Below are 72,089 nucleotides of genomic sequence, written 5' to 3'. Positions count from 1 at the left end.
GCCAGTGCGTGATGAGTTGGCATAGTGCATTGTGCAGGATCCCTAAAATGTGGCAACATTTTTATTAAATTATTATAGTATATTATATAGTAGTATATATAGTATATATAGTATATATTTAAATTCTAGTAAAGTTATTTACTTTCAAATGGTTCATTTTTCTCAAATGCAAATTCTTCTAAACCTTCAATTTACAATGTATGCATTTAGTACATGTTCTTATCCAGAGCAACTAACAGTAAGTAACATGAACCCTAGTCAACAAAAGGTCATATCAAAGAAAATAATAGCTTAATTTGATTGGCTCAGCAGCAGAACTGGAAACACATGTTTCCAGTTCAAATCTGCTGCTGAGCCAATCAATGACTCTTCTGGAAAAGGGAACTACAGCAAAGATGGTGGATTTAGGAAGACAAACCATCCCAATTTGAGTCACTATAGAGGCAAAATTATACAAAATGTATGTGAATGTAAGTACATACATAATGTACGTATGCAATTTGTACAAATGTACATTATGTGCTATGTATATACTATGTGTAGTTTTTTCTATTTAATTCTGTATTGAACATATTTCAGTATGAAATATACTGTACATTTCTCAACCAACCTCATCCATCTGAATGTTTGGAGGTGAGCTGCAACGGGAGCACTCTTCATCATGGACATTGCCATATCTGCATGAAACTCTGTCACCATCCGGATCAATGGCCAGCAGCTTGTATGTCCTTTGGCAGTTAATAGGAACTCTAACACACACATTAACACGGACAGAGAGTAGGTTAATCACCTGCTTCCATGGGTCTGCTGCAGGATGATGATGATGATGATGATGATAATGCAGCAGGGAATGCTTTTAACAAATTGCAACTCTAATACAAACTGGAATATATCACATAAGTAGCCTAATCGAAGCCTAACCTCGTCATCACATCAGCTTGTAACCTCCAGTTAACTGTTAATAGAGAATCCAATATTAAAAGTGTCTAGAGGCAGGGTGAATGTAACCGGACTCCGCCAGATGGGGGTGGATGGGCGGGCGGGAAATTGTAATAATTTTTTCAGGTCCAAAAAGATCGTTTTGTTTACTTTTTTAAGCTGATGGCAGCCATTCTGATCTACGTGCTTCCATTTTTGGGAGGGAAGGTATGCTTTGTTGCCCAAAAGAGATGGACGCAGGCTTTTCATTACAATGGTATAAACTGCTTGAGTGCTGCCTTAGTTATAGATGTGACTCAGGGGAAAAAGGAACCTTCTGCAACAGAGGTGTTGTGATGTGATTGTGTATATTCTACAGTGGTGACTGAAGGCTGTCTATTACTCCTTTAAATATACAGAGGGCATGTAATGTAGTAGACTTACCGCAGGAACGATAGAATGGTAATATCTGGAGAATTGTTTGGTTTTCCAGTATCAGACCGTGTTCCCAAATCCACTTCAGTTAATAGTGACCATGCCACAGATCCGCCAACATAACAGCAGCTGCCATCCCTGATATAATATAGAAATAATTGTCATTAAATGCTGTACGTAAACATAGACATAGAAAAACCCTGAGTGTTAACTCCAAGAGTGTACAAATGGGACCAGCACGCAGGTCCATTTGGTTACATTTGTACACTATAGTCTTTCAGGGTTAAATTAACACTCAAGATGTGATGGCTTTATATGTATGCAATGACGATGCACTCTCATCACCTTACTTTGGACAAAATCAAGGTCAATAACAGGAATATTTGACATGCAGAAAGCTGCTCGTAGTCACGATGCAAAAATAATATTTCAATGGTCCAGAATCGACATTTCAACCAGATTACAGGTCTTCTTCTGGGCGGTGTCATGCCCTGAGGAATGTCACTTCTGTTCTGTACGATTAAAATATTTGTTTTGCATCGTAGCTATACGAGCAGTGCTCATATCTTTAAAGTCTGCACATCTTTAAAGTCTGCACTGTGGTCAGCACCTCATAAATATTGGTGTGCGTCCGTTTTTGCCTGTTGGTTTGCCAATAACAGAAATATATAAAAAAAAACTATAACCCACCTTAATTGAAAGGGTTTGTTACTTCGGACAGTTGTCGATAGGATGGTTTGACTTTCAGTCCACCTGCCGTTCCGGCTTGGTCCGTTGGTCCCACTGTCCAGTATGCCTTTCTCAATAAGGGACGGCTGACCACATTCACCACGAAAACAACGCCAGCGGTTTTGCCGGTGAGACGATGAATCATACGCTACCCTTTGGTGAATCACCACCTGTGTGGAAGAAGAAACTCCTGTTTTACAATGTCTTTCTTGTCTTGCAAGTTAATTTGTAAAAAATAAAGTAACAGATTCCGATATTTTAAATTGTTCTCACTTTACAAGTTTCAATTATACACAACTCTCTAATTTCTTTCTCTTGCTATAGCCACTTGAAGTCCATAGCATCTCTATTATGGTGAACATACACAACAGCAGATTTATATAACCTCACAATGCATCACAATGTGTTGCGTTGTGTGGGTGTAGAGAGACAACAAAACGTAGGAGGCCTAGAAGACCCTTGGGGATTCCAACCAATTAATTATATATAGGGCTTAAGGGTAGGATAAGCGATATGTTTGGGTTAAAATAAATGTTAAAGGGACACCCATAAATCCGACAGTAAATATCCCCAAACCCTAACCCTAAACATAAGTGCACGCGGAAGCCACGGGGTGAGTCTTAACCGGCCACGTACTCGTAGTCGGACTAACGGGATGTCGGACTAATGCACGTTGGACTAATGAGAGCCACCCATTAAAGATATATTCTGATGATAATAATCCTCGCTATACGTTTGTTCAAGTAACAGGGGTCTCCCTATCTCTCCAGCTCTTCACACAACATTCATTTTCAGGTCGGGATAACAACTTTATCCAATCAGGAGAGAGAATTAATTCAGGATACAGGTTAAACAAGTGACATTGGAAGTGATGACACAAAGAAAGTGAGCAGACAAAATCGAAACTGGAACAGTTGGGTATTCTCTCCTGATTGCCTGAAAATGTATTTTCTATTTATGAAAGAGCTGGAGAGACAGGGAGACCCCTGTCTGTTACTGAAAATTACTCTATACCAATGATTACTATCAGTGGTTTGACTTAATTGGCTAAAGATCTCAGTGATTGTTCCTAAAGCCATATTTCTCAATCAGCACATCAAGTCTATTCACAATATTTTAATCATTTTAATTTTGTGAAATGCCTGTTAAAGTGGATTTATTACAATTAAATATCTTGATTAATGATGCTAGAAATGATTCAATGGTCAGAATAAGGATCACCATCAGGGTATACGGGCCCTATCTTGGGCCTTACCCGTGCATTAACCCTAAACTTAGTAGCCATATTTTACTATTGAAAAACATGCTTGCATTTGATGCCAATTGCAAGCATTGGCATCCAAATATACTTAAAGGGCCAAAAGTATTATGTTGCATTTCACAATGTCAAAATGTGTAAAAATCCCTTGAAAATAGCAGATCTACAAGCTCACAATGGGTCACATTGCTTGTGAGCTTGTAGATTGTCTATTTTCATAATGCCAAAGTATCTATAAGTCTGATTTGGTGGTTTTGTAGGCTAATAAAATGTTAAATTTAACCCGTTTCTTTGTGTCATCACTTCCATGTCACTTGTTTAACCCATTTTGACCTGAGATCAGATTCTAAACGTCTTCTACATCCTGACAGTTTTCTGAAAAAGCTATGTGTCGTTCTTCGATTTTTCAAAAATAGCAGACGCGCTACGAGCTTGTAGATCTGCTATTTTTCAATAGCTAAAGCATAACATAATGCAAACACCAAAAGGGGTTCCCGCCCAAAATGGGTTGAATTAATTAAGTACAAGTAAAAGTTCAATTATTGAAAATTGAAAAAAAGTACTCCAGTAAAGTTTAAAAAAGAAAGAAAAAAAAGACCACCACTGGATAGAAACAGTGAGGGTCAAGCAGAACCCATGCAGACTTAACATTAGCTTTAGTTCATTAAGTCATGACTCAATGAACTACAGCTAATGTTAGTCTGTATATGAACTACAGCTAATTCTGCTGGATTGAATGGTTACATGTTGCCCTTACCGTGAACGTCCCATTGTGGTTATCCCTGGTAGTGAAGGTATTGCTGCCGCCGTAGAAGTGTGATGCGCCGGCCAGGGCTGCCATCAGGACGAGCAGCTGTGACACCAACATCAGTATGGAAGCCATGGTGACCCAACCAACAACTGTCCCTTCCAAAATGCAAGTGCTCAACCTCTGTGCGGCACAGCACTTATATATGTCCTCTGCCTAAGGAAAGCAACATTTTTTTCTGCTGTGTTAAATTGGTATGAACTATGCAGCTCTCTAATGTGTTGCAGAACATGCAATTTGCAAAACTGGTTTGTTCAGGGACAGCCTAATGTTCTATAAACCCTTTGTTTCAAAAGGCATGACTCATTCATAAAATTTGGTATAGCCGAGCTATGTCAAGAATTTAGTTCAGTTCAGTTTAGTTTTATTTTCGGGAATATTGGACATACAGTACATAGGCCTACATATAAATCATTATTGAGTGTCTGTTTCTTACAGGCTTATCCAAGTGTCCGAAAAAGGGCTATGGAGAAGCCATAGGCTTGTCGGAATCAACATGGATTTCTCAAGCTGGTTGTTTTTGTCCTAGGACAAAATAATTGCTGTAGTAATGAAACTATGTGCCGTATAACTTATTTGATGTGAATGTAGAACAGGCGTAACCATCTTGTTGAAAGCACCTTCATTTTTTATGACTGTATGCTTTTGAAATGCGTCATTTGAGGTCCCATGCAGGAGATGGCAAAAGCCATAGTATTCACATTTAACCTAAACATGAATTTCTTGAATTTTTGTTATTACATATTATTTTCCTTCACCTCATATTGTTGCATTTCTGACTCTTTCATTGCGTGCGTGGGTGCGTGCATGCGTGCGTGCGTGCGTGCGTGCGTGCGTGCGAAAATGGCACACAAAAACAAAAGAAAAAAGAGAAACAGCCTTCTAATTAAAGGAGAATTCCATACTAGAAGGCTTTCTTATTTTTATTTGTAGTTGTTACGTCCCCACCAAAGAGGTCCAGGTGTTATTTTGTGCAAAAGTGCATTATTGGCTATTTCCCCTACCATAAGCCCTCAATGGGGGTTGGGTTTTTGTGCTAATTCGCTTATTTCCATCAAAATAAGTAGTAAAGTGTGCCGCTTGGGATACTACTGTATTTACATTATGAAGAGAGGATATATACAAAAAAAAAGATTTTTGAGCGATGGAAATAAGCAAACACCCCATAGCCCCATTCAATTCAATGCAATTCATTGAGGGCCTATGGTAGGGGAAATATAGCCAATAATGCGCTTTTGCACAAAATAACACCTGGACCTCTTTGGTGGGGACGTAACAACTACAAATAAAGGTAAGAAAGCCTTGTATGGAAATCTCCTTTAAGTCCAATATTATGCCAAAATAGTTTTCCTGGTTGATATTAGACAGGAAACAATTTGTAAAAGGTTCAGGTTGGGGTCGGGTTGAGGTTAGGTTAAGGGTTGAGGTTAGGTTAAGGTTTTTGGTTCGATTTATGGTTAGTGTCGTTAGGATTGGGCTTTGGGTTGGCGTTTGGTTTAGTCTTCAAAATGTCAAGAAAAAGTGTAAAATGGCGTTTTAATGGTAAAATAATTTAGCCATCTTAAACCATTGCTGTTCTTATAACCATTAACGCATGTGTGCGTGTTAGGGTGTGTGCGGCGTGCCTGCGTGTGTGAATGGTTTCGTGGTTTCGTGCATTATTAGAGGTCAACACATGAAATAAGTGTCATCATATGATCTATTTAACGGAAACAAAGTCTTTTGCACAACGGGAATATACCACCAGGGAATATTCCACAAAATGCACAAAAAGTACACAAGGACCCGCACACCGTCTACACTTGCAATATCAGAGATCATCAGAGATGCTTGAAGGTACCGAAATGTTGCTTAAATTATAATAGCCTAAAATTAAAAATATTGCAAGTGCAGACGGTGTGCGAGTAATTGTAATTTTGTGCATTTTTGGACTACATCAATCTATATGTAACACAATAGAATTCACATTTTAGCTTGTCGCTAAAGACCTGACTCTCAGAACTGAAACAAGTGGATACTCTTATGTACAGTACAATGAGATTGTCTAATCTCATGTAGCCTTATACATCCCTGCTGCTAACCTTGTGTCTAGCCTCATATTCTGTATAGTGTATACTGTACCTGCTGGTTTTTATGTGTGTTAATACTGTAGATATCTTAGATTGTTGCCTTGCCTTGACATGTTTATCTTTATTATTTGATTTACTTCTCCTTGCTTGTGTGTGTGTGTGTGTGTGTGTGTGTGTGTGTGTGTGTGTGTGTGTGTGTGTGTGCGTGCGTGCGTGCGTGCGTGTGTGCGTGCGTGCGTGCGTGCGTGCGTGCGTGCATGCATGCATGCGTGCGTGCATGCGCGTGCGTGCGTGCGTGCGTGCCCCCTAATTGTTCCCGATGTGCAGGTTTGTGCCTTGCATGGTTTCATCCGCCATCGGTGTATGAATGGGTGAATGTGATGCACAGTCTATGCGTGCATCATAAAGTGTGCTTGTGATGTGGTTTCTTGTGGATAATGTCACTGTCAGTCTTCTGTAGTAGTTGTTCAGGGCGGTGTGAGAGGGAGGGTGAGGGAGTTCTAGCCTCCGGATATCTATATAATCACACCATGTCAATGTCATATTGAGAATACAGTATTACAGTATAATATTAGGGTGATGTAATGTTGACTGTAATTTTTAATTGCTTTGTTAGTGACACCATAGCAGTTCACATAATTAATTATGAGCATGCTTGGTTTCCAGGCAATATAAATACAATTAATACGTATATCATTGTGTAAACTATAAATATCACACCAGTGTGAAGTGAGGGGTGCTCTTATCATCGTATATCATCCATTCATTGTCAATAGCATTTAATGTTTGTGTTAGAACAAAATAGCCGATTTTCTTTGCAGACACATATGCCGTAAATGCATTCATTGTCAATGGCATTTAATGTTTGTGACAATAATCTACACTATAGTTGAATATAGGAGGGGCTAGCGGCCATCCTCTTCTTTTAACAACAATCGAGTCAGAAATAAATGATAGACCGGCGGCATTCATTGTAAAATTTCAAACAAAGTAACCTGAAAATGACGGAAATTCACGGACTGAAAGAGGTCCCTGATTTGGTAATTGGCATGCAGAGCTAATGTTCTGCACAACATGCAATTATCAAAACTGGTTTGTCGAGGGATGATATTCTGTAATATTTTGTTTGAAGCTCTTGCTACAAAAGACACAAGGGATGTACCGCCATTAATATAATTGAATACTTGAAGTCTTGCCCAAATAGGGAGTTTCTCACGGCTCCAGACTGGCCTTCAAGTGCAGGTCGTTCATCACATGCCTGGAGTGATGGTGGGTCTGGGGTAGTAAATTCACAAAAATCAACAGTTGTCAACATAGTTCCCTCCTACTACTGTACTCTCAGACAAGATGTCTGTGTCCTCAATTTACCTCACAGCAAATGCTCTGTGGAGTTTACAAAGCCCTCTGACGGACATGCGGGGTCACCACTCTTGACCGTGGTTCCGCAGCTGTTCTGAGTCAGACAAATATTCCTCTTTCTTTCTTTCTTTCTTTCTTTCTTTCTTTCTTTCTTTCTTTCTTTTCCCTCGTAAAAGAGGGGCACTGGTAAAGTGACAGTATTATTAAGAAATTATATGATACACAGTAGTATTAGCAGTACTGTATATTGGTAATAAATAAAACACAATCAGGAATATTTGTCTGACTCAGAACAGCCACAGTCAAGAGTGGAAGTGACCCGCAGGACTGTGAGTGCGATTTGTACGTACTCCAGGGCATTTGTGACCAGGTCTAGCAAAATGGTCCTCATCTCGCCTATAATGAAAAGGCAGAAAATCTAAAATAAACTTGATTTTTTTTTTTGTGATTTTCGTTTTTTTTTCCATATTAACACAGTTTGAATGTTGAAGAAGGTTTTCATTCCAACAGATTATTGATTTGGGCAAATTAAATGTATACATTTATAAGTCAAAGTAGGCTAGCCAGCTCTAGGTGTTGAAATGTTGTGAACATTCAAAGGGGATTTTCTCAGCTTTGGGTAAAACGGCACAATCATTTTAAAATGGTCATATCTCCTTCAAATATTTTCCAATTTCATTGAATGATACATCATATGAAAGCTTACATTCTGTACTTTAATAATCTGTAAAAAACTGAAAAATTACTCTGGTCGAGATGAGGGCCTATTTGCCAGACCCGGTCACATTTTTGCTATAAGATCTGGTGCTGGCGTATAGGTAAGTTGAGAACATCTTGTCTGAGAGTTGGAGGGGACTGAAGGATCATCCATAGGAGCTTACTTCAGCTTGGGATGCAAATATTACTCCACAACAAGTAAAGGTTTCTCTGTTAAATTTGTACTTTAACTGTTCAAAAGTACAACATTAACAAATTAAATACTTTCTTTTTATCAATGCCTTTTGACATTTTGACATTTAATAAAAAGGGGGGGGGAAATAAAAATAAATTGCGACACAAGCTGGTAGATCTGTTTCACTATCTTTGAGATGTGTTCTGTCCACCAATGCACATTAACTCAATTCTATTTTGAAAACATCACTCACATAGACATGCACGCTCACTCACTCACTCACTCACAGAGACAGGGGAGATGAGAATTACTAAATTCCACCTAAAGGTCAACCTGAAGCCGGTTACACAACATGCTTGGGTGCATCCAGATTAAGAAGCCAGAATCCTTGGGGCCACACCTACTGTATAATCAAAGGGTTCAGGTGTTGGCTTTTTAAATGGAAGACAAAAACATTGACTCTGTCCGAGCCACACTATTTCAGTCAATCAAGGGGGCAGTGGCCAACACAGTGGCTCATGAGGTCGGAGTGGCCGCTTGGGGAAACACCAGCTCCCCCTGGGTTAGTGTCGAAGTGTCCTTGAGCAAGACACTGAACCCTAATTGCTCCCAATGAGCAGGTTGTTGCCTTGAATGGTTTCGATCCTCCGCTGTGTGTGAATGGGTGAATGTAATGTACATTGTAAAGCACTTTGGATTAATTGTTCTATATAGAAAAGTCAGAAAAGGCATTGCTTCAGGAGCATGGAAGGGTTACACCGTTACAGGATCTGTAATCTGATTTTGTTTTTGACATATCGACAACCTTTTTCCAGAATCAAGGACTGTACTTTTAAGGTGACCTGAAAACATGACTATAATATCAATTATGAGTAGGCATATACAATTTATTTTGTTGAAACATTTCATCACAGTTAAATACAGGAAAACACAGCTCATTAGCATGAAGAAGTGCCTAGGATTATATTAGACAATAGTGGGTGAAATAAATGGGTTACAAAAATCGTGGGATAAACATTTTAGGGGGAAAAGTGCCTATTTGATTATACAATGTAAATGAAATGCTCCTCACCTAACTTAACACATATTTTATGTCTACAATATGAGGCTATTCCATGACAACTTAACTACACAAATTGTCAATAACCAGATGAAAGAAACAGTGCAATCAGCCGTTGCTCTTAGTCCAGTTTCCTTAATAAATTTAATTGTTTTTCTCACAGATAATCATGAGGCATTGGGACTAGATAAGGATGTGGTAATCAATAATGCGGTTTCATTTAATTACAGTCAAATGCGCATATAACTGGCAAATATACATTCTTAGTTTCCTGGGGAGAGGGAGAAGTCTGTCCTGGCCTCTTCTGTTTGACTTTGAGCGGATGCTGGTGCTTACCGTGCTTCTGCTGGTTTGAGGCAAAATTGTGCACCCTTTCACCCTTTAACTTAATTTTTGTGTTCAGCCACTATTGCTGTCGTTGGACATTTCAGTGGAAATACAGCTGCCTATTTCTGAATGTTTGAAATTTGGGAAAAAAGGTGCAACAACACGTCATGTCAATGCACCATTTAATACTGAATCTGAAAAACACTGAATTGTATTGGACCATACATAAAAGTCATCTCCTCGTCTCGTTATTAATGGCATACAGATGAATAACAACCAGGCTGCAAATGTATACGCTACTGAAAAGGATGTAGCATTTCTTCCTCTGTCACAGACTTGTCACCGAGGCTCAGCCAGCAGGCCCTGGGGCTGAAGTTCCCTGTATTAACAACAGGGCTATTAGCCCTGTTGTTAATACAGCCCTAGGCTCGAGAGTTCAACAAAAATGAACATTCCACCTTGCAGCCTCAGTAATGTTGGTGAGTTTCACTCAGTGAGTGAATCTAGACTTTATTGAGTTGGAGTTATCCAGACTACTGAGAAATGGAGTTCAACTGGTAACACTGCTCCCTTTTAGCGACGCTATACTTCTAAACACTGGTCACTAGATGCGCGTGCTTGAATTATGAGTGCTAGTAGGCTATAGGTTATGTTAACATTCTTGGTTCTTTGAATACAATGTGTATATTTCTTCTCACCTAGTCCATGTTGTGAATTATATTGCTGTGGTCTTAATGTTTGATTAATATCTATATAGCTAGGGGAATATTATGTGTTCACCCTGTGTATCTGTAAATACCAATGAGTGTGCATGCGTGTGTGTGTGTGTGTGTGTGTGTGTGTGTGTGTGTGTGTGTGTGTGTGTGTGTGTGTGTGTGTGTGTGTGTGTGTGTGTGTGTGTGTGTGTGTGTGTGTGTGTGTGTGTGTGTGCGTGTGTGTGTGCGTGCGTGCGTGTGGACGGCTAACCGTGTAAACCACTCTAACAGATCAGCTTAAATGTTCTTGTGCCAGTAGACCTGGAACTCAATCTCAGAACTTTCTTTTTAAATAGGTCAGCGGCAACTATACGTTGTTTTTGTGAATTAATAGCCTTAGAACCGCTGAAAGTCTTGCACTTGGATGCCAGCCTGGAGCCGCACGGAACTCCATATTTAGGCCTTGGGTTGGATACCCAGCCTGGCGGAGATGCACTCCACTGAGCTCATATTACACAATATTCATCTCACCATTGTTATGAAGAAACCACACACATTCACTGTTGTTAGAGACACACACACACACACACACACACACACACACACACACACATACACACACACACACACACACACACACACACACACACACACACACACACACACACACTACACTGTCTACACTACACTACACTACACTACACTACACTACACTACACTACACTACACTACACTACACTACACTACACTACACATTTATTAAGCCATCAAAATAAATATAAGATGTACCGGTACAAGCTCACAGCCGACACAGTGCGGCACAAAATGATGCACTGTGAGCTTGTGTATTGTGTTTTTATTGATAGTGTCTTCATACTAAACATAGTCCAGCCCAACCCTAGGGTCACCAGGATCACACCTGAGCATGCTGTTGAACCAGCCCATTATAATTGCACATAATTAATGTGTTTTGACATTTGACTTGCGCTGCCTGTGGGTAAGACATGACAGTAGGCTATGACATGACATGACAGACAAGACAACATGGTTAAAGAACAAAGCAAGCATGGCGTAGACTAGCAATATTTTTTGCTCATTAGGCAATTACATTTGTGCATATTCCAGTTTTTGTGGTCATCAGATTATTGCTCTGCCACAAGCGATGTTAGTCAAGCTTCTTAGAAAATGGAGCACGCTATTTTAAGCTACCAATTATTGTACAGTCAATGAATCTATACTACAATGAAGCTACCCCCCTATAGAGAAATGGAGCAAGCTACACCTACATGGAAAAAGTAGTTTAACCACTTAATCCCTAGTTGACCCGAGTCCCGGGCCCCAATGCTCTATCTAGTCCAACTCGTCTCAACACCAAATCTATTTTGTTTTATATAACCTTTTCTTTTTCTAATTACCAGTTACTTCAGATCTGAGCTTTTCAGGTGAGGCACCCTGTGATGTGTATTTAGAGGCAATACTGTGCTACTTTTGGACAGACTCTGGATTTGGAACAAGCATTAGTTGCTGAAGTTGGGGTTATATTTATTTAACTACATTTTTGCACATTTTCCATGATTGTTTGTGATACAGCGATGACAATGTAATACAAATGGAAGTTTGTATTCAGAGACAGTCTTGCCTATATGATTGATTGACTGTATTCTACAGTGGCAATAGCAATGGTCCTAGAACAGTATCTTGTGGCACCCCCTTGTGGATAGTTAAAATCAGAAAACAAAACATCAGCCTGAACACATGAGTCCTGTCAGAAAGATATAAAAATCACACCCGTGTGAAGTGAGTGGTGCAAATCCATGTGGGGGTCCCTGGGGAGGACCTACAGTAATGTTGGTGAGTTTCACTCAGTGGGTGAATCTAGACTTTATTGAGTTGGAGTTATCCAGACTACTGAGAAATGGAGTTCAACTGGTAACACTGCTCCCTTTTAGCGACGCTATACTTCTAAACACTGGTCACTAGATGCGCGTGCTTGAATTATGAGTGCTAGTAGGCTATAGGTTATGTTAACATTCTTGGTTCTTTGAATACAATGTGTATATTTCTTCTCACCTAGTCCATGTTGTGGATTATATTGCTGTGGTCTTAATGTTTGATTAATATCTATAGCTAGGGGAATATTATGTGTTCACCCTGTGTATCTGTAAATACCAATGAGTGTGCATGCGTGTGTGTGTGTGTGTGTGTGTGTGTGTGTGTGTGTGTGTGTGTGTGTGTGTGTGTGTGTGTGTGCGGACGGCTAACCGTGTAAACCACTCTAACAGATCATCTTAAATGTTCTTGTGCCAGTAGACCTGGAACTCAATCTCAGAACTTTCTTTTTAAATAGGTCAGCGGCAACTATACGTTGTTTTTGTGAATGAATAGCCTCAGAACCGCTGAAAGTCTTGCACTTGGATGCCAGCCTGGAGCCGCACGGAACTCCATATTTAGGCCTTGGGTTGGATACCCAGCCTGGCGGAGATGCACTCCACTGAGCTCATATTACACAATATTCATCTCACCATTGTTATGGGCTATGTGACCTGTTGTTGACTTACTTCTATGTTTTTACTTGATCTATGAAGAAACCACACACATTCACTGTTGTTAGAGAGAGACACACACACACACACGCACACGCACACGCACACGCACACAACACTACACTACACTACACTACACTACACTACACTACACATTTATTAAGCCATCAAAATAAATATAAGATGTACCGGTACAAGCTCACAGCCGACACAGCGCGGCACAAAGTGATGCACTGTGAGCTTGTGTATTGTGTTTTTATTGATAGTTACAAGTGAAGATAGACACGAAAGAGGGAGGGAGATGCAGCAAAGGTCATCATGAGCGGGATTTGAACACACAACACTCTGTCAGCCTTATATGTGGCATGCGCCTGGACCACTAGGCCAGCGGGCACCGCTTTAATGGGTTTCAATGGGTTATCTTCTCTCTCTCTGAGCTGATTCTCTGTGTCTTCATACTAAACATAGTCCAGCCCAACCCTAGGGTCACCAGCATCACACCTGAGCATGCTGTTGAACCAGCCCATTATAATTGCATATATGTGTTTTGACATTTGACTTGCGCTGCCTGTGGGTAAGACATGACAGAAGGCTATGACATGACATGACATGACAGACAAGACAACATGGTTAAAGAACAAAGCAAGCATGACGTAGACTAGCAATATTTTTTGCTCATTAAGAAATTACATTTGTGCATATTCCAGTTTTTGTGGTCATCAGATTATTGCTCTGCCACAAGCGATGTTAGTCAAGCTTCTTAGAAAATGGAGCACGCTATTTTAAGCTACCAGTTATTGTACAGTCAATTAATCTATACTACAATGAAGCTAGTCAAGCTACCCCCCTATAGAGAAATGGAGCAAGCTACACCTACATGGAAAAAGTAGTTTAACCACTTAAACCCTAGTTGACCCGAGTCCCGGGCCCCAATGCTCTATCTAGTCCAACTCGTCTCAACACCAAATCTATTTTGTTTTATATAACCTTTTCTTTTTCTAATTACCAGTTACTTCAGATCTGAGCTTTTCAGGTGAGGCACCCTGTGATGTGTATTTAGAGGCAATACTGTGCTACTTTTGGACAGATTGTTTCTCTGGATTTGGAACAAGCATTAGTTGCTGAAGTTGGGGTTATATTTATTTAACTACATTTTTGCACATTTTCCATGATTGTTTGTGATAGCAGTAGTACAGCGATGACAATGTACTACAAATGGAAGTTTGTATTCAGAGACAGTCTTGCCTATGATTGATTGACTGTATAGACCAATTATTTGTTTACAAACATTGGGACTGGGCGCACGGGTGACTGTTTCATGTAATCAATTCCCAACAGATCTCCAAACCTGTTGTTTTGCGGAGCGCTGGTTTCAGTCCATTCAACCTCCTCTTGTGAGTTGGCTAGTGAGATCATGCACCCTAGGAGACATTTATACTTCAAAGCGCAACAGTGTTGCGCACAGAGAACAGCTGATATACAAGCTCACATCGCATCACAGATGCGACTGTTGTGAGCGTAGAGGTCTGCGTGCGCGACACCATCGCGGGACGAAGCATAAATTATACTTGATGGGCTGCAGGTGCGCGTGCAGCCGTGGACAAACAGCACTGCTGCCGTGATCATGAGCGCGCCTCCCGTTCTTATGACAGCGACTGGAGGTGTGGTTTTGAGGAAACCACAACAGAAACCAAGGACTATATATTTCAAGGGCGAGAGATCACAATAAAAATCCTAATCATTCTTCCTCCACACTGGGAGAAAAACAGCATCTGAAAGTTTGATGGGGCATTTTTACACGTGAGTGCAGTTAGAACTTTTCCATTGCATCTTATGAGAGGTGTAGCCCCATATGTGCCCTCTCCCTACGCTCATTCTGTAGCTCCGAGATGAGGTCACAGAAAGAGCCCCTCCCACCCCGTTCAGAGACGGCGCATGTTTCCACAATTCCCCATTGCTTACCCTTTTCTAAACAATGAACCAAAACCTTGAAGTGACGTTCCGGAATTCAACGTCAACAACGGAAAAGAAAATCCAACTTTAAACGGTTACGAGCGTTACAGCGGTTGGTTTAGTCAGCCGCTTCCATGTTTATCAAGGGATTGGTGCGTGTGCGCGGGCATGTCGAGTGAACTGAAGTCAGTTGGACATTTTCGACCAGGGGAGGCGCCGGGGAGGCGCTAAAGGCAAGCTTTTCAACTTCCTTGAAAAACATGCTAAACAACCGCTGTAACGCTCGTGTAACCGTTTAAAGTTGGATTTTCTTGTCCGTTGTTGACGTTGAATTAGTGTAAACCCGGAACGTCACTTCAAGGGTAAGCAATGGGGAATTGTGGAAACATGCGCCGTCTCTGAACGGGGTGGGGGGGGCTCTTTCTGTGACCTCATCTCGGAGCTACAGAATGAGCGTAGGGAGAGGGCACATATAGGGCTAATGAGAGGTGGTGTTCTTCTGCAGCCCTTATGCGCGCGCATGCTGTTTCTTGCGTGACGTCGTCTCTAATGCGTCTATTCTACAGTGGCAATAGCAATGGTCCTAGAACAGTATCTTGTGGCACCCCCTTGTGGATAGTTAAAATCAGAAAACAAAACATCAGCCTGAGCACATGAGTCCTGTCAGCAAGATATAAAAATCACACCTGTGTGAAGTGAGTGGTGCAAATCCGTGTGGGGGTCCCCGGGGGGGACCTACAGGACCACGGCCAGGGTGCCGGACCCCCAGTAACGCACCCAGGGGGCCGGGCCGTTTCCGGCGAGCCGTGTTACCGTGTGGGGGTCCCTCTACTGTACCCTGTACTGTACTGTACTGTACTGTACTGTACTGTACTGTACTGTACTGTACTGTACTGTACTGTACGAAATCATCACATATACAGTTGGTGAAAAACAGCCATGCTGTTTTCGTGCTCATACCCACCCAGCCAGCCACCGCCCACACACACACACATAGCTCCGTAAGGGAGTGGTTGCACCACTGAAAAAGAATACTGTAGTCAGACATTTCCATATGAATTAACCTATTATGCTATAATATAGTCCACAGTATCAACCGCCTTTGAATAAATCAATAAAAACTGCAGCACAATGCTGTTTCATATAAAAACCTCCATACCTGCATGCTTTACGTAGCACTAAACATTTTAAGAACTATATATCATATTATGCTATATGTCCCACAAAATGTAGTTGTATATGTTTAAGCAATAACAGTCATCCTTCCATAAATGTATAGACTCCGCTACTTGGTTTTATCCACATTTAAGGACAAGTTGTTGTTGCACCATATGTCCAGTTTCTCCACCTCCTCTACTGTATCTCATCGCCGTTCGTGACTAGGCCCACCACTGTTGTATCGTCAGCGAATGTGATGATTGGAGCTGGACCTGGCAGAACATGAGTCAGCAAGGTGAACAGGAGCGTACTGAGCACGCAGCCCTGGGGAGAGCCGTTACTATCAGTGTGATGGTGCTAGAACTGTGCTCACATTCTAACTGACTGAGGCCTGCAGGTGAGAAGGTCCAGAGAGCGAGAGAGGGGTGGGGGGGGGAGCCTATTTCACCCACATATAACCAGGCCAATGTTGGGTACCGACAGTTGAACACTATTAATATCTCTTAATAGTATCAGCAGCATCTCATTAAGCATTAAGTCATAGTGTGATATGATAGTATATAATGTGTATGCGATGAGTTCCCGGATGTACCGGTATGTTAAATTAGGACAGCTTAAAGGGGAGGTGTGTGTGTGGGCCTGTGGGGCGTGGGGGGGAAGCCAGCGCTGACAGACAGTGCAGGGGTTCAGATTGTGGACTGTCAGTAAACATCTGACTGTAGTCAGTCATTAACTCAGATTAAACAGCCCATGCAACAGATTGAGTCCCTGCCGCGACTCTTCACATGTAAGTACCCACCAGCAGCTATTTAAATCACATGCTAAATTGTTCTGATATATAATGTGAATGTTTCAATTATCTGTTTCAATTCCTGTAAGGGAAGCCCTGATTTATATTAACCCATTTAGACCTGAGGACGCATCTGTGTCATATTATAGCTTTTAACTTGCGTCAAAAGGTTATTTCAAATGAGGATTGTGTGTGTGTGTGTGTGTGTGTGTGTGTGTGTGTGTGTGTGTGTGTGTGTGTGTGTGTGTGTGTGTGTGTGTGTGTGTGTGTGTGTGTGTGTGTGTGTGTGTGCGTGTGTGCGTGCGTGCGTGCGTGCGTGCGTGCGTGCGTGCGTGCGTGCATGGGCTTGTGTTTGTGAGTCTGTCTGCGATTTGGACTGCGTTGGTCAGAGGTTATCAAGGTAAAATCAAGAAATGTTATGTTGATTCATGGCCTTTTCCACATGACAGATTCTGATGTTGAGTTTTTGTTTTCATCTCGAGTGTCAAACAAGGAGGATTGAGGAAGCGTGGACATTTTCCCCTGTGCTGCTGTTCTGGTGAGCTTATGTATATTTGAATTGTATTACATTCCATTTATAGTATTTGATTTACATGTATGTTTGTGATTCATAGCAGTAGCAAGCACTACTCTCTTCTGTAAATTTCATGGAACAAGCTTGCTGTTAAAGTTATCATGGAACAGCCTTACGGTAAACATGGAATAGATGTACTAAATTCAATGTAGTTGCTAAATCTAGGTGGAAACAACATGTAGGACATTTTATAAAAATCACACCCGTGTGAACTGAGTGGTGTAAGGTTTTATATAGCATGATCAGCTGTGGTCTGACGTAATGTCTGACGTAATGAAATCACACAAAATATGTTAAGTAAAAAAAGCTATCATTTTTGATAAATGTATGTATCACACCTGGATGTGATTTCACAACTGGCTTTTTTTGCGCAGAGAAAATGACCACGGTTGCTACGGTCATCCAGTTCACCCGGGTGTGATTTAATTACGTCAGAAATTATTTTGAACATAGCAACCACGGTCATTTTTTTATGCACACAAAAGCCAGTTGTAGGAGTGGTTTACACCACTCAAAAATAACTGCAGAATCAATACAAAGAGTTTTCTTCATATTGGGATGGTATCAAGGGGGGGGGGGGGGGGGGGCTGAAGGGGTAGACACCTGGGAGGTGGGAAACCAGGAGGACCTGGCTCGTGCCAAATGTGTCTGAAAAAGGCACTAAAACCTCTAGATTCTCGCCACGGTGCTATGCCTAAGCTTAACCATAACCACAGTAAAGCTATGCTTATAACCTCACCCTACAGTAAAACTATGCCTAAACCTAACCTAACCCTATACCCGGTATAGGGTTAGGTTAGGTTTAGGCATAGTTAGTATAGTATACCCTAACCTCAGTATGCTGCCAGAAATGCTGCCGGAAAATGCACTTGCTCCTTCTGGAACAGATTCACGGTGTAGCCATGAACATTTTTGAACTAGAAGAACTAATGTGCAATTGGTTAACGCCTTCTTCCCGGACATATCCCATTGGCTGCCAGGTTTGATTGATGTCATGGCTGGCTTCGTCATCTGTGCATCAGTGGTGCTGCTTCTGTGCTGGACGTCTGTTAGCAGCGTGTCAGGTAAAGACTGGAACCCACCTATGCTTTCTATGGCATAGGCAGCTCCCGAGACTGATGCCGTATTGAAGTAGCCTGGATCCAGCCCAAAGACCCCGCCCACTCTCTGAGTGGACTCAGTCTCTTGGTCTGGTGTTGTGTTGCACTGTGAACCTATAATTTCTTCGGTACAAAAATGTATTATCCAATGAGAATCGGTGGTGGGGGTTGGTCTAACGAACAACCAATCAGCGCCGAGTCCCGTTTTTAGCGTCATCACGCAGCGCAACACACAGATGAAGGAGGGAAAAACAACACCAATGGCTACTGGTTGAGGGAAATTCTAATCCCCCTCCCCCTTGAAATCGCTCAGACAGGAGACAATGTCAGACTGAAGCTTCAAGAAAGCTACAGTCTGATAATCAGGCTAGTATTGAAGCGCTTGTGAACTTAAAGATGGAGTGCCACAATTTTTGTATTTTTCCAGTTTTTCATGTGTCTATGAGGTGACAGTACTTCATTAGACACCCTGGAGTCGTTTTTATGTGCAATGGTGTATTAACTTTGTATTTAGGGTTTCTTCCTGGAGGCTGAACCCTTGACAGTCAAACGGGCCAATGAAATAAACAGTAATATAGTGACATCACATTATCAGCCCCTCCCCTAACCCCTACCCCTTTATCAATATCATACAACTACAGCTGTGGGTGTGGCTTCAGTTCAGGTGGATCACCACCCATCACCACCCACCAGGCAAACCAGGCATACTTAATGAACTGGTGGGCGTGTCCACATAAAAGCATGATTTTAACAAATACTGTACACTTTTTGGAACAAGTTCTTCCTCCTTATATTATAATAATACCTGATGATCATGTTTTAGGGTGGAAAAAAATCGTGGCACTCCATCTTTAATAATGCAGCAATCTGGCGGAGTCAGGTTACTGGGGACCAACCGGAGTCCAAATGGACACTGAGAGCGTACAAATGGTTCCATTTGCAGGTCTACAAGATCTACAAGCTCACGTGTCACATATTGACACAAGTCTGTGCGTGCGTGTGTGCATGTATGGGGACTCAGCTTGTGTCACTGTCAGATGTAAGACAAGAGGTACCAAGGAAAAAGTAGTGCATTAGTTTTGCACGAAAAACACTTCTTGTCCTCATCACATTTGTGATGACCGCTATGGCCGTTTTTAGCCCAAGGAGTGTTTTCAGAATCATGAAAAACCCCTAGTTTGACACGTCACATATTCTACTTAAAACATAATGAAACTAGAAAAAGTGCCACAGGTCTCCACCAGGAGTGTGTGTGTGTGTGTGTGTGTGTGTGTGTGTGTGTGTGTGTGTGTGTGTGTGTGTGTGTGTGTGTGTGTGTGTGTGTGTGTGTGTGTGTGTGTGTGTGTGTGTGTGTGTGTGTGTGTGTGTGTGTGTGTGTGTGTGTGACACGGCTTGGCCTGTTGTAGAGCCACCATGAGGCTGATTTGAAAACTGGCATTTCTTCCTCAGCCTAGTGGGAATATGCATGCACAGTTTCACCGCAATCGGACGCTGCATTGAGTAGTTGTGGCGATTTGTACAAAACGGGTACAAAGCGGGCTATAAAGAGCAGATGTGAAAAATTCCAGGCAAAGGTTTTTCCTTGGCCTCTAGGGAGTTGGCATACAAAGTTATCCACAAATCCGTGCAGTTGGAGGTAAAAACACTTTTCGGCCAGTTATAGCGCCACCATGAGGCTGAGTTGAAAATGTGAAACGCAATTTCACGGAAATCACACGATGTGTTCATGATTTGCAGCATTTTGTTTGAAACTGAGCACTCCTGCGAACTTTGGAAGCCAATCTTAGCCAATCAGGATGGAGTCTGAGAAATCTGAAATACCTGTTTCGTTGAATGGCTCTAGAGAGACTGTGTACCAATTTGCGTGATGTTTGGACAAAATCTGTAGGTGTACTGTCCAAAAACTTGTTTTGCACAAAGCGGCCTCCTGGTGGCGCTATAACAGGCCGTTCTTGAAATTTTGGGGCAGAGGTTCATCGTTGGCATCCAGGGAGTGTGTGTGCGAAATTTGGCATCGACCGGGTTAACGATGCCGGAGATTAGCTGTTCACAGACGGACGGACACACGGACGGACGGACACACGGACGGACGGACACACAGACGGACGGACACACGGACGGACGGACACACAGACGGACGGACGGAGTGCAAAACATACTCTCTCCCCATGCCTTCGGCCTGGTGGAGACAATTAGGAAACTTTTGACTTCTATAGGTTGTTAATGGTATGGTAACATATAACTGGCATTAAGCTACTGAATTGTAAGATGTATCATACCAAAATATAAGAGACATGTAGGAATACAAAAATATTTTTTTTACGGTCACCTTAGTTGGTACCAATTTGTCAAAATATCAGTGTTGGCCCCTGAACTAATATGGCTTTTAAGTAATTTTTCATAATGTCCCTTTTTCCGTTCCAATAAATGTAGTGGAGTCAAAAGTACAGTAGGCTATTTGTCTTTGAAATGTAGTGAGGGATAGGTATCTACAAGCACAAACACTGTTTCTATTTGTCTTTGAAATGTAGTGAGGGATAGGTATCTACAAGCACAAACACTGTTTCTTCCTGGCTGTGTCCAGTGTTCTCCAGTCGACCGGAGGCCCACACGCTGCTGAGGGCCAGGCGGGCCAACTCCTTCCTAGAGGAGCTCAAACCAGGGAACCAGGAGCGTGAGTGTAATGAGGAGATCTGTGACTTCGAGGAAGCCATGGAGATCTTCCACACCAGGGAGGCCACAGTAAGACCTACCAGGCTTTCACGGTCTCACTTTTATTGAAGTTATACAAACGTTATTCTAGATATAATCCTTCACTGGTATATTTTTTTACAATAACCATTCCACATTAAAAAAAATGTTGACTTCTACTTCTCTAAACAAAATATGACACCTAACCGCCAAATATCTACCCTAGCCCTGAAACATGACAGTTGTAATCATGACAGCCATGATGTGACTTCACCCTGTTTTGAGCACCTTGCAACATTTACAAAGTTAACATGATCGGTCAATGCTTATTACTGAACAATATGGAATGCACAGGTGCTAATTCCCGCCCATGCAAAATTCTAACATTCATGGCCCCTGGGGTTGAGAGCACTTTATATTTGAAATATGAATCTTTATTAGCATGTTAACTTGTAAATGTAGCAAGGCGTTCAATTCAAAACAGGGAAAGGGGGGAAATTATTCATTGACTGTTCAATGTTAATTTTTAATCCACAGCTGGAGTTCTGGACCCGCTACATAGGTAAGAATAAGTTGTATGTATGAAGAAACAAACTGAATGCAAAACAATTAATGTGCAGAACACATGTTAAGTGGTCAGATGGTCAAATGGGTGGGCCTTTTCAAAGCATGGTCAATCAATCAATTATATTCTGGCTTGGATCAATGATACTAGTAAACTTATACAGTATGTATAGTTCCTATTTATTGGTATCACAAACAAAACTTATTTTCTTCAAGGTTTTACAGAGAAAAATGCATTTAAAAATGTATATATTAACGTTTAATTATCAGTGAAATCACAATGTTTTGCCCATCATTTGGGGGCCCATTTGCAATCCCCTCACGGCCCACCAGTTGGACCCGGTCCACTGACTTAAAATATCATATTGATCTCTGTTGTGTTTCAGATGGGGACCAATGTAATGCAAACATCTGTGCTCATGGGACCTGTGTTGATCAATACCAGAATTATGCCTGCAGCTGTGACCCGGGTTATGAGGGGAAATACTGTGACGAGCGTGAGTAGCACTGCATTTGCTATACCTGTGAGGGTCAAATGTCCCCACAAGTGCAATAATAGGACTTGAGAAGTATAGACAATAATTGTGAGGACCATTTCCCTGGGTCTCACAGGAGACATGGTTCGGTTGGGGTTAAGTTTACGCTTTTAGAGTTTAGATTTAGAGGTTGGAGTTGGAGTTATGCCTGGATTATACTTAGTTGCGTGCCGGTACGTGTCACACAACATAAATTGCCCAGGTCACACAGGTCCCATGATCACTGTGTGAGTGTGTGTGTGTGTGTGTGCGTGCGTGCGTGCGTGCGTGCGTGCGTGCGTGCGTGCGTGCGTGCGTGCGTGTGGCCGTGCGTGCGTGCGTGCGTGGGCGTGGGCGTGGGTGTGGCCGTGAGTTCATGCATGCAATCATGTTGTCATGTGTAAATATGTCGGATTTCTACATATTCTAACTTCGTCTTACCACTGTGTCACGTACTCAAAAGTAGAAAAAATTGTTGATCATGCTCAGATCTGACAATGCGTCGGACCTGTAGATATATTCACTATTTTTCCCATTTTTGAAAAAAGAACACAAAACAAATGTGGTTAAAGCGACATGAAACCCTAGGCTGATTTTGTAGTTTGTTTTCCACTTCAGGTTAAAAACTACAGCAGGCCAGGGCGCATAATCGCTGTACTAATAGTACACACAGTGATGTATGCAACACACCTGCAGCTTATCAAATTAATAATGTGTTAGATAAGATTTGAGTCGTGTCAATACTGCCTATCATGTTTGTACATTGGTATGCCCTTGGCTCTTCTGGACACATGAAAATCCAATCTGGGGACCCATTATGTCAACAGTCTGTCTTGAGAGAGAGACTAATGAAAACCTTGAATGTTTGGTGCAGCTGTGTTGCGTAACTAGTCTGCCATGTTTGTAATCTGCTGTAGTTTTTTAACATGAACTAGAAAACAAACTACAAGCCTGGGGTTTTATTTGTGTCTGTGTACTGTTTTATATTGAACCTATGACAAATATTAACAAGCGCTTGTGTCCATTGAAACAGAGCTTCTTCTTTTTTTTCCTTTTTCTGGAAAGTAACTGTTTTGTACATTATAGGCTACAAGGTTTCCAAAATGTACTGTATGTGTTCTGCAGCCAGCTCAGCCTCTAACTGCTCTGTTAACAACGGTGACTGCAACCATGACTGTACAGAGAACGGTGGCAGCCAGCGACGCACCTGCAACTGCATCAAAGGTTACCGACTGCAGGACAATGGCAAAACCTGTGTCCCTATTGGTGAGATAATTACCTTTATTCCTTTTCTTATATTTTGTAACCACTTAAATCCTCTATTCTTAGTCAAACGGACTTGAGTTACAAGTGTACCACTTTTTTACATCTATGATGGAATGCTATTTTTGGCAAATGTTCCCACCATAATACGGATGCTGAGGTTCAAGTGGTTACATTTAGAGTAGCCTATTATTCTACCCCTTTTTCTCAGCAATTTAGTCGTTATGCCAATTAAACCCGTCCACTGCTTGCCAGTGAGGAGCCAGCACTGGGAGGATGTTCGTTCCTCCTCCTTCAGCTCAACACTCCCAGCTGACAGCCAGGTGCCACCCCAGGAGTAGTGTACACGCAGTGACAAATAACACCGTCCCCACCCGGCTCTCCCAAACGCGGTCCAAATCGTGTTTGTATACACTCTTCCAAAGAAATACATTTAATTGTGACCGACAGTCAGTCTGTCACACCTCGTGACACACTCCATATATGGCCAATACAGAATTCATTCCATATGTTGATCTGACCTCATCGAACCCTGTACACTCAAGACACGCTCCATATATGGCCAGTACATAATTCCTTCTATATGTTGATCTGACCTCATGAAACCCTTAAATCTCCCTATATGGAGCTGACCACAGTAATGAAAATCCTACCAGTCAACCAATTGTCAGCTGCTCCACGCCCGTCATTCGGCGAAAACTAGGACCGAAAATTAAGGCCTGGCCCTACCTGGGCCCTAATTGGGCTGGCCCATCACCTGGATCTGCATATATGAAGATCACGACACTGACATCATCAAACCCTGGATACATGGAGAAGACATCACCTAGATCTGCATATATGGAGCCGGCCAGCAACTCTACATCTGACCTACACGGACACCAGATTTTATTGCGACTGCAGGTCGCATTTATTATGAAAACCTGCATCTCCCGTCAGTCCGTCCGTTAGTTAGTCACCACATGCCTCCATGGCCAGTTGGCCACGCATCGTGACATCACATCTCCATATATGGTCACGCCTCGTGACATCACGTCTCCATATCTGGTCACGCCTCGTGACATCATGCCTCCATATATGGCAATGCATACGTCAATTTAAAAAAAGAAAAGAAAATATTGTCCATATGGGCATTCCCAGACGATGCCCTAATACAATCCCTGTTATGCCCATATATGGAGATCCCAGATATATGTATACTGACCTCATCAAACCCCGGATAGCCATACATGGTGATGGTTTGGTGATTGATTAGATCTGCATATATGAGCCGGCCAGCAACTCTACATCTGACCTCACTGACACCAGATTAATAGTTTAACTCCTGCTTCTCAACTGTGCCGTATTAAGAAGCTCTGTTGTTTCAGCGCCCTAAAGGGCGAGGTCGCTTCTCGCCCTCTGGGCGTCTTACAGGTAGTTTAACTCCTGCTTCTTAACTGTGCCGTATTATGAAGCTCTGTTGCTTCTCGCCCTCAGGGCGTCTTATACTGGTTTGACTAACAATCCTAGACACAGGAGTTCAGCAAATTGACCCTCGTCATCTTATATTTGATCATCTCCATTTGATCATCTCCATCAACGATTTTCAATCAGCCAGAAATAACAATATTTGGACAAGAGGGTGGCGTTGGGGATAGTTGCTACACCTCTATCCTGACCTGAATGCCATCTTGTACCAATCACAATGTATAGCCACACCCTCATATATTTTACTCTGAATGGGACCATCATTTAACCAAACGATTGAAAACATAAATCCATTAGAAAACTGTTTAATGGGATAATAAATCAAGTGAGGATAATTTTCTTGGACAAAATCTGACTTTGTGTTTAGCAGTCAGTGTAGTCATCCCCATAGCCATTAGAGAGATGCAGGTTTAAAGTCACTTTCGAAGCTTCAGTCATATTGCTTCCAGAGAGTTGACAAGTTAAAGTGACCCCCTCTGTCTGTATCTCCTGTACAGGAAGCTCCTCATGTGGTCAGCTTCTGATCAGCAGGACGTCATATGACGGGCCGGTGGAAGGCCTGCTTCCCTGGATGGTGGGAGGGGAGGTGGGCAAGAAGGGGGAGAGCCCCTGGCAGGTAAAACCCAACATCACAGTATGACACTTTATCCAAACCTGCTGCCTCTGTACTCGTCATCGTGTGAGCATAATAGAGAAGGAAAAAAAACACAAAAAAAACACAAAACATTCAATTAAATTTCCAGTCCAGAGAAGTATTAGAGATAGCTAGCACCTTTGCCCCTAGAAGAAGCTTTTATGACCACGGTCATTAAATACCAACCACTTCTACATACCATCTCAGAGCTGTGCTATAGGTGCATGCAGAATATTTGTTTTTATGTTTGGCAGCCTAGAACATACCTACAGAGTGGTTGTTGGAGGGTTTCAACAACATAGGCTGCCCAAAAAGGAGGCAAAAAGGCTGGAATGGTGTGTGTGTGTGCTGGTGCGTGTGGTGTGCGTGCGTGCGTGCGTGCGTGCGTGCGTGCGTGTGTGTGTGTGTGTGTGTGCGTGCGTGCGTGCGTGTGCGCATGCATGCGTGTGTGCGTGCGTGAATGCGCTTGGTTTAAATAGGCTCTGTTACTGAATGCAAGAGGGCGGTTCCACTGTGGAGGAGTCCTGATAGATGAGAACTGGATTCTGACTGCAGCTCACTGTCTGGAGAACAGCCTCCGTTTCAAAGTGCGACTGGGTGAGCTTTACAGTCTTTTATTCCAGGGTTTCTCAAACCTTTTCATGCCAAGGACCCCCCAAATCAATGTATTTAAAAAGGTTTTGTGCCATGGACCCCTAGAAGAGAAGAAAATTACTAATCATTTTCCCAAACATTTTACTACTATTTTAAAAAATAGCAGACATTAAAAAAGAAAAAAAAATATATTTCCCAAACCTTTTACTACTATTTTCAAAAATAGCAGATGTAGCTTGCAGCCACAATGGAAACAAGCTTCAGAGTTTGTAGATCTTCTATTTATGAATAGCCTATAAGCCAACATATACTGTAAATGGATAAAGAGGTTAGAATTTTTGTTATGCCATGTTTTTGTTATGCCCCCCGGCGTAGCCAGAAGATCTCTGATGTTCTGGCTACGCGAGACTATAATAATGTCTCATCGTGTTTTTAAACCCATCACTACTGCAGGTGACTACGAGCGTTGGAAGATGGAGGGAACGGAGGCCACCTTGCCGGTCTCTCAGAACGGCATCTTCAAGCACCCCAACTACACCATGAACAGCAACACGGTGGACAACGACATCGCCCTTCTACGCCTCGCCACCCCTGCCCCCCTCTCCAACTACATCGTCCCTGCGTGCCTCCCAAGCCGCAGCATGGCCGAGCGCGTGCTCCACCTCAACGGCACGGTCACCGTGGTGACCGGCTGGGGCAAGGAGGACCTGAACACAGGGAAGTTCAGCTCGGCACTCAACGTCATCAAGGTCCCACTGGTCAGCTACGGCACGTGTGCCCGCGCGATGACCCACAACATCACTGACAACGTGCTGTGCGCCGGCATCCTTGGCCAGCAGGTAGACGCCTGCGAAGGGGACAGCGGGGGGCCCATGGTCACTTTGTACGGGGGCACGTGGTTCCTGATCGGCCTGGTGTCGTGGGGCGAGGGCTGTGGCAAGAAAGACAAGCTGGGCATCTACACCAAGGTGTCCAACTATAACGACTGGATCGATCAGATACGCGAAGACTGGGACAAGATGTCCAGTCCCCGACCACTTCTCTAACTGGGTCTCAAATCTTTTTGGGCTTCACCTGACCACAACGTCGTTTAGCTTAGAAAACTGCAAGAGAAAACCATAGTGATATGAATGATGATAATAATAACCCATCACCTTTTGAAGAATATAGCATCACAAAGCATTGCAATTCCTGAGCAGATTTATGTATATAAATAAATCTAAATAAGTTTGCTTCAATCTGGGAAAGCATCTGTGTGTCCTTGACTCCTTTTAGATTTTAGCTATAGGCAAATTAAACATTTCTGAAACCTGTTTTCTGATTTAGAAAGCATTTTTAGAATCGGCCTCATGTCTAACTGGGTTAACACAGCTGGTTCACCCAGAACTATGTAAAAGTTTTATCTTTAAACATAGCTGTACATGCGTCCATTTTTCGCTTTCTCTGATGACATATGCCCTGTAGTATTTCTAGGTACCCCTTGGGGTACATGTACTGTAGCTACCCCCATTTGAGATGCAATGCAATGCACTAAGGCCCTGGTTTTCAAAGTCTGTGCCGGTCATCCAGCTAAATGGTTTGTTTGCATTTGTACACTCTCAGAGTTAAAACAACACTAGTTTGGGGTATCAGTGGCGCATAAATAACATGGCAGCCAACATCTTTGACTTAATTACACAAGAGTCTCTGCAAGCATATCTGGTGTGGAAACGCTGTGATTGGCCAGCTTTCGCATTGACTGGCAGTTCTGCCTTGCACATTGGCAAATGCCAGGATCTGCCAGGATATGTCTGCCCTATAGTAATAGTCAAGCCCTTAGCAGGGTTATAGAAGGATGATTGCTATTGCTTAAACATGTGACTTTATAATTTTGTGGGACAAAATATTCTACATGCTAAAAAGGTCACATAGTGCTGCTTTAAATTAGAATTTTACTGGGATTGCAGTCCCAGAGATAACAGCCCTCACAGCTCACACACATGTCATGTTATATCTCACCTTCTCCTTTTTTTTAATCTCGCCAGTCCCAGGAGCAACTCAGGAAAAGGCCTCCTACACAATAGAGATGTAAAACAGTTTTCTAATAATAATAATTAAAAAAAACTCTTTAAAATGTATGTCTGTTTTTCTTTCTGGTTATATTACTGTTTTTATTCCATGATCATCGATCACAAAGAAATGCAAATTTCTTGGAAACTACTATAAGAATTTAAACAGATTTACTGAGGATTAATCTGCCTGTTGCCTGTCCTCTAGGGTGCCACCCTTAAACCAAATCCTCAAATTATTTTTATTAAAATGCAGTATATTTTAAAAATAATATACTGTTGGTTAATTATTCAGAATATTATAGTTATTCTATAATGATTTTGATGTAATGAAATGTGTAGCCTCAAACTGGCATTGTCTACAGGTTCAACTAAAGTTGCTCTGGGTGGGTGTGAGCTCGCTGTGAGGAGCAACACACTCCAGGGCTGTACCTGTATATTTTCAGTCACTCTAAATAAAAGCACAAGTTAAATGTGGGCGGCTGTGGCTCAGGAGGTAGAGCAGGTCGTCCAATGATCCCTGGGTCGGCGGCTCGAATCCAGGCTCCTCCTGTCCGTTAATATTATACTGTAAATGAAATGTTTTGTAGTGTTAATGCAGAATAATCCACCAACCCACTCCCCCCAAAAAAGAAATAAATGTAAACTAATAGACACAAAACCTTTATTTGAATTTATTTCAATACATACAATTGAGAAAATGACATTTGTATCTATGTTTAGCCTAATCATACGGTTAGCTTCTTGTCTCTTCAAGCTTAGCAAGCTCGGTTCTTAACGCTTTCATGTAAAATGTGAGATTATTTTTCTGATGGTTATTCAGTGGTTTCATGTTATAGCACTGGGCAATATGAACAGAATTAAATATCACCTTAGGTTTTTGACCAAATACCTTGTAATCACCATTGTGATGATGATAACATGAAACCCTTTGTAGGTATAAAATAAGACTTGAATATAACCAGGACAAGACAACACTTTTGACACTTCGTGCCATATCATGTTATTACAATATCCAAAATCCCAGATGATATCTAGTCTCAAATCACAGTATCAATGTAATATCAAAATATTGCCCAGCCAAATCACTGCACAACACCAGCAGGAGTTTACACAATATGCTAAAGAACATATAACACAAATCATTATAAGCTTAACCTATTGATCTATTGTAACTAGAATAGGTTATCAGCTGCCTGGCTTTTTAAACTCTAAAAGTAAGCTCATGTGTCACAGTATGCGGCTTAAACACAGTAAGAGACAAACTAATTCAAAGGCAAACTATCGTGATTATTTCTAAACCACATTTCCTGATCAGCCATGGTGGTCAGTGCTCTGCTCCTGTGTGCTAAAAATGAAATAACAGAAATATGTACACCAATCAGATTACTGTACGTCATTGGACTTTATAAATCTGGGTGTACCATGAGCTATATACACATAATCTGAATAGTCTAGTCGAAACCAAACTTGTATAATGAATCTACCACTAGTATATAAATAAGCTATATCTGATGGCTTGTGTACTTTATTCTATAGAATTTACCTGAGTACAACTTATTGCTATAGTACCTAATCTATGTATTTATCTAACAGGGGTTTTAGGTATTTGATGGCTTTGTACATATGTAGCGCTACACTATTGCGTATACCAATACATGGGTAGTACTGTATATCAAGTTCACCCATAGCTACCTCATTCCAAATGAATACCTTTCTGTCTTGGAAGAAATAAAAATAGCACAAAAATGGTTCTATGTAGAAATCTCTTTCATCAACTACTTTGAGACCAGTGATTATTTTGGTTAGAGAAGCAGTTGGTGTGTGGCTTAAGCCCTAACCACACCAAAGGGTCAAGACGGTTTTAGCGTTGTCCCTGCGGTGTGATATGTCTTGGTGACCCACGTTGACCCTAGTGATTCAACGCATGGAATTCAATGGCCCAAACCACACCAAAGGGTCAAGACGGTTTTAGCGTTAACTCCTTGCAACCGTTTGGACCCAAGGAGTTGCATGGTGACCCCTTGGTGTGGTTAGGGCTTTATAATTTAATCAAACTCTTCATATTAACGATAATGTTTTAAAATCCCTCATAGCGTTACGTTGCCCTTGAAGCTGTAGCAGAACCATATGGCTAAGGTTAAAGTGAAACTGTGCTAAAAAAATAATAATGCTAATGGCTCAACGGTGTTCTGCCTAAATGCATTGTCATTCTGTAAAGGTGCTTCTATGCAGAGGTAAAAGCTGACACTGCTACACTACAGCACAGCAATTACTCTGAAAGGCAAGGAGAGGGATACAAAAACGATAAACAGCTGAGGTGAAGTCAATTCTGTGGTATGAGGAAAAATAAACCATGGTCATCAGAGAATGATGAATCATTTGTCACGGCAAAGGTGAAGATCTTCCACCCAATGTACTGTATTGCGTTTCTCCCCCTTAATTCATTTATGCTGCGTCAGGGTGTGTTTGCACTGTCCCCTTGTTATGAAGAAAAAGTGCTGCCTGGAGTGGTTTATCTGAAAATGATCTCCTCCTCCACCTACAGTACGACAGCGGTACGGGGGCATATCACAACCTTGTCCAGGAGCTTCATATGGACGAAGCAGGTTTAAAAGTTTTACTCCGGGCTATTAAAGGGACAATTTGAATACCTGTTGTGGAGGGTAAAAGCCAGCAGTCTTGAGACAGCAGACACAGTTTATCGTGATTGCTCAGCTGTTTCTTCTTAGAAAAGTTCAACTATTCTCAACTTTTAAATGCGCTCAGTGCTGCCAAAAAAAGCACAATGACCAGAACCTTTTAAAGGTGGCCCCTTTTGCAGTACATGGTCACCTTTTAGTCATTTGCCATGGGCTTTAAGGTAAAAAAGGCAGCGCCTATTTTTATTTATCTAGCGTGAACATACCCTCAGAGAGCCTTTTGGTACTGTTCTGCCTCTGTGTGGGACAAGCTGGTCAAACCAAACAAAATGCCATTTATTTGTGCCCTCACGCAGGCAAGAGGAACCAAGATATGTTCTTACAAACACTTTCAACTTTCTCTTTAAGCACCTAGATGAAAAGCTGATTCCTTTATGGAGGTGAAGAGCTCTTTTAACCTGGACATCTAGGGTTTGAAGGCTTTGGGGTGAGCAATGTTGAAGTTGTTGAATGTTGGAAAATAAGGTTTAGTAAGATTGTCTCTAGGGGGAGAAACATCCCAGCCCTGATCTCTGTGGATCTGTATTACTTGGGTGCTGAATTTTCTCTGCGTCTCTTTTTCAGCTCTTTTTCGTATCTCTCCAGCTGAGCCATGAAGCCAGGGTTGGGGTTGATCACATGACGAGCCGTCTTCACTTTCTGAAACAGAGGAAGGGACAGTACATTTACAGTTATTACTACTTAACCACTGCCAGGGGTATCATGCTCATAGAAACAGAGAGGGCATGTGCCGCCTCAGATGTTTGGGGTATACGAACAGAACCAAATGCACCTGTCTTGCCATTTTTATTGGTGATAGAATGCACATGATACTACGCCTCTATTTCTATGTAGGCTATTGTTGACCTACACACTACAATGCAGTGTGCACACTGCACACGTGACCAGACAGGCACAGAGGGCAAGGTCAGATGTTAGGCTGTCTTTATGACAATGTGGTATGGCAATCTTAATGTAAAAGGAAGAAGCAAGCTGCAGCGAATAGTGAACCTAGCCTCAAAAATCATTGGGAAGAGACAGAAACAATTAAGTTGTATCTACAAGGAAGTACTTCGAAAAAAAAGCTGTCAAGATAGTAAATGATCCCTCTCATACACTCTGCAGGGATTTCAAACTACTTCCCTTCCCTCTGGTAAACGGTACAAACTAAGTACCAAAAGCTAACCGTAACATCTTTAAAAATTCCTTCATTCCTAATGCCATTAAGGCACTAAATGATACCATGTCTCTCTAGATCTGTCCTGCATTTTTGCCATGAAGATAATTGTGTAAGTGTTTTTGCTGTTGGAGACCGAAGACAAATTTCCACACGTGGACAAAAAATGAAACTAACTACTTCATTTTGTCTTTTACGTTGTTCTCTTATTAGTGTTGTACTTATTCTGTACTTGTTCCCAACTTCCCATAATTGGTAACAGTGGTGCTGCTATGACAACTGAATTTCCATGTCTGTCTGTCTGTCTGTCTGTCTGTCTGTCTGTCTGCCTGTCTGCCTGTCTGCCTGCCTGCCTGCCTGCCTGCCTATCTATCTATCTTGGAGTGAAATTAACAGTATGTGTCCCTTAAATAGTGTTGTTTTTCAATGAACTACTTCAAGCTATGTAGATGCAGATGCCCTTATAGGAGACAGAAACAAACAGACAGTGTGAAGAGGTCGTGTACATCACTTTATGTCAGCAGAGGCCTGCCTCCAGATACATGATGAGTCAGCGCCAGCGGGTATGTTCATTATTAAGGACACCTTGTGTCAGGATACGACTGTCATTGAAATCCAAACTATGACTTTGCAGCATTACAGAACAGGCTTTCTAAGCCAGTGAGTTTTCAGGGGACATGGCCGAGACCCAAGAAGACACAATATTTATGGAAGTATAATTCTCTGCCTGTAACACACACTATTAGGTTGCCTACGCCACAATTTTTATATATTTATAAAATTGTTAATTAACTTTTTTTTTTTAATGAGAGGGACCCATGGCCAGGTGCCCTCTTGGCACAATAAAACAAATAAAAATAAACACAAGAAAGAGGCAATTTAACACAATAAAAACAGAATTTGGCTGCCACAAATACTAAAACTAAAAACAATCAAAGACCACAATGATTCTCAGCCTCATACCTTATGTTAGTCCCTGATCCAGTGATGGAAAGCTTTATATTGAGTATTTCAGTTTCTTGACCTTGGTTTATACTTCTGCTCTATTTCAGGGGTAACATTGTACTTTTTACTACCCTACTACAGTTTTTTGACAGGTTAAACCTGTAGATTCTGAATATCCAGAGTCGCTCTGGATTAAGAGCGTCTGCTAATGCCTACATTTTAAATTGTAATTATAAATTGAATACAACATATAAATTAAGTGATAAATAATATAGGTTAATCTGCCCAGCAGCACATAAAGTAGCCTATAAGCTCCACCTTTACCAGCAGCTGCAACATTAAAACACATAGTACTACTATTTACTACAATCCAACCGGCCAGTTCTCATTTTGAGTAGGCCTATGTTTTCATTTTGTAGGACTACTGTAATGATACCAATATAGTCTATCTTTACTACTTTTACTCAAATACAATTTTGAATACAGGATTTTTACTTTAAATACTAGGTATTTCTGTATACATTATATACTTAAGTATAAAAACTTCCACCACTGCCCTAAAATCCCATCACTGCCCATCAGACAGCAGCAATTTTCATGGGGTCCTGTCTGTCTGCACCGTCTGCAACTCTGCACCACCAGAGCTGAGAGACCACTGTACAAGCCACCCACCTGCAAAGCGTCGTTCAGCGACATCTTGCGGTGCTTCATGAGATACGCAACGCACACGGTGGCAGAGCGGCTTCGTCCGTTCTTGCAGTACACCACGCTGTGGCCGCCACGGTTCGCCTCCTTCTGGATGGCATCGGCGGAGCGGTCGAAGTAGCGGTACAGGTCCTCGTTGGGTTCGTCGTAGACGGGGATGCGAAGCGTCGCGACGGCGGCGGGAGATGATGAGGAACTTGAGGAAGACGAGGTTGATGCTGCGGGGAAAGGCTGCAGCTTGGAGACGTTGATGCAGAGCGTCACCGCCTCCTGCTGGATGAGCTCGTCACTGCAGGCCGAGCGAGCGTTGCTGATGAACAGGTGCTTGGTCACCTTGCACAGCTGCAGCATGATGGTCCGTCCGACCGCTTCTAATGTGAGCTGACACAGTCACCAGTGCCACTGTGCCACTCACCAAACTATGGGCCCTATACGAGTATCTTTTGGTCTACAATCGAATGCTACAATCGAGTACTCTCTAGCTCTTGTCTCCCTCTCAGCTTTAAATTGTCTAAATAGCCCACATAACTTAGTTTTTAAACCCAATAGCAGCCTTACATTTCTCCCCGCTCACATGGCTATGAAATCAAATGACCCCTCTACTCCCCTATGCTCTCACTGGTGGGAACTCAATTCAATGTCTATCCCGCAACGTTGAAGAGTTAGCACTGACCAGAGAACTACAGCAACTTCACGTGCGCTCAGCCTCAGTGTCACTCTGCAAGGACACAGTCAGTCACAGCTGCCAAGCACATACAGTATAGGCTATATAACCTGTCAAACACCTGCTATTCATTTACATTAAGATATTGTCTCGTTCTTTAGCCTGTGAAAAGAGTTGTTTGGTTAATCTGCTCCAACCTTCTGCTCTAACCTATGTGCCACACAGTAAGTTGGGCTATATTTACCATAGGAACAGGATAGGGCAGGCATTCCCTGGGTCTTAGTGCTAGCCTTTTTTGGACCTATAGGATACAAAAAAGTTTTACATTGTGCTGCATGGGATGCAGCACAATGTAAAACTTTTTTTTCCTGTGTTGAAAACTTTAATGTGGGGGAAATAAAAACCATAAGTAAGATAATTATAGTCAGTACTCATCTATTTCATTGCTTGATGCTCAAAACAATAACAATAACAACAGGCCTCAAGTAACTTACAAAAAGGTAACAAAAATGCGTTGCAATGCAAGCGTTATGATCAAGCCTGTAAATGCTATTTTTACAAATAAATGTTGAAAAATGTATCTGAAAATAATTTAATATTTTTTAAACATTTTAACAACACAAATCTTGTATGCGACTGCGTATCGCTAGCACAAATTATTTGTAGATGGGGTGTTTGGCTAAATACATAATTGTTTTGGGGTCCTTCTTGACATGACATTTGAGAACCACTGTTCTGTACCCGACATATCAAGATCAGTTTCTTCTCTGCGACCGTGGAGTCTGTTCTCCTCTGGGCTATAGCTGTGAATGCTGGACACTAACACAAGCCCTACAGAAATCCCTGGATGGGTGCTACACCAGAATGTTACGTGTGGTACTGAACATCAACCAGGACGAGCACATCACCAACAAGCGTCTGTACGGGGCATTACCAAGTGTATCAGAGAAGATAGCAGTAAGGAGGATGAGACTAGCTGGCCACTGCCACCGAGCTTGTATAGTACAACATCGGCATCATTGCATCAATCGAGAGGACGTCCCAGACTCCCACACCTACCTATGTGGACGTACTAAAGAAAGATGCTGGTGCAGAAAGCACAAATGAGCTGACCAGATGTATGGAGAACCGAGATGACTGGAGATGCCGATTGAGGGCTCGTCTGAGGACGACGTAGAGAGAGTTCTAAGGAAACAACAGTTATCCATCCATCCATCCATCCATCTTCAACCGCTTATCCATAGTCGGGTCTCGGGGGCAACAGCTCCACCAGAGTGCTCCAGACTTCCCTCTCCAGAACAACATTAGTGACTTCCTCCTGGGAGATTCCGAGACGTTCCAAGGCCAGTGAGTCGATGTGTTTCCTCCAACTGCGCCTTGGTCTGCCCGGGGTCTCCTCCCAGTGGGAAGTGCGTCGAGGACCTCCCTAGGGAGACGCCCGAGAGGCATCCTAACCAGATGCCCGAACCACCTAAGCTGGCTCCTTTCCAGGCGAAGGAGCAGCGGTTCTACTCCGAGTCTCTCTCGTGTGACTGAACTTCTCACCCTATCTCTAAGGGAGATGCCAGCCACCCGTCGAAGAAAACTCATTTCGGCCGATTGTATTCGCGACCTTATTCTTTCGGTCATGACCCACACTTCATAACCATAGGTGAGAGTAGGAACGAAGATTGCTCGGTAAACAGAGAGCTTTGCCTTCTGGTGATGGGGAACAACAGTTAACTTGATGGAAAAAAAAGTCTTGCCTATACTAGGCCTAGAACATAGAACTAAACCCATCGTCTTGATATCATCTGTTTTTGTTATTATTATACCTTAATAACTGATAGCCTATACCCAGGTTTGCATGATAACGATACTGAATTTTATTATAGCACCTTTCAAAACATGGTTACAAAGCACAGAGCAATTAAGGTTAAAAAACAGTATGATCATTTGAGTATATACAATCGTGACTTAAACAGAGGCACGGATGTTGCTAACCTTAGATGCTCCGGCAGTGCGTTCCACAGTCTGGTGCCCCGGCAGCAAAGGCCCTAATGATCACCCTGGGTAACTATAGCCTATATAGCAGGGGTGCCCACACTTTTTGACTTGAGAGCTACTTTCAAAATGACCAGCTCGGCAAGATCTACCCACCAAATCAATTATTATACCATTGCTGAAAATAGTTTAAATATGTACCTGAGGGGGCTTTGGAATAGTAGAGTTCGTGTTACATTCTGTACAGTATAAGACAAATGCACTTGGAATGGGAAATAGAGGGGGAGAAATGTTTTTTTCTTTTTTCTTCAATATATTTAAATGAAATACTCTTTAGGGGCATGTCATGTGATCTACCTGCACAGCCTTTGTGATCTACTGGTAGATCGCGATCTACCTTTTGGGCACCCCTGCTATATAGGTTCATCATAGGGACCTCCAGGAGGGCCTTGCATGTATATTTGAAGAAGTTCCCAGTACCTTTATGAATTGGTTGGTGTAGGCTATTTTCTGTTTATTGTCTCCACCAGGCCGAAGGCATGGGGAGAGAGTATGTTTTGCACTCCGTCCGTGTGTGTGTGTGTGTGTGTGTGTGTGTGTGTGTGTGTGTGTGTGTGTCCGTCCTTCCGTCCGTCTGTGTACAGCTAATCTCCGGCACCGTTAACCCGGCCGATGCCAAACTTTGCACACACACTCCCTGGATGCCAACGATGAACATCTGCCCCACATTTTCCAGAACGGCCTGTTATAGCGCCACCATGAGGCAGCTTTTCACATTTCTTACCTAAAACTGCACCGATCTGCGTGAAACGTTGCATGCACACTCCCTAGAGGCCAAGGACAAACCTTTGACCTGCATTTTCCGCATCTGCCTTTTATAGCGCCACCAGGAGGCCGACTTTTGTAAAACAATTTTTTTTATATTACTCCTCCAGATTCTGTCCAAAAATCTCACAAATCGTTACACAGTATCTCTATGGTCATGTGCTCAAGTCGGATCTGTCTGATATTTCATATTCCATCCTAATTGGCTATAATTGGCTTTCACAGTTTGCAAGATTGCCCCGTTTTGAACAATAGCCTCAAATCATGAACGCAGCATGCAATTTACGTGAAATCTTTCACACATTTTCTTACTAGGCTGAGGAATATATCCCACCCTTTTCACATTGGCCTGTTATAGCGCCACCAACAGGTTGATTTTTGCAAAACACATTTTTGGAACAAAATGCCTCAAATCATCCAATTGCCATCAAAGGCGTATGAAGAAATGGCAATCGGTACACATGATCTCTGTAGTCATGTGATCAAGACGAGTCTGTTGGATTTCTCAGATTGTACACTGATTGGCTAAGATTGCCTTCCAAAGTTTTCAGGAGTGGCCCGTTTTGTACAAAATGCTGCACATGTCCTGCTCATCCAGAATTCTATCCTCAGAGATGCTATGAGTGATCTGGCTCTGCATTTCCTCAACAAAATGAAGAAAATTGTTGCAAAAACAAATTTAAAACATCCTCCTAAACATTTTGCCAAACATCACACACACTCCTATCCTCCTGGTGGAGACCTGTGCCCGGAAGGGCACTTTTTCTAGTTATAGTTTATTTCTCTCAATATTACTTAAAAGAAAGAAAGAAAAAATATATATAGTTGATTGTAACATTATTTGTTGATGATTGTGATTGTGATTGTTGTCTCCACCAGGCCGAAGGCATGGGGAGAGAGTATGTTTTGCACTCCGTCCGTGTGTGTGTCCGTCCGTCCGTGTGTGTGAACTGCCTTTTATAGCGCCACCAGGAGGCCGACTTTTGTAAAACACATTTTTTGATATTACTCCTCCAGATTCTGTCCAAAAATCTCACAAATCGTTACACAGTATCTCTATGGTCATGTGCTCAAGTCGGATCTGTCTGATATTTCATATTCCATCCTAATTGGCTATAATTGGCTTTCACAGTTTGCAAGATTGCCCCGTTTTGAACAATAGCCTCAAATCATGAACGCAGCATGCAATTTACGTGACATCTTTCACACATTTTCTTACTAGGCTGAGGAATATATCCCACCCTTTTCACATTGGCCTGTTATAGCGCCACCAACAGGTTGATTTTTGCAAAACACATTTTTGGAACAAAATGCCTCAAATCATCCAATTGCCATCAAAGGCGTATGAAGAAATGGCAATCGGTACACATGATCTCTGTAGTCATGTGATCAAGACGAGTCTGTTGGATTTCTCAGATTGTACACTGATTGGCTAAGATTGCCTTCCAAAGTTTTCAGGAGTGGCCCGTTTTGTACAAAATGCTGCACATGTCCTGCTCATCCAGAATTCTATCCTCAGAGATGCTATGAGTGATCTGGCTCTGCATTTCCTCAACAAAATGAAGAAAATTGTTGCAAAAACAAATAAAAAAAAACATCCTCCTAAACATTGTGCCACAACATCACACACACTCCTATCCTCCTGGTGGAGACCTGTGCCCGGAAGGGCACTTTTTCTAGTTTTTTTTGTTTTTATTCGATGCAATTGTGAATAATAGCCAAGAAAGATAAGATACATATCCATTAGCCAATCAAATGGTTCACTGGTTCACTATTCACTAACCCTTGTTATCTTTATATGTTTAATATTTTTTCTTCATTGCAATAAATAAAGAAAACAATCTTCACGTAAGGCTTGTGATGTCTGGCTTCTGCACATGACACTATGATTCTTTATCTGCTTCAAATGGTTCTCTACTTCTCTCTACTCATGGTGTAGACTAGAGTCCGACTCTACCTATCTATTGAGTTGTGCTTGAAATGTACTGTAATTCTCCAATCTGTTAAAAAATACCATACTTCAATAAATCAATCAAAACCCCTTAAAAAAAACTACATTTCCTGTAGTTGGCGTCATGACGTCACGCTCTCTCTGTTGCCAGACGTACGGTTAAAAAAAGAGAAAAGAACATAAAGTCCCATAATGCATTGCGCTCAGAAAAAGAAGCAGCATCGAGGAGGAAGCGTCGACATGGAGTCCGTAGCGTCGGGTGGTTAGAAGTGGCAAATAAATTATACACTGACTTTTATGGTTGTTCTTAAAAAAACTATATAAATATATATATTCGAATGTTTGTTTAAAAAAAGGACGTATCTCGCTAGTTATTAGCTTGATAGCTAAAACTCGGCATTGGAATATTGTTGGTGAGTTGTAATCTTAGCAGCGCGTTGTTGTTGTAAATGACACTTCTTCCACCGGGGCCGCCATTTAAACTGAACAAAAATACATCCATGGAACCGACCAGGGTTCTACAGGCCCGGGTTACTGCGGATTTAAGCGGCTCACACGGGGCTCCCGGTCCGTCCACGGTGTCGTTGGGTTCGGTTAAATGGGTTTCCCCCCCAATCCTGGATTAGCTACATGCTAGTGCTAGCGTGCTAGCTACACACACACACACACACACACACGGGGCTAAACATGTTAGCATCAGCGACAACATGGTGGTGAAGGAGAAACGTTAAATATAACTCTCTCGACTGTACAAATGGAACCTTTGGTATCATTTCTCACAGTCACGGACCAGTTGTATTTATGCCATGTAAACCCATAGCCCATATGGGACACATTAGATTTACACTTATTTGGGTTCTGTTTATTTATTAAGCTGCAACCCGTAACGTTTACAACCTACACGGGATTCAAACTCCATGTGGAAAACCAAATTTGCAAGAAGCATGAGAATTATGAGCTCCAGGCAGTACTACTGTACGTGTCCGACTCCATCTGAGTCTGGGCACCAGGGTTTACATTGCTCAATGGAAGAGTATGGACACCACCTCCAAGTAACTACTGCAGATGTTATAGTTATGTTGTAATAACACACTTTCTGACAGATTGGCTACAATAACTATGTATTCATTAAAATGCTACAGGTTGCAGCTTTAAATGCATTTAGGCCAAGCCAGACTGAACAGCCAAATGTTGCAGTAGTCTGGGAACATACTGTAATACATACTGCACCGGTGTTGTTGGCTTGAGGTAAATACTAGCCTAAATGACTGTCCACACCAAGCACAATTACTACAAATATATAATTTTAAAGGTAATCCAAGTGCATGCCAACAGTGTTGAACAAAGTATTTATATTGCCAATGCTTGGTTTGGACAGCCCATTTTTCACTAGTCAACACACCAGTCACACTGAACACAACACGCAATGTAGTTTAGGAATGGGAATTACTAGTTGGGTTACATTGATTACACCGCAATATATTTAACACGAGTGGGTCCATTGAATTTTGTTAAATTCTTTCCCTTCCTAATCTGTTTAGGAAAGAATAATTTAACTTTTCCTGATATTTAAATTATAGATTTTGCATCGTTTCTGGAACCAAGTGTTTCTCAAAGTCGTACTGTTTACTGCACCCTTTTAAGCGTGTCACTGTTTCATGTAACTGCTTTTTATGTCTGATTATTGCATTGTTGATTGAACTGTATGTTATGCTTTGTTGTGAAGGATTTGTAATAATCAACAGTTCTTCTCAGGGGTGCTATGTGGCAGCTCAATACTTGGCATCAAAGACCACAAACTGCTACAGTGTAGAAATACTAGTGCTTTATTTGGGGTGACTGCTTGCACTTAACAGCTTGAACACCTTAGTGCCAAGTTCAAGGGTAGCCAACAGTCAAAGCCATTAAGCCAACTTTCTGTTTACCCCTTTTTACATTGTTTAATTGTAAACGAGCAGCTATATGCTATGCAAAGTTGGATCCATGACATGAAAAGGTATCTGACGGCCAAGCTACACCAGGCTTTTCTCGCGCGTTTACCCTAAACGCGTGGCCCGCGCGTGCGTTTTTAAAATAGGACTGGACCTAAATTAAACGCACGCGCGGGAGAAAACGCACGAGAAAAGCCTGGTGTAGCTTGGCCGTCAGTCTCAACTTTACTTGTTTATAAAGCTAGAAGTTGGTACCTTATCATTATCACCACACTTTTTTACAAATTTTACAAGCTAAATGGTATTTATTAAATAAGTAAAATGGCCTCAAGTATGTCTGACAACCTGCATAAGGAGCTCATCAGCCACAGTGAATGCAGGTGCCTGGTGGCTTCTGATTTCCCACCCTGGTGCCAACTACTGGTCCCACTCACTCTGACTTGTGGATTTAAAATATACATATAGAGTAAATATTATTTTGTATTACTTGAGACTGAGAGATCCTTATCAGCGGCCCCAAATATTTAATCACATGTTGTGATAACCTTTATGTTGGCTCACTTGGCTGTCACTTTTAACCACTTAAGCCATTGAATATACTCAATATAGCTGGATTTATAAGCTCGCACAGTGTTCGGATGTGCCACATTGTGAGCTTTTACTGTAGATTTTCACTTCTTTTCTTTTTAAGCACCATCTTCCAAAATCACGATAGTAACTTTGAACAGATTCTAGTTGAATTCAAGTCTTGCGTTTACCTTTTGTGATTCAGTGTAACATCTTACTGCACACTACAAACCTACTGGGCACCTTTATGCCAAGTTGTAAAATTTGATAAAATTCACAACCAGGCTACAATTCTGATGTGTAAAAGTGGGTGGTGATGGTGGTTAAAATGATAGGAACAAACACATCTCCATATTTTATTAGGAGTAACAACAAAAATATTTTAAAAGAAATGTATTCCATTTTATTTCTCCTTTTACAATACAGAATAGGATCGATTTGATAGTGTTTCAACCAGTACTTTTTAAGCACATTAATCGTGCCATCCCTATGATATTAATCAAGATCAAGATATAAAGTAAGTTTTGTAACTACGATGGTTTTATTTAGCATTCTAAATTAATCATGTACTTTAATCACTTACAACCTGGTGTAAAATTGTGAAATAAATAGATCTACAATCTTACTGTGTGTTACATTGTGCCACATTGTGAGCTTGCAGATCAGCTTTTCAGTATATATAGGGGTTTTAACACAACATATTCATTTGTTGTAACCTCGCCTGCTAAGTGTATGGGTATTTTTAACGTGCTATTTTTTACACATCAAACACTGCTTCACATGGTCTAACACCGACAAACGTGCACTATATCACTGCTTTTGGGCAGAAACCTTGTATCCAAATGTCTTTATTTTTATTCATGTTTTCTTCTGTAAATAATGCTACCCCTACTTTGTATGGCAGTGTCAAGCAAAAGTAGTGAATAGCCGATCTACAAGCTCCTGAAAAGAAAAATCCTTAGACATACAAGGTTTACACCTTACTACGATAATGGTCTGGAACTAACATAATCCCTATTAAAAAATAATACAATTATCAAATGTCACACTGGCAGATACAAAGATGCATGTCAGGCTGCCATTCATTTTCAACAGAAGCCAGTGAGATGAAGATACAAAGAGACGTTTGTAGTACCCGCTACAAAAGAGCTTGTGTACTTTTTTTTTTAAATCTGCCAGTGTGAACGCAACATTAAAGATATTCCTCTACAATGTCCAAAATAGAGGTACCAGGGTTAAATGCTCTCAAATTAGATGAAAGGCCTCACTAAATAAAAATATGCTAAAAGTGGTACAGATGGTCAGTAAAGAAACCTTAGTTGAAATTCAGTTTCTGTATGAAAGGTGGTCTGCAAATTAAATAGTTTTTTATTACGTGAGAGATCCATGCCACTTTGAGAGAAATGGTTTTAATCCCTGTTGATGTGTTAACGAATGCTCAGGATCTGCTAAAAAGTACTTAATTCCAAAATAGAATATATGTCTAAAAGCTCCAGATAAGAGTCTTCCATTATGAGCTAACGATTACTAATCATCCAGAAATGGTATATGTTGGGTCCAAATTTAAATGTGATTGTGTTTTTTATACTAAAGTAAGGCATCCCTCTAGGCTGATATGTTCCTTTTCATTTGTAGTTGTAGCTTTGATTTATTGATTTGCATTGTAGACTAGGTTATTTGATCCTCTCAAAAAGGAGCTGTCATATTTGTGATTAAAATAGGTAAAGCAGTACAGATGGTGACTTGCAATGTTGTTTAGCCTGTATATTTGATTCAGCTGATATTAAATGAAAGCAGGCACTGATAAGAGTTCATTGTGGGTAATGTCATACTGTAAGCAGCCCCCATTTAATACTGTGTGAAGACCGGAACTCTTAGCGCAAACCTTTGTTTTGTAACGGTGTGTCTGCCATGCTAGGTTTCTCCTGAGAATTATTTGTTGGCCATATCAGTTCTGTGAACAACCTTTGAACAACACTAGGTGTGGCTCAGTTGATATCAGTGACAGTATCAGGCAGTACAAACAATCATGTGAATATGGTTGGCTGAACTTTAGCCCAAAACTTTGTTTACTATTTTATACACGGGAGGGGGGGATTTCTGGTAATAGTGATGTTGTGGAAGAAGAACAGTGAGCTACCATTCTTTTTTTCCCTCTTATACACAGTGGGACATTTGATACTTTTGGATATTTTGCAACAGTTCTGAAGCCATTAGCTTATAGGAAGACTTGGGTACTGCAAGGGTCCTGGTGAAATCACATTTGACTCAATGTATTGAGGTTGCACTTTTTCAATGATTGTTTAACTTTGAACAAATTTTGTTCTAGAAGGCAGAGGATGGGATTTTATAACGTGACTATTGTCTGATTGTCTGATTCTGTAATTGTATGAATTGTTTGGAAATATGAATAGCAAATAGTTTTATCTTTTTAAAAAGCACCTTTTGGTTGTACCGTAAGGAAATTGATTTTGTTTTTTGTCACTGTAGATAGTCAACTTAACAGTCAACCACTTTGTTTAAGCCTGTTCATACTTTTTCGTAAGATGTTGACACGTGCCGATAATAGCCAATCTACAAGCTCACAATGCATCGTTTCAGCAGTTCCTTCTGAACTTGTAGGGTGTCTATTTTCGGCCTGTGACATCATATATGATGGAGCATAAATTAAGCATAGTCATCCTCTGGGACTTCTCAGCTTGAACTATTGATGTTGAACCATGAGTTGTACTTGATTCTAGGAAAAAAAAACAAGACAAATGTAACATTTGACTAGTCTATATATACTTGTCTCCCCTGCAGTGGACAAAATATTTCATGTTTATATCCCGTCCTATTATAATAACATCACACTCTTTTCTAATCTAAATGGCTCTTCTGGTTGCCATAGGGGGATTCAGCAAGCGGTCACCATGGCGACAGACATCGGCTCCCCACCGCGGTTCTTCCACATGCCGCGGTTCCAGCACCAGGCTCCCCGGCAGCTCTTCTACAAGCGGCCTGACTTCGCTCAGCAGCAGGCCATGCAGCAGCTCACTTTTGATGGGAAACGCATGAGGAAGGCTGTCAACCGCAAGACCATTGACTACAACCCTTCTGTCCTCAGATACCTGCAGGTACTTTTCATGTGAAGTTTACGTTTGATAAATAAAACACTTGGACTTGACTTTTGAGAATGTTTTACAATGAAACTTCTTTTAAAATAGTTTATAAAATAAACCTGTACTTGACATTTTTGCAGCACAGTATAAGCAGGTTCAAATCAACGTCCAGTGGCCGTTGATTTGAACAGGCGTCAGCCAGGCATTCTGAACCCAGGTCTTGAGGTATTTGATTAATCCTTTGTACACCACAGAACCGGTTATGGCAGCGAGACCATCGAGATTTCCGTGCTATCCAGCCTGATGCAGCATGTTATAATGATGTGAGTACAGTATTTGCATTACCACAAACCAATATGAGCCACTATGGTAGACTCCATAAACCTTTCCTTTTCTCCTCTAGTATATCACATTTATACTAGTTTGGGAAACTGGAAACGGTGGCAGAATAGCCTCAGAATGTGATTTGAGAAACCCTACTTACTTTAAATGGAAAACATAAGATCCTAAAAATATGTTCTGGGAATTGTAGTCCTGTAGTGTTTGATGAAGCAGCCTAAAGTCTGTGTTTGTCCCTACAGTTGGTCCCGCCTGCCGGGATGCTCAACAACCCTATGAATGCCGTCACCACAAAGTTTGTCAGAACCTCCACCAACAAAGTCAAATGTCCTGTTTTTGTCATAAGGGTAGGTCTCTATATATTATGCTGATTGTTATGACTGTAATGGTGCTGTTAGCTTGAATCTAGACATCACCACCATTGGGGAAATTGATCAGATTCCATATAGTAATTATCATCGACATCACCTTTGTTACTCCTGCTCAAACTGCAAAGAGCCTGCAAAGTTATCTGGCCACGTGTCCTTTAAGGCACACATTGCAGCGATCTGTAGGATTTACATCCCGAGGTTCTGACCCTTCCAATCCCTATCTCTTTTTTTCTTTTTCTCTGGTACCCTCCTCTTCATTCTCTCCCAGTGGACTCCCGAAGGTCGCCGTCTTGTCACTGGGGCGTCCAGTGGGGAGTTCACTCTATGGAACGGACTCACATTCAACTTTGAGACCATTTTACAGGTAAACATGCTGAAATTATAGGCTTCTACATGGAACATTTGTGTAACATATTTGTGATTAAATGAGTGATTGTTGTAGATTCTGCTATCATTTCAAACAGTCATATTAGTTCTTGAGAAGGCAAGTAGTGGCTCAATTGGTGTTCATTTTGTCGGCATGTAACAGGAGGACATATACAATATGTCCACCTCTATGCCATCAAATGGCATAGAGGTGCCAGTATGCAAATCGGTATGCAGCATCGCATCATCTGGCAGAAAGCAGACATGCTTTATGCTGTCTCTCCTCACAATGGAACGATATAAATTACGTTATACCTGCAATGTGGCCCTTTAAATGAGTGCCAACACTGATACATAGTTGTATCAGTGTTGCTCCTCTTTCTGTACATTAGTAATGCACACCACATTTGGATAATCTCAGAGTGGGGTCCAGGGACTCTCGTTGACCCCTGAGGGGGGGGGGGGGGGGGGGTCCTGTAACTCTTGACAGTGTACAAATGGAACCAAAAGGACCCGTTAGGGTCCTTTTGTATACCGTCAGAGTTAAGGAGGGGCCTTGTCATGTAAAGGTCTGAGAACCACTGATCTAATGTCATTCCCTGATACTTGACTTGTACAGCTGGTCCATGGTAGTGCAACTAGAACTCACACTCTTCTCCTGTCCCCCTGTCCTCCAGGCCCATGACAGCCCTGTGCGGGCAATGACCTGGTCTCACAACGACACGTGGATGCTGACGGCAGACCACGGAGGATACGTCAAGTACTGGCAGTCCAACATGAACAACGTCAAGATGTTCCAGGCACACAAGGAAGCCATTAGAGAAGCCAGGTTTATACCCCATCTAACATTCTCTGTAGTTAAACCAAGTCTTATGTGGTTATTATCACCCTCATTATTATTATTAATATTAATATTATTATTATTATTATTGCGGTCCTGCAGTGCCAAGGCCTAGCCACAGGGGGTCGTTGTTCTTGCGGTTCCTGTGGCTGTGTGTTCTTGTATTGCTGTTTATACTTGTGGCTGCTGAACAGTTTGTCTCTTGATGAATTCTTTTTTCTCTACATAATTGCTGTGTACAGAAAAGGTTGATTTTCACGCTATTCTTGTTGAATAAAGTGATGTGTTCTTCCATTTCACATACGTTAAAAATAACCACTGGTTTCCAGTTTGTAGGCCCAGAGGCGTGCAGTCTGACCAATAAAGTTGAGTGGAGGGGATGTGATATTGATCAATAAAGTAAAGCCCAGAGTTTTTCTCAACACCCAATAAAGTTCAATAGAGTGATCTTTTAGCACCTACCAATAAAAATGGAGAGGATGGTTGCCGCAATAAAGAAAAATAAAGTGAATATTACTGACTCTACTGAGGTATGGAAACGACTCCTCAGGGAGGCATTTTCCTTCACACATCCAGTAGAAACAGTTTGGAACATGTAGTAGTCACACTGTCTCAAAACAAACTATTCCTTTGCCCTCAATATTACATTCTGATATTCTACTGCTCCTAGACAGTAGACACCGGTTTTTAAATAAAGTTATCCTTTTTTGTTCCTTTACAAAAAATGCTGAACATGTCTCTCGGTGTGAGAGCAGTTGGCTAGCTGACGTTGGCAATCCGAAGTGTGTCACACAAACGTTTTGACCAGTCCAGTTCACACTACGCACACCACATTCCGCGAACCCATTCCCCCACATTTGTTGTTTTTGGGGACACATGGCCTTTATCGAATAATAAAAGTTGCCTTTGGTTTTGATTTCTGCCCTTCTTGAGGTGGTCATCTTGGAGGGAATTTAGGGGTTGAATAAAGTTTGATTTAAGTTTATTAAAACAAAAAACCACCCCAGTAAGATCCTAATGTCCTCGCACACTGGCTCTCAATGACCCCACTCGCTTTGACTGTGACGAGATGCTTTACTTATTCATTAAACCTTCTTAAATTGCCATTTTATTTTATTCCCCCCCCCCCACCCCACCCCCCTTCATAAGTGTAGAATAGATCATACCAGTAGATTATACATGTTTTGGGGTCCTAGTTATTCTGTGTGGGGTTGTTTGGAGAACAGTAGTGACACATGATGAACTGATAATACATGAACAGTTGCTTTGATGCTGGTGAGAGGTTAGAATGTGCTTTGTATTGACTTCTGTTAGCGGTTCAGATGTAGCTTGTCTTTTACGCCGCATTGGATTTGTGCCATCACCTGTCATTACGCTGAAAGGCCTGCAGATGGAGCCATCTGCCCTGCTGTTACTAATACAACTTCAGTCTCAAGTTATACTGTCTTAATAAAATCATGTCATAATTTCATAAAGTTCAATCACATTCACAGTAGCTGTTACACCCTCTCGTTTCTCCAGGTTCACTGTGACCTTCAGTTTACCTGCCACAGTGGCTCCTTGTGGAACCACAGTCCAAACTGAATTGGATGTTTCTAGTAACCAACTGCCAGCATTATTTCTTGAGCAAACATCTGCCATATCACGCGATTTTCATCCAACTGTGTTACACTACATAGATGGATAGTTGGAATACTGAACAAGTCTCTGCAGAATAGAGAACCGTGCTTTCAAGAGCTCTAGGGACCATGGCAAAATGTTACATCAACCGCTTAAGCCCGATATACTACGTTAGTCTGACGAATATCAGAAAAATAATAGCAAATCTACAAGCTCATGTGTCACGGTGTGATGTGTAGCGAGCTAGCAGGTCTGTTCGCCAATTTTCTGATAATGTTGAAAAATGTATTTTATATTTGACATTTTATTCCTATAAATGATATGCCCAAGTTGGGGATGCCAGGCCGAAAGTGATTTAATGCATGGGGAATGGTTGGAGTGCCACTCAAGTCATCACAACTTCACCAGTTCAAGTCGTCGGTCCTGTGTTGCTTTTGCATGACCTCTGCCGTTCGTCACTGTGCCATAAAGTTGAATTATCCAATGTTGTGTAAATACCAGGTACATCTGTACTCTCAGCAGGCCGCCTTCAAATTAGATCATTATAAAGCTTTTCTGATAGTTCTTTGGTCTGTGTAGACTTTTATGTTGGTGTTGGCTTAATGATTGATATCAGCGCTGTTGTGTGGAAACCTTGTATGGCCAAAGCGGTTACTTTTCAGGAAATGGAAAGAATACCCTGTGTTCCAATGGATCCAATATAGATATTATTTAGTCAGACAAGCTCTTAATACTTTTAATTGGTTAAATATTAATACAATCACAGACAAACTTAAGCACTTTCAAGTCCCTCCAATTTGGGCACATCAACGTTTTTCCAACAATAGCTAAAATAGACAATCTCAAAGCTCATGCATCACATTGCGATGCCTTGTACGTTTGTAGATTAGTAATTACTTTTATGCCACACTCATGGCATTCATTTAGGAAAACAATCATGGAGATGCAAGGTTTCTGCCCGACAGTGATGATATGAAATAAAAAACGACGGTATTATTATACCAGTGTTCTGTTGATGAACTCACCACAGAGATTGTCTGTTGCTTTGCTACTTGGGTCAAGAATGGCTCTAGACTCGGAGTTGCCAATTTTATACAAGCTCGCAGTATAGTTCAGTGTTATTTTTCATAATGGCTGCAGCAGTGTGCCTTGTCTAGGACTGGACGACAGGAAAATGTGGAAATACACAGAGTGATGGTTGGGTGGTTTATTGATCAACCTCAGTCGGTTTATCTTTTGTACCAAGAACTGTGAGTCAGGAATCTGTGATGGGACTTCCCTCCTCCTCGCTCATATTCTATGTTTTGGTAGAATAATTTCTTTATTTATGTTCGTCCATGAAGAATGATTTTGGTTAGTGTTTGGAATTTGTATTTTTGTGTTTTTGGATGATATATTTTTGTGCGATTAAAAACTGTTTACAGACACATTTTTACCAATATTCATCAGAGTGGACAGAGCTCTGTAGCTAGGCTATGAGTTCAGACCGCCGGTGGACATGTGCCGAGAACAGCTGTAATTCCCGTTGTGACACGGGCTGGAAATCACAGCGTTGTTGAGCCAATAGGAGAGACAGCTGGCTGTGTGCTGGTGTCCTTGATGGTGGTCTGTACTAGCTCCAGCTGTGGTCCCTGGGAGCCTGTCTACCTGTGTGTTCCTGCATTGTTTGACTGTCTGCCTTTCCCCCCTGCCTGTGTCTTCAGTTTCTCACCAACGGATAATAAATTTGCCACTTGCTCAGACGACGGCACCGTGCGCATCTGGGACTTCATGCGATGTCACGAGGAAAGAATCCTCCGAGGTATGTTTGTTTCTGTCTGTCCATCGATGGGACAGTGGCTGATGTACAACTGCACCGCACTTCTCTGCACCGCACTCTCAGACTCTCACACAGGTGTTCAGGGATGTGGAAACATATGGCCCTATTTTCATTGCCTTTTTTATTATTTTTTTAAAACATTTAAAATTGTTCAACTAGCCGGTCTACAGCAACATGTGAGCTTGTAGATGGGCTATTTGAACTATTCAAAAATGTGTTTCAAAATAGTGAAAAAAACTATCATTAATTTTCGGATTTATTTTTATAGCACTTATTCAAAAACATGGGTAAAAAGTACTTAAAATTCAAATAAAATGTTGCTTGATTGCCATACAAATGTTACGAATAATAGAAAACAATGGTAGTCAATAAGTGAAATGTCTAAAAGATACAAAAATGAAATGGAACTGTTTTAATGAGGTTTTTACAAATCGGTTACGTAACCTGTCGACAGCCACCTACACAAGGTGGCTGCTGGGCTGTTGACGTGTGGAAAACCTCAAACACTCTTGGCCTTATTCTCAGGAAACTTTTGGGAATGGACCAAAAATGCTATTGACCTGACAGCTTTTGGCCAGGCCAAGATGCCGTGGCAGCACAGCTGTGCACCCTATTACACTTGGCGGTCAGGAACGCTGCCAGAATAGTACTTGTGAGTCAGCAATATTAACTGATGTACGGCTGCACCAGTTAACCTAAAGCTGGGAACTCACTTTAAAAACAATCTCAAGATTCATTTTGACTTACCAGCAACCTGCATGATTAGAATAGACTCAATTAAAGCGGCAATCTGTACGTTTTAACCTCAGTCAAGAAGGCGTACCCAGTAGGCCTGGGGAGATAGGGTCCTTATGAGCTTCGGGCAGTACTATTGTATTAACAAACTCTACCATACAAATTGGTTACAATCACGTCTAATTAATTCAGAATTCAAATAAGTTTGAATCTTTTTTTGTTTTGTTTTAAGATTTGTTTTAGGCTTTTCTGCCTTTATCGATAGTTGAAGTGAAGATGCACAGGAAAGAGGGAGAGAGAGAATGAGAGGGCCACTTAAGTTTGCATCTTTAAATGCATTTACCATCTACATACTAAACTGACCACCATGACAGCGGGTGTATAGGTGCAGGCTGCAGCATATAGGCATTTAGACTAGTAAAACTGGACTACAATAGTACTAGCTTAGATTTGATGTAAACCACCAGTAAAGCTTAGAACAAACTTACTTATTGAGTACAGTCGTGCGGAAACCTTGTATGTCCATAACTGTTATATAACCTGTGGTCTAATATAGTTATTATTTAGTCACAAGCTCATCGTTAACAGTTTTCATTCGTTGGATATTTATAAAACCCATAGACAAGACTGGCATGTGGCATTATGACTTTTATTTTAAATGAAAATAGCAAAGATAGCTGATCTACAAACTCACAGTATGACTCATTGCAATAGGTCAGCTTGCAGATCAGCTATTTTCGCTAGTTTTGTGTGACAGTCTTACATCAAAGTATAAAATGCGACATTAAGAAAAAAGATTAAATATGGACATGATATGTGAGTTGATGCAACCGTGACACTTTCCTTGATTGGTATATGATCAGGATCCAGCATTTTTATATTTAAAATTTGACCATGATGAAAGAATAAATGGTTGTTTGTTCACTTAGAATCCATATGTACAGTATTCATTTCACAGCTCACAGTTTTTCTGTTTACATCAATCCATAACATTTAAATTAAACTAATATGAACACCATTTCAGCAATACATACAGTGCTGTTTGCACTGTATGTTATTAATTATAGTAATATCTATATCGTGTTTTCATCTCATATAGTGCTCTTTACTATGTTTAAATAATATAATAATGTAATAGGCATTACAAATATACTAAATACAGATTAGATTAAATAAATAGAACATGAAATAAAGACTAATTAATTGAAGTAATTGAAAAGATGACATGTATTCTGTTGATAAACACCTCATTCAACACCATTATGCTGCGTCCACACTGGCAGATACAAAGATGCAGCCCACCATTATCTTTCAATGGAAGCCAGCGACATTAAGATACACTTACAGTTTGTAGCTGCTACAAAAGCTGCAACAGCTACAAAGCTACAACAAAGCTGTGCAGCTTAGTATCTTTTTGCAATCCTAAACTCCTTTAGAATTTAGACCTGTACTTTGATTAAATAACAAACTCTACAGCACTGTTTCCCAAACCCTTTAGCTCGAGAGAAATTAGATGTCTCCCCGAGGCCCAAACATGTGAAAATAGCAGATCTACAAGCTCACCACATGTTGCAATGTTGTGATCTTGCAGATCTACTATTTTCACTACTTCTTACAATTCCTTTGATTATTTAATAGTAATATATATATATATATATATATATATAAAAAAAATTAAACTAAGAATAAATGGGGGTATAAATGGAACCAAATCAGGGGTCCATTTGGTTTCATATGTACACAGTTACAGACCCTTAAGGGTCCATGTGGTTCTTCACTATCAATAATTGAGCTGTAACCTCCTCAAGGACCCCTGGGGATGCCCAGAACCCAATAGTTGCCCATTGCCCACCAATAACCCCTTTTCAACATTGTGTATGCACTATGCACCTTTTTTTGGTTTTGATTCTACCTGACAAATCATAATTTCTTTGTGTCTTTCACAGACACATACATGACACACACACACACACACCAGTATTGGTCTGCCTAAACGGTTTTCCTCTGCAGGTCATGGAGCTGATGTGAAGTGCGTGGACTGGCACCCCACCAAGGCACTGGTGGTCTCTGGGAGCAAAGACAGCCAACAGCCCATCAAGTTCTGGGACCCAAAGACCGGACAGAGTCTGGCTACACTGTGAGTTCCTGTCACCAACAGTTCACTTTGATCCAGAGTGTCTTACATTATGGAGCTATCCGGTGGAAACCGACAACCGTGTATGTCCAAAACAGAGGAAATGGAACAAACATAGTCAGAACGAAAATACATCGCTTGGATGCACCTCGGACGTATCCTCAGTGATGTATCCCATGGTCATCGGGGTTGTGGGTCTCGCAAACATCATACCCCTCACTCGGGTGACCCAGCCGGGGTGATCAAGTCCCGACTTACGTCCCAGTAGCTACCCTCGATCAGATCCACTAGGGAAAGACCAGGGCCACACAATCCGTTGGATCCACTCCGGAACTACTCTGCCGGGACTGGGAGGTACAATTCTGGCATGTGGTGGGACTAGGCTCTGTGGGTTGACTCCTGTCCGGGCCCCTCCTACGTCTCACCAGGTCCACTCCTGCTCTCACCAGGAGTACCGCCAGGACCTGTGCGTTGCACCAGACTCCCAGCACCAGAGACTTCATTCAGGAGTGATGGTTTCTTGAGCCGCAATGGTTCTGCAGGCTCCACCTGGGCAACGGTGGTACTGCAGGCTCCGCTTGTAGCTCGAATGGCCCTCCTAAAGGCCTCATCGAAGGTTTTTGGGCTTCCTCCTCACGGAGGACGCAGGCTGGGGCGCCAACCCATACTGCTCCCAGGGTGCCGTCTACATTCCGGCTGTCACCCGTCTCTCCGGTGGTCACCAGACTATACCTGGTTGTCACATAGTCTATTCCTATGAGTCACTATAAATAGAATACCTAAATAGTACTTGACACACAAGTTGAAATATGTGAGGTTTCTGCCTGACAACGTCTGTCTCCTCAGACTTGTTGAGGTCTGTAATGGTGCTACTTTCTACGACAAGTCTCTTAAAGGAGCACTTTTTCAACAAGCAAATTGTTTGTTTGCTCACTTAATGCTCATTAGTATAAGATGGCACAATTTCTATGTACTCAGTCACTGTGTGTGTCTCAGAGGTGGGTTGTGGACATTTTACAAACCCTGTTCACCGACGACATCAGTGTGCAGTCCAAGCTAATGGAAACTACAGCTTTTCTCTCCCAGGACAATTGGCATGCTGAGCCTGAAATATAAGCCTTTTCTTGCATCAATAAAATCGATACAGTACAATAAAAAGTGAGGACCCATATATTAAGATGTTGAAAAAGGTTTAAATGTTCCTTCAACTGTCTGAACGAATCATTCAGCACACTGAGTCATCTGTGCATTGAACGGGTCGTACAGATCGACTGTGATGGTTCTGGAGACGTGGAAAGTTTCACACCCCGACAAGTTCCCTGTTGCTATACGCCCCCAGACTGTCTCATTCATTCAAGATTTATTTGTTCTCAACAATTGCACTTGCATAATTGAACTAATTTACTGTGTTGTCGAGTAAATGCAAAAGCAATACATTCAACAACATCATGGTGTTGATAACAAAAAACTAAGAACGATGCGGGGGAAAAAAACATGAAATCTTCAGAAATTTCGGCTGTAAAACGAAAACAATTTAGAACACATAATTACATATAGCGCTGACTTGTTTGCTCACTAAGGTTCTAAAACTACCCATGGGCACTAGAGCAGTGATCCTCAAAGTGGGGTCTGTGACCCCCAAAGGTCCTTGAGGGGGATCCAAGAGGTCCCCAGCAAAATGAGGAACGGAAGCGATGTGAGCTTGTATATCGGCTATTTTTTAAAAGCCTTTACAAAACTTCTTATGGTCACGAAATATTTTGAAATAGTGGCCCTAACCCTTAAAATTCCATGAGAACTCACTCTCTCTATATCTCTCTCTATACAACCCCCCCCCCCCTCCCTCCATTGCCTCTCTCTCTCTCTCTCTTCAGCCACGCTCACAAAAACACAGTGATGGAGGTGAAATGGAACCTGAACGGTAACTGGCTGCTGACGGCGTCACGTGACCACCTGTGTAAACTGTTCGACATCCGCAACCTGAAGGAGGAGCTGCAGGTGTTCAGAGGGCACAAGAAGGAGGCCACAGGTCGGCCATCATTATGCTGTGCTCTTATTTCTTTTTGAGATCATCCCGCAGGCCAGAGATAATTCATCCACGGGCCTGATTTGGCCGCCCCCCGGGCCTTGAGTTTGACATGTATGCTTTAGTGTGATCAAGTAGGGCATTAATTTACAAAAAAACAAACTCATTTAAAATATGGAGATAAAAGCTTTCTGCACAACAACTATGGATTTGTTTTTACGTCCGGATGGTTCGCACAGGCTTTCATAAGTTCTGAGACCGACCATCAGAAGTTGATGAAGAATGAAATAAATTAGTAGTCATTTCACCTCCCTTTCCAAAGAAAGGTTTGGCTGTCGGACAGAGCATGTATTGCCCTTGAGAGAGACTATTCAGATCTTAGGCTTCACTTTCTCCACTGTTTGTATAAGCAGGCGTAGAATTCAATGCTAAATCTAATTTAATAACAAAGATAATTTCTTAACGGGCATACCTGGCACGAAATCACTTCAAATGGTGGCACTGAATGTACTGTATATGGCTTAATGCATCAATTTGGGGTCCTTGATATGAACATATTTTAAGCCAGGATATATTGGTAATAGTTCTATGTTGTGTTTATGTTTATGTTGTGTGGTCTTTCCTTCCCTAGCTGTAGCGTGGCATCCCATCCATGAAGGTCTGTTTGCTAGTGGAGGCTCTGATGGATCTCTACTCTTCTGGCACACAGGGTAACTACAGCAACATTATAACAAAGGTGTCATGAAATGTATATTTGTGAATGATGTCTCACAAACATGTTGCTACATTGTCAATTCAGACTGGAATCTTACCGCAAGTCATGGTTACACTGGGACCTGAACTGGCTTAACAGAATATGACAAAAACAAAATGTAGAAAATATGATTACACCAGATTAAATGAGTCACTCACACCATGTCAGCTGAAACATGAACCCCCTTAGACCGTTTCAATGCAAAGTCTATGGAGACGAGCGGCCAACGCTTTTCCCACAGCGTTATGACGGAGGGACAGTAAAGACGGCGTCAGAGTAGAGACGTCGTCATAGAGCGACAAACGGTGCACACTGTGCTCTGAACTGTCTGAAGTAAGCGCAGTGTAGGCATAATACACTAAATACCACAGAAAAAGACAGAAGTTAAAAGTATTGAAAACAGCACAGAAACAGCTCATCTACACGCTTACAAGTGATGCGTTGTAAGCGTGTAGATCTGCTATTTCTGCTTTTGTTTTAGATTTGAAAATGTGTGAAAACCTTTCAACATTATGCAAAAAATAATTGCGATTAGACGATTTTGTAATAATTGTGACAGGCCAACTTCGGGGGTGGAGAAGGAGGAGGTGATCTAATTTAGTTTAAATTAGTCTAATTTAGACTTTTCTCTTCAGGGTGGAGAAGGAGGTTGGTGGTATGGAGATGGCTCATGAGGGAATGATCTGGAGTTTAGCCTGGCATCCCTTGGGTCACATCCTGTGTTCCGGTTCCAACGACCACACCAGGTAGGGCAGCGTCCAACATGACACAGAACAACTGACCATTTACCCGTTTCACATCTAGTCTGGTCCAATCAAATGCCCCAAGACGTGGCAGTCTTGATTCAAATACGTATAAGACCAAGTCACTCTTGTAGAAGAGTAACAAAGTGGCTAATACATTGCAAGATTAAAATGCACCTACGCGTTGAGGCACGACTGCCTACATCAGGTTGACTAAACTGCAATAACCACTTTATTAAAGACATTTTACTTTTCTGCAAGAGTGCCTTGGTCTCATCCTTTTTTGCGTCAATTCTGTCACCCAGTTCAGTTGTACCGAAGAACACCTTGTTGTAGATTTTTACTCCGGCCAAACAGATGCGCTCCTTTCTCTCTTTTTTTCTACATGGCAGTCTTGGCCTTACTTATGAACACTCAACGGTATCTCAATTGTGTTTTGTAGTAAATTCTGGACAAGGAACCGTCCAGGAGACAAAATGAGGGACAGATACAACCTGAACCTTCTGCCGGGAATGTCAGAGGATGGTGTGGAATACGGTGAGTTCTCTTCAGTTGGTGTGGATAACTGATGATGATGCTTCATTACTTACTTACTCATTGTTATAGTTATCTTTCTTGTCTATGTTTTTAAACTGGAGTATATTTTGATGTGTTTTAGATGACATGGAGCCTAACAGCATGGCCTCCATCCCTGGTATGGGGATACCTGAACAGCTCAAGGTGGCCATGGAACAAGAAGCCACGGGTGAGTCTTAACTGGCCATATATGTATGTCGGACATTACTAACCCTACCCCTAACTTCAGTCTAAACCGGCCACATATGTTGTACTCCGTCGGGGTCTAAAACGTTACTTTAGCTGCAAAAGAAAGTTGTTTGCGGTTGGCACAAAAATAGTGGCGCAAGCTCGATTCGATACCAGGAGGTGTGGGTTGGGAGCTTAGTGATTAGCGATGCAAGGCATTCGGTCTGTATTAGAATATGACAACGCCCAACTCCTGTAAAAGGAAAGAAACCCCGCCAGAAGCCCCATCCAGTAGGGGAGAGGTAGGACGCACGCACGCACACACAGGTGCGCACACACACACACACACACACACACATGACACACACGCACATGACACACACGCACATGCACACAGCACTGGTTACATGGCGTGATTCGGTCCTCTGTTACCAAACACATTCTAATGAGACCTGCAGTATGTTGTTTCTGTACTTTGCATTTGATTGAAGTCTATTTCAGCCGATGATTTGATCTGCTGTCCTCCTCCTTTTTCTTATTTCTTGTCCAACATAAAAACCTCTCTACATTTTTTCCTTCATTAAAGGATACCCTTAAGATCCCATTGTTATTAGATTTGATCTAAATTATCTCATTGTTCCCACTGACATCACAAGTGCATAAATAAATTATAATGATGTGTCAAGGTAAAGAGGCCTCTCCTGACGTAGAGATGTCCATTCCGGGCCTGGACTGGGGCATGGAGGAGGTCATGTCCAAAGACATGAAGAAGGTCCCTCAGAAGAAAGTCCCCTACGCCAAACCAATCCCTGCTCAGTTCCAACAGGTACGATCACATGATACAGACCAAACCGCTCTCAAGGTTTTCATTCACTGGGCTCCCCAGGGGTCTGTTCTTGGCCCGAGTACATAAGAGCAAAATTATTTTGTTTGTATTCACCAAAATTGTAACAGCAAACAATTGCTACCAAGTACATATGATTTGTTCAGCATCGCTCTAAACAGATTAATTTAATTGGATTTTGGTCAGAGATAAAAGTTAAAGAAATTTGTTTCCAGGTAGCTCAGTCGGTAGAGCACTCACCTTTCGATTAGGAGTGTCTGCTAATTTAAATGCAGCTAAATTATAATTGTAAAGAAATAACTCACTCTCTCCTTCATTCCAGGCCTGGGCTGACAATAAGGTTCCTGTTATGCCCCCTGGTGGTGAGATGCCCAAAGAGCGTATTAAGGTGGAGCAGAAGGCGGATGGGAAGAAGAGGACGCAGGCGGAGATGGAGCAGGAGATGGCGTCTCTGCAGTACACCAACCCCATGCTGCTGGAGGTCAGCACCGCTGCCCAACATAGGCACTTCAAGTTTACATAAAAAAAAGGGGAAAAAAGACATATAAACATATAAAATGACATGCCCAACATAGGGGCGTCATGTTGTTAGAAGCTCTTTTTTTTTCAACAATGTATTTATTGATTTTCCTTTTTCCACACAAATGACAATACAAATATACAAAAAAACAACAATGAACATTACAAGACAATTACTCATATAAAGAAGTTAGAAGCTCATTTAATTAATTGTCCACATCATGAACTGCAAAGTAGCAGAATATTTATTTACCAAAACACATATTTGCTAGTGGTTATATATTTTGACCTATTGGTAAATAATATATCTTGTGGTGTTCCTTCAGCAAATGAAGATGGACCGTATGAACCAGATGAACCCAGACAACAATATGGGCGCTCCACCGGGTCAGGGGTCCATGCCTCCATTCCAGGGGCCCGGGGGCCCCATGCCCCCTCCGCAGGGCTTCCCTCCAAACATGCCCCCCAACATGGGCGGCCCTCCTATGGGCCCTGGCGGCATGCAGCCCCCCTACATGCCACCGGGACAGATGGGCCCTCCGTCGGGTCCCCCGCCACCTCACCAAGGGCCCCCGCAGGGTATGATGGGCCCGCCAGACATGCACGGACCTCCCCAGGGAATGCAGAGACACCCTGGTCCTCAGAGGAACATGGGCCCTCACGGCATGGCCCCAGGACCCAGGGGAATGCAGGGGCCCGGTGGGATGATGGGGCCCCCGCCGCGAGGAATGGGCCCCCGAGATCCTCAGGGGCCGCCTCCTCAGGGCGGCATGATGCCCCAACAAGGGAACATGATGGGCCCTCAGGGGCCAATGCAGGGAGGCATGATGGGACCCCCTCCCAGGACACATGGCAACATGCCGAACAACTATGGTATGGGAAACATGCAGGGGCCACCACCTGGAGGGATGCATGGGCCCCCAGGCAACATGCAAGGACCCCCGGGTAATATGCAGGGACCCCCAGGAAACATGCAGGGGCCCCCAGGAAACATGCAGGGACCCCCAGGAAACATGCAGGGACCCCCAGGAAACATGCAGGGGCCACCAGGAAATATGCAGGGCCCCCCAGGAAACATGCAGGGCCCTCCTGGTAATATGCAGGGGGGTCCTTCATACATGCACAATCAGGTGGGTTACATGCGTTACAAAAATGAACAATCTGTCAAAAGTATTGACACTTTATTTTATATTCAAAATATACTTAATATGTTATCTTAAGATCTATTTTAAGTCCTGTAAAACATTCTCTGTGTAAAACAGGATGCATAAATATCACACAAATGCAAGTGCATTTGCACAGAAAGCTTTGTGCTGAAATACCCAGATTATTTTTAATGTCAATTGACGTTTTTTTTCCCACCCCAGTATAAGATCATGAAGCAGTAAAGCACCTAATGTATTCTTATTTTTCTTATAACCGTGATGGTACAGAGTAGACTGGGACCAGGCAGGTGTACTGTAGCTTATAGACTATTGTTTGTTGCAGGGCCAAAACTCTGGACCCATGATGCACGGTATGGGACAGCAGGGACCCAATGGAAAAGGTAGGAAATGTGTTTCTGTTTGAAGTCAAATTCCTGTTCACGCAACCATATGACGATGTGTATTGTTACATAAAAACACGTGTTTGAAGGCTTGAATATGCTAAGAAACAGGCTCCCTGCTGTTGTTTAAATAAGTGACACACTACAACAAACATGTGGATATGCGTTTGGCTGCGAACACCCATCTGAAAAGGTGTTGTGCCAGGTATCAAAAAGATCTTAAATGTCCTTAAAGTTTCACTTTACTCTTATCTGTGGACCCCCCCTTCTTGTGGGTTGAGACCCTTGGGGGTCTCAACCCACAAGTTGAGAACCACTGTGATAGAGGATATGAAACAGGACGGTCTGCTGTCTTAACCTCATAATATATCCTCCTTCTCTCCATTTACCATCTCAGGAGATTCTCGAGGGCCTCCGCCCAATCACCACATGGGATCTGGAGGTGGGGGCCCGGGAGGACCCAGCGGCCCCGGAGGGGACCAGGGTTCGGGGCCCTACTGGGGAGACAACCAGCAGGGCAGACACGGGCCCCAGGACTTTGACGGGGGCCAGGACTTCCATGGCGGAAGAGGAGGAGGAGGAGGAGGAGGAGGAGGAGGAGGGGGCAGCGGAGGAGGAGGAGGAGGAGGAGGAGGAGACGAGAGCTGGAGGCAGGGGCCAGGTCAGGGCTACCAGGGAGGAGGAGGAGGAGGACACAGAGGAGGTGGTGGTGGAGGTGGAGGAGGTGGAACAGGTGGAGGAGGAGGGAACTGGGGCTCTGAGGAGAGGTTCCCTCGTGACGGAGGAGATTTCCGAGGGCACAGGGATGATAGGTGAGCTGGTTTGTGACCCGTCAAGAGCACCGATATATTTTGCCCAGCTCTAGTATGTAGAATAGGGAACATGTTTACGGTTTTCGCATTGTACAAAAATAACAACTTTCTCATCTTCTAAAGGCATGCTTCAATACTTTTATACTTTGTTGTACGATGGTGTCGCACAGTGAATATAGCCGATCAACAAGCTCACAATGCATCGCAATGTCACATACCTGTGAGCTTGTAGAGCGGCAATTTTTCTTTTTTGCAATTTAACACATCTCAACGCCACCACATTATTCCACCTAAATCTCCATCCTTGCAGAGCTCCATTGTGGTTCTAACTTCTGAGAAAGAGCCTCACATCCTTGTGTTATGCAGCTCACCTCACTACTTTGTTTATCGCATTTAACTTTTGCTCATTAATTCTTCCTGCTGCTTACTTCAACCTGCATGCTAACATCTTTGCTAGGTGTCTGGTTTAGCGACTGTTTGATATAACTCTGTCAAACAACATAACGTAAGTTACGTATGTAACTATGGTTCTATGAGTCCCGAATGACCGCCAGAGGCGGTGCTTAAGCACTGAATACGTCCCTTCGCGCATGCGCCGTCGAGTATTTTATACCAACAATGTCAATTTTGACCCCATGATGACCCGGAGTCGTCTATATCTTCCGGCAGTCTACAGGGGTTCAGTCCCTACAGAATCTTCTCGCGAGACCACGAGGATTCTGAGTGACAAGAGTGCTCTGGCGGTCATTCGGGACTCATAGAACCATAGTTACATACGTAACTTACGTTCTATTTCGTCCCTGCTGACCGCCAGAGGCGGTGCTTAAGCACTGAATGACTTATACCAGCAAAGTCACGAGGAATCCTGATCCCAAGCCATAAGGAGTAGAATCGGAGGACTCTCGTAAGAGGACCACGTCCAGCGGGTGGGGAGTGGCAACACTCACCCAGTGGAACATAGAAAACTCGCTGTGATGCCCATGAGGCAGCGGCAGATATATTCCAGGGGTACTTCCCTCGGGGCAGCCCATGATGTGGGGACGCTCCCGTTAGAGTGGCACCTCACGCCAAATGGTAGGGTACGATTACTCGCCCCATACGCGTGGTTAATGGCATCCACAATAGTGTGGGGCGGGCGCTGTCTGGAGAGAGCACCGCCTTTGAAAGGGCCATCGTCACAACGGACCAGCCATTCTGACCGCCGAATGCATGTGGCAGGTCTAACAAGCGGCTCTCAGGGCCCACGTTGGGCGCAATAGTTCCCGCTTGTCAATCCACTCTCCTGGTGGAGGGCAAGACTGTGCTAGCCGTATAGGCTGGTTGAGGTGTGTATGTGACAGCACCCTCAGGAGGAACACTGTGTTCGGCCACAGAGACACTCAGGCCGTCTGAGCTTTGCTTCAGACGCAAGTCACTGACAAACAGGGCGTGCCGCTCACTGACACGCTACGTTGAGGTAATGGCCAGGAAGAATTCAGTCTTCCATGACCCTCTAAACTCCGCCCGTGCCAAGGGCTCAAAGGGAGGCCTGTATAGACCATGCCGCACTAGGGAAGAGCCTGTGCCGGAGTTCTCAGGGCTCGTAGAGGATGCAACCTCAGAGCCCCCATCAGGAAGAGGGACACCAGACTGTGGCTCCCCACTGTGGCTGTGCGATATTGATTCTAGCATATCGACATGATATCTCCCCTACTTATGCTTTTAGAGTAGGAGATCGGCCCTCGTCTAGGAGGGACTGCGGAACTCCAGAAAGGTAGGCAGCGCAGCGCACTAGGTCTTTGCTCTGACCCTCACGTCAGTTGGAAATAGATTCCATCGGTTATCGTACCGTAGTCTGATGGATGTCATGGCACCTTTGAATTCAGGGTGGCATGCCTGGCTGGTTCCACACAGCTGCTCGGCAGCGGTTCAGGGCTGCCAGCGGTCAAACACACAGTTGGGGGCGTCGAGCATTTGAATGCCATATCCGACCGCCTCCCAGTTGAGGAGACCTCTGTCGAGGAGACGCCATGGCGTCCTCCGACTGGGTCTGTTCAGCAGAGGAAACCAAGTACTTCTTGGCTGGAGGGGGGCAACCAGAAGTATGGTGTGACCCTCCTAAAGAACTCTCTGAAGCGCTGGTCGTATCAGAGAGGCAGTGGCAAGGCATATGCAGTGCCTCTGGCCAGTGCGCATTTAAAAGGATAGTGCCCTGTGGGCGGTGGCCTACTTAGGGCCATGTGTCGGAACGATGCAGGTCGTTCTGTTCATACTGGCTATGTGGCATGAAGGCCTGCGGGCTGACAGCCATTTGTGGCGTTCAGGTTCTATGAAACCATCGGACCATTGCGTCCTGGCCCGGAGGGCTGGATGTCTCCGTTAGGGAGAACCAGAGAGGTTAGCGAGTCAGCGACTCTAGGGTGAGGAGGTCCACCTCCGCTCTGCCGAGGTAGCCTCTGATTTGTGTTCACCACCATTGGATGGGGTACCGCTCCCCTCATGGAAGCTTTTGATGGGAGAGAGCCTACCATGTAGTCCCGCTCTCCACTTAGATAACTTGCCCATAGGCTGATCAGGCGGGGGGGGGGGGCTGCCCAAGTCAGAGGGTCCATAGACACCTACGGCGGCCAAGCAAACGTGGCCCTGCCCGATGACTTACATGATACACGGTCGAGGTGTTGCCCGAACGTATGAGAATGTGCTTGCCTCTCAGGTACGGCAGGAAGTGCTGTAGAGCAGAGCATGAACTTCATAACCCTGTTGGGTCCCATCAGTTCAAGACATGTCGACAACAGTCTGTCTTGCGTCACGAGGAAGTATGTAGATCGGACTTCCCTTGGTGTGACTGAGGATCTACGGCCTCTGTTGCGCCCTTGGGCAGGAGGACACATCACTCCTGGTCTGATACTAGGGCTCTCGTCATGTTGCTGATAACGGCCATTTTGACTCCGCCGGATATGGGGGGCTGGCGTCAGAAGGCACTGCACAGCCCGGAGAGCACAGCTGAACCACCTAGTGCTCCTGGCTCCTCAGGGAGACTACGGAGAGTTGGCCTAGGCTTCTCAGTCAGGCTTGACTGTGAAAGCCCGACTTGGCGGGTGGCACCGGTTCCTCTGGACGGGGCAGTGCACACCAGTCACACCAGCTAGCCCAGGGCGTGGACGCTACTGGTTGCTAGGTGTTGGCCATATGCTGAAGGAAGGGAGCGTGTACGCTGCCTGTACCAGCAGAGGCTTTAATCTAGATCGGCATAGTGCGCACCGGTGCACACCAGTCCCAACTAGCCCAGGGTGCGGACGCTACTGGTTGCTAGGTGTTGGCCATATGCTGAAGGAAGAGAGGCTCCTCAGTCAGGCTTGACTGTGAAAGCCCGACTTGGCGATGGGCTAGAGCTAGGATGGACATCAGCCGTCCTCTCTTTGAGGACATGACACCAAATGCCTCCAGTGACGGTGAGGGCTGACCCGCGTCTGAAGAAGGCGCTTGGAGGATCCGACTGCCTACTGTGGTATGACTAACAATTAGCGTTCCACGGCTATGCGCATGAAGGTGCGCATGGAGCCATCTCGGCCAGTGGGTCCTGAGCTGAGAAGTGGGAGGCTGGCTCTGATGCCTGGGAGGCACCGTCTTCTGCATCTTCCTCATAGTCATGGAAGTGCATAGCTTAAGCTGTCGGGGAGAGTACATCGTCCTCGAGTCAGCTGTGGCATCGGAGGGGGAGGCACTCGAACCCTCCGAGGTGCCTAGGTGTTATGTTAGGTGAGCATGGACCTCATGTGGGCCAGCTCCGCAGATAGCTGAGTCCTCTCAGATCTGCTGTGGCCGGCGGTCAGACCTTTTCCTCCTGGCACACGGGGCAGGACCAAGGTCGGCTCACGGCTGAAGGGGAGCTTCACACGAGGTACAAAAGTGGGAGCTCTCCATTGTGGTGGCACCGGCTCCTCTGGACGGGCCAGTGCACACCAGTCACACCAGCTAGCCCAGGGCGCGGACGCTACTGGTTGCTAGGTGTTGGCCATATGCTGAAGGAAGGGAGCGTGTACGCTGCCTGTACCAGCAGAGGCTTTAATCTAGATCGGCATAGTGCACACCGGTGCACACCAGTCTCAACTAGCCCAGGGCGCGAACGCTACTGGTTGCTAGGTGTTGGCCATATGCTGAAGGAAGAGAGCGTGTACGCTACCTGTACCAGCAGAGGCTTTAATTTAGATCGGCATAGTGCACACCAGTCCCAACTAGCCCAGGGCGCGGACGCTACTGGTTGCTAGGTGTTGGCCATATGCTGGAGGGAGTGCGTACGCCGTCTGTACCAGCAGAGGCTTTCGAGGTACAAAAGTGGGAGCTCTCCGTTGTGGTGGCACCGGTTCCTCTGGACCGGCCGGTGCACACCAGTCCCAACTAGCCCAGGGCGCGGACGCTACTGGTTGCTAGGTGTTGGCCATATGCTGGGGGGAGGAGGCGCGTACGCTGCCTGTACCAGCAGAGGCTTTAACTTAGATCGGCATATAATGACTTAATCAAACAACTGAATGCTGCTATACCTGCCGCAGCATGTGAATATGCATTTACGTTTTATGCAAATGCTCATTGTAGCACTTTGAGATTTAACCAGATGTAAAGTGCGTCATAGGAACAGCGCACAGACGCTGCTGTTAGCTAGACTGTGCGACCTGCATGGTCGCGGTGGGGGAGGAGAGCTTGCACGCTACCTGTACCCCCAGCTGAGGCTTACTTATAAATTATGATAATAAAGTAGCCTTCAGTCGAGGCTTGGACGCTGCTATGTAGCAGCTGTAGTGTTTCCTATGCGAACGTTTATCACAGCACTATGACGTTTATCCAAACTCCAAGTGCATTATTATTTATGTTTGCTAGTCCAGAGCGAAACAAAAGACACTTCCAATGCGCTAGTCAAGGCACTACTACGCATTCACGCTGGGAGGAGGGAGCACTAACGCTGCCTACACCAGCCAAAAGTTTGGTTAAATAAACCAACACAAACAAGTTTTGGAGAAAAGGCTACAGCCAATAGCTCCACCGATAGGGGCCGCCTGCTGAAGGAAGGGAGCGTGTACGCTGCCTGTATCAGCTGCAGCTAATAAACAGAACAAGCTATACACTAATAGCTGTTAATAAATGCTTGAGCTAACAAACGATTAGTAGCAAGTAACATCAAACTAGAGGCCGTATGCTGGAGGAGCGGAGCGCATACGCTGCCTGCCCTGTACCAGCTGGGCCAATAAACAGTAAGGCAAGCTATACACAGATCGCCGTTATAACAAATAGTATAATAAGCGCTTGGGCTACAACTACGGGTAGCAGCGCCAGTTAGAGACCCAATGCTGGAGACCAGCTGGGCTACTAACAACAAGACAAGCTATAGCCTACACGAATAGCTGTTCATAAACACCTTTAGCTTTAAGCTACTGGTAGCAGCTGTGAGCTACGCTGGCAGCAGCGCCAGATGCCCTGTGCTGGGGACCAGCTGGGCTAATAGGCCCCAAAGGTACCCAGGGGCACCTGTGGGGAAAAAACAAAGTGTACCCACTGTATACGCAAAAACTGTTAATAGAGCTTTGAGCTCCAGACATACTGGTAGCAGCATCAGTATCGAGGCCCACTGCTGGGGGCCAGCTGGGTTAATAACCAGACAAGCTATGTACACCAATAGCTGTTAATACTCTGAGCTACAAACTACTGGTAGCCACATCAATACCCTGGGAGGACGCAGGTAGCTGCTCCTGTACCGGGCTAATAATAACAAGTTGTTATTGTTATTATTAACAACAACAACAAGAAGACAAGCTATCCGCGGAAGCAGTTAAGCTTGAACGCTGCCAATATTATCGGCATTATGGCTTTGGCCAGCAAGGCTTGCCAAACAGAAAATGACACTTAGCCTTAACTAGCTTAACTTATCATAAGTTATATGCTGACTGCTGAGAGAATGGAGCGCCAACGCTTGCCATCAACAGCAGGGGCTAACCAAAGCTTGCAAGTAGCGTGTTTATCAAACGAAGGCAATATGACAGTGGCCATCCTTCGGCAAATCTTATAGTCGCTTATAATAAGCGCTAGCGTTCACAGTCGAGCAAACCTCGTATGCGGAGCAGGGAGGCGGCGCGAACGCAGACTCTACTCACAAGAGGTTATGCCATGATACAATACATCATATAATTTGAACGTCTGTTAGCGTTCACCGTCAAACAAACCTCGTATGCGGAGCAGGGAGGTGGCGCAAACGCAGCCTTTACTCACAAGAGGTTATGCCATGATGCAATATATCATATAATTTGAACGTCTGTTTAGCGGGGATAGCACCGCTTTAGACGATAACGTACCTTTTGTCCAGGGAGGTTTTGTTCGCCTTCATTACCGGCGAGAGAGATTGGACGCTACCGCGTCCACGCGAATCCAAATAAACTCCACTCATAGAGGAGTAAAAACAAAATCCATAGTCGCAGTTCCTGGAGGGCGAACAGCCGCTACTCCGACCGATTCGGTCACGGAACTACCAGCGACTCGGCAGACACCATAGGCTACATAATGCATTGCATAGCAACACATCGCAGCTCGGTGCAAACTTGGTTCTCACAGGCGAGCGAGAAGAAATTAGGGACTGAACCCCTGTAGACTGCCGGAAGATATAGACGACTCCGGGTCATCATGGGGTCAAAATTGACATTGTTGGTATAAAATACTCGACGGCGCATGCGCGAAGGGACGTATTCAGTGCTTAAGCACCGCCTCTGGCGGTCAGCAGGGACGAAATAGAACTGCTCTTTGCTTTCTGGACAAGCTGCAAAAGCCACAACTCTTAAATTGACGTTGAACATTGCACCATGTGTTACATAGCTACCAGGATATAATTCCCAAATATTGTTCATCGTTATCTGTTGCTTCTGTGATTTGCAGGCTAAACAGAAGCTTACTGTAGAGCCAAACCTTAACAGACATGAAGAAAAAAATCAGAATTCATTTCAGACTTTGCAGCTCGGTCCAAAAAGTAACAATCTGTAACTTTTCAACTTCTAAAACTTAAAATCCTTCTGGGGGGTGCGTGTGTGTGTGTTTGTGTGTATACGTACGTGTGACAGGTATGATTATGATAATTATGGAGGTCCAGGAGAGGAACACGACCACAGAGACAGACTTCCTCCGAGACATGGCCACGACTCTGATGACATGTGGGTGTCACAGTCACACACTCATAGGACAGTCAGCTTCACTGCTAGGGCTTGGTGTCGGCCACTGTCCCAATTCCATATTACTAATTCTATCCATGTTTTGAGAATGTAGTAGTGCTTTCACACTATTTATAGTTTGAACAAAATTGATTTATTTTTCTTAAACAGCCATTTTAATTTTCTCCCATTTTCCTATATGGGCTGTGCCAACCCACCCCATGCCTGGCCAAAGTGGCCATGTCAGAGTCACTGCTGCTGTGCCAACCCACCCCATGCCTGGCCAAAGTGGCCATGTCAGAGTCACTGCTGCTAGGAATCCCAAGACTGTTGTGGTGACAGACCTAAATCGCTGGATCATTAAAGCGCTCGAGTCCACTAGGCCCACACCACACCGCCTACTTGTCCCACTGTTTCCACCTGTGTTATATTCCAAAGAGGGTGCTTTATTATAATGGAAAGTGGAAACGGTAGACATTAAAGCTGCAGTCGAAATCCAGCATTAAAAGTGTAGAGAAATGGACAATATTGTCTTACTTCTTACAATGCGACACAGCAGAAGGGAGGGTTGATTCACAGCTGGAACAGCATGTCAGACTTGTCTCCTTGTTTTGCTTTTCTATTGGAATGAACTGCTTGGATATTTTGTTCTACTTCTTTTGTTGACTTCAGGCACACTACATCCGGTTTCCCCTGGGACCTGTGGGTTTTTATAGACTGCTATCTGTCCCTGGGTCTGTCTATCCAAGTACGAAAATAGAGTTATAGCGTCTGTTCACCACCAAGGGTCACTGTTGCACAGCCTAACACACGTACACAGACACACACAGGCCAGGGAGGAGGGCTAGTACAGTACAGTATGTACAGTACAGCACCACTCACTTCAGACGGGTCTGATTTTTTTTTACTGCTCGTTTCCTTCCGCAGCACGCAAAGCAGCACTCGACAGTGTAAAGTATGGAATTGGGACATTAATGTCCTAAAGGCATGTCACCTCTCCTTTCACACTAGTGAGCTGCTAACTTACCGACTTGCATGACTGAATTAATAAAGTTACTAACTGCACCTCCTTTCAGAGGTTTCTCCTTAATTAAATCTCCAAAAGGCCAAAATCCACACCAAATTGCCCAAATGTGGGTCTATTTGGTCCTTGAAATATAATATCTCCCCTGTCTCAAATATATAGTCATTGTACAAGTTATATATTGTGTTTTTAACACATGTGTTTTAATGGGGTAGTCCTGGTTATGTTTTTTTTTTCACTTTTCACTGTCTCCTGAATGTCTCAGGTACCGAGGTGGCGGCCCTGGGCGTCCTGGGGGGAGAGGTTACAACAACGATGAGTACGGGGGCCAGGAGGAGAACTTTGACGACTCTGACGACATGGGCAGAGGAAGTGGAGGGGGAGGAGGAGGAGGAGGGGGATGGGACAACGGCGGACGGGGCCGAGGCCGTGGAGGAGGTCCTCCCAGAGGAGGTGGAGGTGGAGGAGGAGGTGAGACAAGAGGGAGGTGGTGTTTGTGACGTAGACACGGAACAGCTTTGCATTGAAATGAGGTTGAACCTTGGGTTGAATAGTTAACCCGTTACCTGAAAACCTCTTCAGACTTCACCTCAGCCCGTAGTGCTTGACCTAGTCGTGATGACCATACTGTCTCTCTAGCTTGGTTAACCAGGCTACTGTCTCTGCCTTCGATGTATGTATTTACCTTGCACTCTGAATGGCTAAATGTTTCACAAATCGCGTTTTAGGACTCATCCAAACATTTTCTGTTGTGATATTTTATTTTGCTTTAATCCATGTAAATGCCTAAACTGTAGCCGCTGAGTCCCTGATGACCTGTGTATGTGTGTCGCTCTCATTCAGGTATTGAGGGGTACAGAGACAACCAACAGATGCATGACGGTTCGTCTCCGGCCAGCCGGGAGCGCCCGTCGTCCCTGCAGGGCATGGACATGGCATCCCTGCCCCCTCGCAAACGCCCCTGGCATGAAGGACCCGGCACCGGAGGAGACCCCCGGGACAGAGAGTCCCCTGGAGCAGGGCCTGACGGAGGAGGAGGAGCAGGAGAAGGAGGAGCAGGACGAGGAGGAGGAGGAGGAGGAGGAGGAGGAGGAGGTGGTGGTGGAGGTGGAGGAGGTAATGTAAAAGTGCATTATATATAATATGTATTATTAGTATTCATTGTGTAGTAAACGGAGTACTAGATTTGTAAACTGCTATGGAATCAGAGATGTAAAACAAGTTCTTGTCTCCGTCTCTCTCTCCATCTGTCCAGGTCGTCCACCACAGAGAGATGACGGGGGCTACGGCGGGCCCTCGGGTCGTGGAGGACGGGGGGGATGGGGCCCGGGAGGACCCAGAGGAGGACCTCGAGGAGGATCTAGAGGCGGGCCCCCAAGGGGAGGGCGGGGGCGGCAATGATGAGGAAAGACTCTCCGCACTGTACCTCCTCCTCCTCATCCTGCCACGTCCTCTCTCCTCTACGCCATCCCCGGACTCGGAGCATCAAACCACATGCTTTGTTAACGCCCTGGACCAACACAACCTTTCCAATGCCATGCCCCAGCGGGGCGCTGGGCCGTGCCAGACCATGCCCCTGGCAGGTGGTGACGTTGGGATTGAACATGATAGTAGGAAGGTTTGTGAAGAGGAGAGATATCATACAGTACACATTTGCCCTTCTGCAACAGAGGTTCTCTTTTCTTTCTTTTTTTTCAAGGGTCCCCATATCTCTGAAAGTGTACTAATTTGTAAACTCTCGGAGTTACAGACCTGTAAGAAGAACCCTGGAGCCGACTTTGAGAACCACCATTCTACAAACCTACAGACAAACTGTTCCAGTCAAGTTTGTGTCTGAGCACGTCAATTCCCACCCACAGAACTCTGACTATTCCTGATTGGTCTCGATGGTTGGTGGGAGGGGGGGGGGGGGGGGGGGGGGGGTGTTTATGATTGGCAGGGGAGATAACAAATGACCTATTGCTGTTAAGTGAGTTGAGTTTGTGGGGGTTTGTCACTAGTGGGGACTGGGGATGAAACTTTATACCATAAGAGGACAGTTCATCCAAATTCACCTGACAAGTTCACGATTCTACTTAGAATAGGAGACCTAAACAAGCTAGTTTGTGTACAGGGCTGGAACTCCCCACACCTCATCTGTGACTTGCACAACTTTATCAGCTTTTATTGCAGCCCAAGTGAAACCACCGACTGATTATTGCTTCCATGTGAAAATGGCTGATAACGTAGGAGACAATTCAAACAAACCTCCCAGGCAAGAATCACATTTTTGAAGCTGTCTGGTTAGAAACCTTATTTAGTCACTAGCCTTTGTGACACTTTTCAGTTCAAGAATTATAAAACCCACAGACAGAGTTAAGCACTTTCAAGCTTGATGTTCGGCATTACTTTTGTGACACAGTCATACGACAAAGTATAAAATAAGGCATTTACCGGTATTTGTAAAAGAATAATAATAATGATAAAAGATATAAAAAGATGAAATATAGGTACAAGGTTTCTACCCGTCGCAAATTGCTTGTGGTCATTTTTACTGGCTTCCACCACCGTATATAGAAATAGATCATGTACATTGCAACATTTAGGATTCCTCTGCAACGTCTGGGCTCAGCTGGGAATGTTCAAAACAAGATCATAAATACATAAATAAATTGGAATATTTCCCAAAGTTAGCAGTATTATTCTGGAAGAAACCAAAAAAACAAAAAATCGAGT

At 43.3% G+C, this 72,089-nt stretch overlaps 3 protein-coding genes across 8 annotated transcripts; 2 read left to right on the top strand and 1 right to left on the bottom strand.

Annotated features, from left to right (window-relative positions):
- Positions 1 to 14,037: 14,037 nt before the first annotated feature.
- proca (protein C (inactivator of coagulation factors Va and VIIIa), a) lies at positions 14,038 to 27,656 on the top strand. 6 transcript variants are annotated; one of them, XM_079488575.1, is made up of 11 exons: positions 14,038 to 14,126; positions 16,386 to 16,601; positions 17,477 to 17,532; positions 18,549 to 18,632; positions 21,253 to 21,410; positions 21,897 to 21,921; positions 22,310 to 22,420; positions 23,564 to 23,704; positions 25,666 to 25,784; positions 26,282 to 26,399; positions 26,850 to 27,656. In XM_079488575.1, exons 4-11 carry the CDS (start codon positions 18,563 to 18,565, stop codon positions 27,440 to 27,442), a joined length of 1,335 nt encoding a protein of 444 aa, XP_079344701.1. In that variant the 5' UTR covers positions 14,038 to 14,126; positions 16,386 to 16,601; positions 17,477 to 17,532; positions 18,549 to 18,562; the 3' UTR covers positions 27,443 to 27,656. The 6 variants fall into 6 exon arrangements, with proteins under 6 accessions (XP_079344701.1, XP_079344699.1, XP_079344702.1 ...); XM_079488573.1 differs by lacking the exon at positions 14,038 to 14,126 and adding an exon at positions 14,758 to 14,893 and having other exon boundaries at positions 16,430 to 16,601; XM_079488576.1 differs by lacking the exon at positions 14,038 to 14,126 and adding an exon at positions 14,758 to 14,893 and having other exon boundaries at positions 16,430 to 16,601; positions 17,444 to 17,532.
- A 1,452-nt stretch (positions 27,657 to 29,108) lies between these two features.
- dusp28 (dual specificity phosphatase 28) lies at positions 29,109 to 34,814 on the bottom strand. Its single transcript, XM_079488585.1, has 2 exons — positions 33,920 to 34,814; positions 29,109 to 31,785 (listed from the first exon to the last, which is right to left on the bottom strand). Exons 1-2 carry the CDS (start codon positions 34,301 to 34,303, stop codon positions 31,672 to 31,674), a joined length of 498 nt encoding a protein of 165 aa, XP_079344711.1. The 5' UTR covers positions 34,304 to 34,814; the 3' UTR covers positions 29,109 to 31,671.
- A 4,773-nt stretch (positions 34,815 to 39,587) lies between these two features.
- Positions 39,588 to 71,262, top strand: wdr33 (WD repeat domain 33). The gene is made up of 23 exons (XM_079529301.1): positions 39,588 to 39,788; positions 44,764 to 44,989; positions 45,229 to 45,297; positions 45,556 to 45,660; positions 45,953 to 46,048; positions 46,728 to 46,879; positions 50,215 to 50,312; positions 53,076 to 53,202; positions 55,074 to 55,228; positions 55,857 to 55,935; positions 56,615 to 56,725; positions 57,165 to 57,259; positions 57,381 to 57,467; positions 58,153 to 58,292; positions 58,633 to 58,791; positions 59,156 to 59,959; positions 60,318 to 60,375; positions 60,773 to 60,960; positions 61,075 to 61,187; positions 68,264 to 68,353; positions 69,640 to 69,845; positions 70,218 to 70,490; positions 70,630 to 71,262. The coding sequence occupies exons 2-23, from the start codon at positions 44,786 to 44,788 to the stop codon at positions 70,773 to 70,775; spliced, it is 3,555 nt and encodes a 1,184-aa protein (XP_079385427.1). The 5' UTR covers positions 39,588 to 39,788; positions 44,764 to 44,785; the 3' UTR covers positions 70,776 to 71,262.
- The last annotated feature ends 827 nt before the right edge of the window (positions 71,263 to 72,089 follow it).

This window comes from Electrona antarctica, assembly GCF_951216825.1.
Source record: "Electrona antarctica genome assembly, chromosome: 19".
NCBI classification, from domain to species: Eukaryota; Metazoa; Chordata; class Actinopteri; order Myctophiformes; family Myctophidae; genus Electrona; species Electrona antarctica.
Note: the sequence above shows the minus strand (reverse complement) of the source record. Positions and strands in the feature narration are given on the sequence as shown.

Excerpts from the sequence above, each read along its gene's own strand:
- proca (XM_079488575.1), top strand. The coding sequence starts at position 18,563 with ATGGCTGGCTTCGTCATCTGTGCATCAGTGGTGCTGCTTCTGTGCTGG. Across the intron at positions 18,633-21,252 it reads GTCTGTTAGCAGCGTGTCAG|TGTTCTCCAGTCGACCGGAG; the intron begins GTAAAGACTGGA and ends GGCTGTGTCCAG. Across the intron at positions 23,705-25,665 it reads CAAAACCTGTGTCCCTATTG|GAAGCTCCTCATGTGGTCAG; the intron begins GTGAGATAATTA and ends TCTCCTGTACAG.
- dusp28 (XM_079488585.1), bottom strand. The coding sequence starts at position 34,303 with ATGCTGCAGCTGTGCAAGGTGACCAAGCACCTGTTCATCAGCAACGCT. Across the intron at positions 31,786-33,919 it reads CGCTGAACGACGCTTTGCAG|AAAGTGAAGACGGCTCGTCA; the intron begins GTGGGTGGCTTG and ends CCTCTGTTTCAG.
- wdr33 (XM_079529301.1), top strand. The coding sequence starts at position 44,786 with ATGGCGACAGACATCGGCTCCCCACCGCGGTTCTTCCACATGCCGCGG. Across the intron at positions 55,936-56,614 it reads CTACTCTTCTGGCACACAGG|GGTGGAGAAGGAGGTTGGTG; the intron begins GTAACTACAGCA and ends TTTTCTCTTCAG. Across the intron at positions 59,960-60,317 it reads CTTCATACATGCACAATCAG|GGCCAAAACTCTGGACCCAT; the intron begins GTGGGTTACATG and ends TGTTTGTTGCAG.